Raw genomic sequence first — 72089 nt, 5'->3', positions numbered from 1 at the left:
ACCATGTCTACTTGGAATCTCGGACAACGAGTCAAGGCATTGTACTCCTCTATGGTAGGTGTCATATCCACTTGGCCAAAAGTAAAGCAACTGTAGGTGGAGTTCCAGAATTGCGCAAGAGCTAAATAAATTTTGGTCAATCGAGACGTCTAGGAGATAAGAGATGTCACCATATAACTGATAAAACAACTGCTTATCAACTGCTTCCCATCTTCCCCAGATCTCTTTCAGCTCGCTCAGATCGTTTTGACGTACATTTATGTGAGAGTACCCAATCAAATCTAACACATAATCAGGTGGTAAGCTATCTTCTACCTCTTTTTGGACCCTTCGTTCTATATTACCATCCTTCTATATGGACATCGGTCACGGATCAACACCATGTAATGAATAGTACAGTGCAAAAAATGAAAACAAAATAAAATAAAAAATGCAAAAGAAAATTAGTCATTAATCATAAAGAAATCAATTGGGCATAATATAGTTTGTCAATAAAACCTACCCTCATATGTTGGCTACCCAATCATGTTTTAGCAGATCCTACCCAAACATGATTTATACCCCATGCTTTGTTTAACATAAGAATCCTAACCTCATGCCATCTAGTTCGCATGCTTATTTAGAAAAAAAATAAACCTAACCACATGATCTTTAGTTCTCATACATTTATTCGGAAAGAAAAATTATACTACAAAAATTAAAGGACTCAAAAGAGTTTTTTTCTTGTGTACTCTCCTCATGGGATTCTTAAGGTTTGGGTTAGGCTCTACCTAGGTTCGGGTTCTAGGTTCACTATATGTTGGGTTTGGCTCTAAAGTAAAATGTTCTCAAATCGTTGTTATCGATGCCCCCTTGCGCTGCCAGAGCATTAATCCTGACCCATCATAGACTTTTAGATCGAGTTCAATTCAAGAGGACACAACTCCTTATGTCCATACGGAGGTGAAAATCATCACGAGGACCATAAGGCGTGAGCCTTAATAGTGATCCACTATCCCATACGGAGGTGAAAACCACAAGAGGGAGTAGTTTTTCACTCTTACTTAAATTGGACAGAGCGGAGTTTTAGCTCATGTTATGATAATCAAGTGCACAGTGTGTGAGGAAAAGCAAAAAAATAAAAAATCACACAACACACAAAACTCATTTCTCAATTCCTTTCAAGGCACATTTAATATGAAAACATTAGCAAACAAATCAATCCAACTACTAGTGATTAATCAAATTTCAAATAAAAAATTTATTTAAACCAAACAGGGATCAAAAGCTAAATTAAAACTAACTTGTAATTTTCATTGCAAATACAATGAATTAATTAACTAACAGTCTGAATCTCTAAAAAAAATGTCCCCAGTAAAGTCGCCAATCTATCGAAATGATTTGTTAAAAGCAAATTTAATTTTTAATTAAGTGTGATTTAAAAATCTCGTCTCGATTAATTTGGGTTTTTCGTTTAAAATAAAAAAATAGTTCTAGTAGTCGTCACCAATATTTGATTAGGGTGTGATTCAACACCTAAAAAAGATTGTCATTTTAATAAAATTTTAATTTTATTAAAACGACATTTTTAGGTCTTCGTTCCAAAAATTTAAGTTTAGGAGTCGGTTACGCATAGGGAAGGGTTAGCACCCCCACAACGCCCTAAATTGGTACCTAGTCAATTGATTAGTTTTCTTTGCAATAAAATTTATAAGTTCAAATTTAATTTAATTTAATATCCCTTTAAATAAAATTCTTTGAATTTTAGGACGGAGAACAACAATATTTAATTATTTCCTATCGAGAAGAAATGACCTCTCATGCCTTAAAGCAGTCAATTCTTACTCCAATCGAAATAAGGAAATATTGCTAGTCTATTTTAAAATTCATTATTGTTGAAAACATTTTGATGTTTCGATATAACAAATTAAGTATAAATGAATTTTAAGATTTTACAAATAATTTTCTAAAGTATATTCGATTTGATTACTCGATTATCAAATTATTACTCCAAGTCTTCAAGATCAATTTCAAACCTTACTAAATGTGTAAAATTGTGTTTTATACTTAATATATTTTCGAAACAAAGCCTAAAATCAATTTTTCATGATGCACCAATCCATGCATCGATGCACCATGGAATAAATTGAGCATCGAATGCATTTCATGCATCGATGCACATACTATGCATCGATACACTCAGAGTTTTATGAAAACATCGAATGTATTTGATGCATCGATGCACTCAGGCTATTTTGAAACATCGAATGCAATTTATGCATCGATGCACTCTTAGTGCACCGATGCACTAAGGGTTCAACAGTCAAAATATTTTAATTTTACACTTGATGCACCGATGCACCTTGGGTATGCATCGATGCACTGACGCTCCCAACTAATTTAATTAATTGTTTTCACACTTAAACGACTCTATTGACTCTACTAATCATCCCTAACGTTCAGAATCATTTGAAGGAGTATTTAAACAAGCTTAGAAGCCATTGATCAAAAACAAGAAAACACAAGAAACAATAATCAAGATAGAGTCAAAGAGAAAGCATCAAACATCAAGTTTGAGCATTTCAAGCCTATTTTTCATTCAATATTCATTTTGCTTTCAAGAACACTAATTGTACTCAATTGTATTCATTTTTTAGTGTTTTTTTCTTTGTTCTAGAATTGTGCAAACAATCTACCTTGTGAGGATTTCCTTGTAAGTTTACAAATTTGTAATCTTCTCTTTGAGAAAGAGTGTTCCCAAGAATTGGGGTATATTCTTGAGGGAGTTGTCAGGTTATCACTTTGGCCTCAAAAGAAAGAACAAATTAGTGCATTTGTTGGAAAATCCTTAGTGTGGATAGCTAAGGTAGTGGACGTAGACTTTGGTTGATAAAGTCGAACCACTCTAAATCGTTGTGCAAATCTTTTCAATTTTCTACAAAAGCTTCCACCAAAATTTTAATTTCCAATTCACCCCCTCTTGGCCAATTCTATCGATCGATTAATTCAAAAATTGGTATCAGAGTCTCACTCATTTGAAGGTTTAATCGTCTCTTGAGTCGATTCGGGAAGAGTTACATCGATTATCAAGTCATCAATGGCCTCTACTTCAAACGTCGACTCTGGTCTCGATTCGATGGAGCTAATTATTCCTATTGGAAGAATATGATGATGTATTTCATTCAAGCAAGTGACATGGGAGCATGGAATATTATAGAAGACGGGTATATCAAGCCTCTCACTCATCCAAGATTGTGGAGTGAAAGATAGACAAGAATGTTCCAGCTCAACTCCAAAGCCATCCATATTATATTTTGTGCTCTTGGACCAGATGAATATGGAAGAGTTTCATCTTGTACAACCGCCAAAGAAATATGGGATAAACTACAAGTCACTCAAGAAGGCACTGACGAGGTAAAAGAATCTAAAATTAGTCTTCTAACACATATCTATGAAAATTTCAGGATAAAACCAAATGAAGATATCAAAACTATGACAGATAGATTCTCAACGATTGTAAATGGTCTCAAATCATATGGAGAGATCATTCTAAATGAAAAGCTTATGAGAAAGTTAGTTTACTCACTTCCAAAATCGTGGCAATCCAAGAAGACGACAATCATCGAGGCTAAGAACCTAAAGTCCTTAACTCTTGAAGAGCTAATTGGTTCCCTCCCCACTCATGAAATGATGCTTGAAGATGAGGTGGACCTCGATAAGATTGACAAGACACCAAAGGAGAATAAGAAGAAGAAAAACATTGGAGTTGCTCTTAAATCCACAAAAGATGAGAGTGATTCAGATGAAGATGAAGATGACGGGGAAATGGCATTGTTTGCCAAACGGTTTAGAAAAATGATGAGACCTTACCGAGGAAGAAAATTCAAACGAAATGAAGGCCTCACCAAATTGCTATGAATGCAAAAAGCCAGGGCATGTCAAATATGATTGCCCACAATTGAAGAGAAAAGGTCAATCAAAGAATAAGCACAAGGCTCATGTGGCTACATGGAGCGATGAAGAAGGTTCCGATGAAGAGGAACAAGAAGTAGCAAACTTGTGCTTGATGGAATTCGGGGAAGATTCTAAGGTAACCTCTAACTCATTTGAATTAGATGATTTATCTTATGATGAGTTATTAGAGGAATATAATGGGTTGGCTTCGGATTATAAGAAATTATTTTTAAAATATAAAAATGATGTTTCAAAATTGAAAAATGAAAATAAGCTCATATCCAAAACCAACCATGATTTTGAAAGTAAAATTAGTGATTTGTAAATCAAACTAGAAGAGTTTGAAAAGAAAAATTTAGATTTGCAAAATTTACTTTCAAAGGTCAATGATGATCATCAAAAGAAAATTGATGATCTTAAAACTTCTTTTAATAAAGTTGGAACAAAACGTTTTGAAAAGGGGGAAAATTCAAAACCAACTTTGTTATAAAAAGTTTTAAAAACTACAATCATGGAAGTTCCTGAAGAACCTCTAATGGAAAAATCGTTAAAGTATATAGGTTCCTAAAGGACTCATTACTACTAAAGATAAGGATATCCTACACAAATGGATACCTAAAGGGACTAGGATTTTGGAAACTAATGAATATGGAACCAAAAGAATTTGGGTACCAAAAATAAAAAATTAATCTATGTTTGTAGGAAAATGAGCATTACTACAAGGCACGGGAAACAAATTCAAAATCATGGTACCTTGATAGTGGATGCTCAAGACACATGACCGAAGACAAAATTCGGTTCATAGAGCTCAACACCAAAAATAGAGGAGAAGTGACTTTCGGTGATGATTCAAAAGGTCACATTAAAGGTATATATACTATAGGTAATACCTCTTCCATACAAATTAATAATGTTTTATATGTGAATGTATTAAAGCATAATCTATTGAGTATTAGTCAATTGTGTGATAAGAGATTCAATGTCATGTTTGATATTAATGGTTGTAAAGTCATTGACATTGCATCTAATCGGATTATGCTTGTTGGTCATAGAATAGGAAACATATACATGGTGCATTTAGACTCTATTGATATGACTAATTTATGCCTAGTTGCTAAGGATAAGCATGATAGTTGGTTATGACATGCTAGTATGAGTGTTTTGCAACGACTAATTCAAGGAGATTTAGTTCGAGGGTTGCCTAAACTAAAATTTGATAATGATAAAATCTGTGATACTTGTGCGAAAGGAAAACAAAAGCGAGTTTCTTTTAAATCCATTAATTATGTATCAACTAGTAGAGTATTATAATTGATCCATATAAATCTTTTTGGGCCAACTAGAACTACTAGCCTAAGTGGAAAACAATATGCATTTGTCTTGGTAGATGACTATTCTAGATATACTTGGGTTCTATTTTTAAGTACTAAAGATGAAGCATTAGAACATTTCACCACATTTTAAAAAATAATCAAAAATGAAAAAGGTTACTCTATAACTAGTGTTAGGAGTGATCATGGCACTGAATTTGAAAATCTTGGATTTACTGTAATTCTAATGGTATTAGCCATAATTTTTCAGCACCTAGAACCCCTCAATAAAATAGAGTTATTGAGAGGAAAAATTGAACTTTAGAAGAAATGGCTAGAACCATGCTTTGTGAAAACAATTTGCCAAAATATTTTTGGGCGAAAGCCACAAATACCGCTTGTTATGTTGTAAATCGAGTAATGATTAGGCCGATTTTAAAGAAAACTCCATATGAAATTTTCAAAAATAAAAAGCATAACATTAGCTATTTTCATCCTTTTAGACGTAAATGTTTTGTTTTAAACAACGATAAAGAAAACCTTCGCAAATTTGATGCTAAAAGTGATGAAGGATTTTTTCTGGGTTATTCCTTAAATTCTAAAGCGTATCGAGTATTTAATAAAAGAACTTTAGTTGTAAAAGAGTCTATACATGTTGTTTTCGATGATAATCCCTTTTCGAGGAAGGATTCTTGTGTGAATGATGATGTAGGCATTATAAATATAAATAACGTTAGACATGACATTGGAGAACTATCATCAATGAAAGAAATGAAAGATGATGAACTCAAGATCCTCTCGAGAATCCAACCATTGAAGAAAGGGAAGCATCTTTCCAAGGGAATACAACTATGTCAAGGATGGTGAGATTATAGGTGATCTATCCAAAGAGGTAACAACTCGATCTTCTCTTAGAAATATTTATAATTATGTTGCATTTATCTCATGCATAGAGCCTAAGAATATTAAAGAAGCATTAAACGATGAACATTGGTTTATGGCTATGCAAGAAGAGTTAAATCAATTTGAGAGAAGTAAAGTATGGGCATTAGTTGAAAAGCCTAGTAATAAATCTATTGTAGGTACTAGAAGGGTATTTAGGAATAATCTTGATGAAAGTGGTAATATAGTGAGAAACAAGGCTAGACTTGTTGCTCAAGGGTATACTCAAGAAAAGGGCATAGACTATGATGAAACATACGCTCTCGTTGCTAGGATGGAAGCAATTAGAATGTTATTAGCATTTGCATGTTTTCATGAATTTAAATTATATCAAATGGATGTTAAAAGTGCATTTTTAAATGGTTTTATAAAAGAAGAAGTGTATGTGGAACAACCTCCTGGTTTTGAAGATTTAAAATTTCCAAATCATGTTCTTAAATTGACAAAAGCACTTTATGGTTTAAAACAAGCCCCTAGAGCTTGGTATGAAATATTGTCAAATTTTTTAATTGAAAAAGGTTTTTCCAAAGGGAAGGTTGACACTACATTGTTTTTAAAGCATAAAGGTAAAGATTTATTAGTAGTTCAAATTTATGTTGATGATATAATATTTGGTTCTACTAATGATGTTCTTTGCCAAGAATTTTCTAAGCTAATGCAAAGTGAATTCGAGATGAGCATGATGGGGGAGCTCTCATTTTTCTTGGGACTCCAAATCAAGCAAAGAAACGATGGTATCTTCATCAATCAAGCTAAGTACGTCAAAGATATGCTCAAGAAGTTTGGACTGGAAAATGGGAAACCTCATGACACTCCAATAAGCTCATCAACAAAGCTTGACATAAATGAAGGAGGTAAATGTGTGGATGTTAAATTATATAGATCAATGATTGGATCTTTGCTTTATCTAACTGCAAGTAGATCGAACATTATGTTTAGTGTTTGCTTATGTGCTAGATTTCAATCATGCCCTAAGGAATCACATTTACTAGCTGTTAAGAGAATCTTTAGATACCTTAAGGACACTCCTAAATTAGGACTTTGGTATCCTAGAGAATCTAGCTTTAACTTGCATGCCTTTTCTGATGCGGATTATGGATGATGCAAATTAGATAGGAAAAACACCTCCAATACTTGCCAATTCATTGGAAATATGTTGATTTCTTGGTTTTCAAAGAAACAAAATTGTGTTGCATTATCTACCACTGAAGCAGAATACATTTCAGCTGGTAGTTGTTGTGCACAAGTTTTATGGATGAAACAACAACTTTTTGATTATGGAATTGAAGTAGGTACTATTCCTATCAAGTGTGCCAATACTAGTGCTATTTGTCTCACTAAAAATCTCATCCAACACTCTAGAACTAAGTACATTGAAATTGGACATCACTTCATTAGAGACCATGTCGCTAAGGAAGATGTAGTTCTAGAATTTGTTGATACTTTGCACCAATTAGTAGCGGATATCTTTACAAAACCTTTAGACAAAGAAAGATTTTGGACACTTAGGAGAGAATTAGGTTTAACTGACCTATCTTCACTTAGTGTTTAAAATAATTTTAGCACTTTTAAGAATAAATGAAAAATGCTTATAATAATAATTTTTTATTGCATTCTTCGCTATTAGTTAGGGGGAGTTTATGTTCTTTGGTGAAAATTAATTTTATGTTCAAATATAGTTTAAGGATTAATTTGATTGATTGAACATGATTAATTTTCATTATATGAGTTGCCAATACCACTAGAGCTAATTAATTTAGCATTTTGTGTGTTTAAAACGGATTTTTGACATTTTTGTGCTTAATGCATCGATACACCTAACAGTGCATGGATGCATCCTTGAATGTGCATCGATACACCATGAAGGTGCACCGATGCACGCCTTGAATGTGCATCGATGCACAAGGTCATGAATCGATGCACAAGGTCATGCATCGGTCGGGTTTTTGGGTTTAAAAGGCTTATTTTCTTATTTGTTTTAAACCCTAAAAACTAAACATTCTCAGTCGTACGCCTCTCTTCATCTCTAAATACTCCTCTTGCTCCAAAATCAACGTTTTTAATCGAAATCTTTGAGCTTTTCATCTCTATATCCTGCTACTATCATTAAATCATGCAACACAACATCTCATTCTCATCAATCCAAAATTTTCAAGGTATTTTTCTAAAAACTTCTAGTTTATCATATTTTGATCTTAGGACTAGTTTTAATTAGTTATAGGATAAACACTATATCGAGCATCGATTGTTTGATAATTTCAAACTAGATTTTACAACCAATTTCATCAAAAACTCATAAATTTTCAAAGAATTTTTGAAATTTCAAAAAAAAAATCGAAAATCTAAATTTAATTTTTGAATTTGATGTTTTTGATTTAATTATGTTGTTTTCATGAAAACTATACATATTATGATTTTTCAAAAATTATTTTCAAATAGTTTTCAAAACCTTGCCCATTAGGATTCGGTTTAGAGAACCTTGAATTATTGAGGATTCAATTGAGTTTTGGGATTGATTATTGTGCATACATGTGTTTCAAATTGCAGGTTTCATTCCTTATTCCGAGACCTTAACCATGTCCAATCCTAAATGTCCTAGACTTCATCGAGTCGTTCAACTCGACCTCCTAATCCCATTCCTCCTCCACCTAATAGTCTTATATGATCCTGTTTTAATATACTTGAACATCGTAGAGATGACTTGTACTCTAGGTACATAAATTCTTTCCAATCCTATAGAATCCGGGAAGAGTGTATTCATTCTCTTCAAGCCATGATAGATATTGACTTCGAATACCTTCCGATTCTTAAAACTTGGAAGTTTGATAAAATGTTTCACCTCAAACCTATCGCTATCATCAGTTAGTCCGCATTTTCTACTCCAATGCGGTATGCATTCAAAACCAGACTCAGTGTGGAACTATAGCAATCAGATCCTACCTTTTAGGACAATCCGAGACTATAGCTTTCCGTTTTGGGCTAGATGATGATGGGTTATTTAATAAGAATGAAACTGTGGAATATCCCTATGTTCCAAACTCTATTTTTAGTACTCTACGATCTCATCACGATCGTTTGATTATGAATTGAATTTTCTTATTTTTGCATCATTAGACATATATGACCAATTACGCCATTTCACATTTGATTATGAATATTGATTATAAAACTAATGGCTAATCTCTCTTTTGATTTTGATCTTAGCAGCTTAAGATATATATATATATATATATATATTTAATCAATTGGATGTGTTTTTTCAAAACCTTGTTTATAACATTTTAAAGTCTTTTTGATCTAACAAAAAGGGTGAGAAGTATAAAAGTGTTAAAGGGGAGAAATGTTAGAGCTAGGGGGAGTAATTTTTCAAAATTTATTTTCAAAGAAAATCTTAAAATTACACACATGTTTTGTTATATAAAACAAGGGGGAGATTGTTGAAAACATTTTGATGTTTCGATATAACAAATTAAGTATAAATGAATTTTAAGATTTTATAAATGATTTTCTAAAGTATATTCGATTTAATTACTCGATTATCAAATTATTACTCCAAGTCTTCAAGATCAATTTCAAACCTTACTAAATGTGTAAAATTGTATTTTATACTTAATATATTTTTGAAACAATTTTCACAAAGTATTTTGAACCAAAATCAAGCCTAAACTCAATTTTTCAAAGTGATGCACTGATGCACCAATCCATGCATTGATTCATCATGGAATAAATTGAACATCGAATGCATTTCATGCATCGATGCACATATTATGCATCGATGCACTCAGAGTTTTATGAAAACATCAAATGCATTTGATGCATCGATGCACCAGCAATGCATCGATGCACTCAGGCTATTTTGAAACATCGAATGCATTTTATGCATCGATGCACTCTTAGTGCACCGATGCACTAAGGGTCCAACGGTCAAAATATTTGAATTTTACACTTGATGCACCGATACACCTTGGGTATGCATCAATGCACTGACGCTCCCAACTATTTTAATTAATTGTTTTCAACTTAAACGACTCTATTGACTCCACTAATCATCCCCAACATTCAGAATCATTTGAAGGAGTATTTAAACAAGCTTACAAGCCATTGATCAAAAACAAGAAAACACAAGAAACAAGAATCAAGAGAGAATCAAAGAGAAAGCATCAAACCTCAAGTTTAAGCATTTCAAGCCTATTCATCCAATATTCATTTTGCTTTCAAGAACATTACTTGTACTCAATTGTATTCATTTTTTAGTGTTCTTTTCTTTGTTATAGAATTGTGCAAACAATCTACCTTGTGAGGATTTCCTTGTAAGTTTGCAAATTTGTAATATTCTCTTTGAGAAAGAGTATTCTCAAGAATTGGGGTATATTATTGAGGGAGTTGTAAGGTTATCTCTTTGGCCTCAAAAGAAAGAACAAATTAGTGAATTTGTTGGAAAATCCTTAGTGTGGATAGCTAAGGTAGTGGACGTAGACTTTGGTTGAGAAAGTCGAACCCCTCTAAATCGCTGTGCAAATCTTTTCAATTTTCTGTAGAAGCTTCCACCAAAATTTTAATTGACAATTCACCCCCCTCTTGGCTAATTCCATCGATCGATTAACTCAACAATTATTAATTTAAATTTCAAAATGCATGAATAGTGATAAAATAAAGTAAAACGAAATTAAATTAAAAATTACCAACCCTTTTAGAAAGAAGAAAGATGTTCGATTATTTAAAGATATCGAGCTCGAACCTTTTATAAGTTCTAACGATAGTTCCTCGAAGAATTTAAATTGATGAACATTTCTTGTTTTCTCGTTCCCAAATTTTAGGTGTGGTTGTTTTTAGGGTTTCACTTGACGGGATACACTTTCATTTTAAGATTATCGGAAGTGGCTTTCTTATGCCTTAAGACATTCACTTCTCAACGACCTCAAAATGAAAGGGTATTACCCTTAATCCAATTATTTGAATCAAATCAAGTTATGCTCATGAGGGTATCATACATATTGTGCAAAAATGATGTTACATGATAAAAATTATATACAAATGAAAATAAGAAGAAGAAAAAAATTCCTACATAAATATACATTTTAGAAAACAATAGGCATACATGTTAGGGTAAAAAGTATATGTACAATATATATATATATATAAGATATAGAAAGTATTTGACATAAATAATATTTCATATCAAGTATAACATAACGTAATATAAATGAGTGTACATATATAATATATAAGCATAGAATCACAAATGACGCTAACATACCATAAAGTAAATCACAAATGACATTAACATACCATAAAGTAATGTGTGTGTGTATATATACACACACGATACAAAGAATGGATAATGGTCAAAGTAAATCAAACAAATAAGCATGGTTTTCAGAACCGGATCGGTCAGCGAACCGACCGTGCTACCGGTTCATTGATTCAATAGGTCGAACCGGTCAGACCGGTCGGAAGAATCGGATGACGTCATAATTAATTAATTATTTAAAAAATTAAATAAAAATATAAAAAAAAACATTTAATAAAAACAATTTTTATATCACAAGTCATATTCAAAGCAAGTTATAACATATATAAGTTAAAAACCATAAAATCAAGTGAAACAAAATAATTCAAATCAACCACAACATAATATTTAAGGTAAACATATTAAATAATAAATATAATTATATAACTATAATCAAAAAAATAAATTTGGGGCTAAAAAAATCATAACAAACGATGTCGTTTGGTTTAAATTTTAAAAATCTCACATGGCTAAGAAACATAGAAAGAATCACAAAAGTCTAAAGAGTAAAAATATGAAAACAAAACAATCCCACATGGCTAAGAAACATAGAAGAGCGTCCCAGCTGACTTCTATAAATAATAGAGGTAATTTGGCATTCAAAATCATGAAGCCTTTTGGTGAGCACAAAGTGAACTATTCTTTTGCTTCAATCGAGTTTCTAAATTTTTTTGAGTTCGAGCCTTTTTGAGTTCAAGTTTTAATATTATATTTCAAGTTCGAGTTGAACTTGATAATTTTTCGCTCGTTTAACAAATGAAGTTGTTTGATTTAATTTTTTTAGAAAAAAAATAGAATCGGTTTTCAATCGGTTCACGGTCTGGTCCGGTTCGGTTTAACAGTTCACAGCCGGTTCAACGGTTCCTTTCGATTCACTAATAGCGATTTAATCGGTGTAGAATGAACTCGACTAGACAGCAGTTCCCGATTAAACCGAGGTCCGGTCCAATTTTCAAAACACTGCAAATAAGCATCCAATCTAAATTCAAAAGAAGCTTTACGGGTCAAAAGAAAAGGTAACAAATGCAAAGTCAAAATTCCAACAAACAAACCTATGGCTAAAGCAAACATGCTTAGTTTGAAATAGATTAAAACGTATAATAAGCAAGAGAAGAAAATTAAGCATATAAATTCAAAGGATATAAAACAACTTAATTGTAGGGCATGAAATAAAAGACATAAATGTGAAGCGTTAAAGGTAAACGACATAAAAGTAAAGCATAGAATAAAATGAAACAATGAATAAATCAAATACACGTCAAGGGCTCTAAGGGAACCGAAATAAAATATATGCATAAATCACGTACCCAAATCAGAATTAAAGTAGAACCAAAATGATACCATGGGAAATAAATAAGGACTGCAGTGAAAATTTAGCCATTGACCATTAAAAACGCGGGCCCTTAATAGGCTCTTTTATGGAATTATAAAACACTTTTTAAGAAACAAACTTCATTTGGCCACTTTAATTTTTTTATCAAAATTTGTTTTTGAAAATTCCTATGAAGAAAACAAAATGTTCATGTATTTTTACTTTCTTCGTCGACAGCCATGAGGGGGGACGCCGACCACCATTTTCGGCCGTGAAAATAAAAAGACTTTCTCTTTTTCGATCCTCTCAAACCCCCAAACACCAATATTTGTTTGGTCTCATAAAAAACCCTCAAAAATGGAGTATATCTTAGGTTTTCCCTTCGAAATATTTCTCTTCCAATTTACTCTTTCATTTATTATAAAAAACTACCCACAAACAATTCATGCAAGCACGAAAATGCAACAAGCATAATACCTTTTGAAGAACAAAAACGATTGGTTGTATTCCTCCTTTGAAAAAAAATTACAGGGAAGTATTTTTTTTCTTTCGAATTTTCGTTTGTAAAATCCCTCCCTTGATCTTTTAAAAAATCCTCATCAATGGATTTTTTCGATCTCTCGATTTTGATTGCTGTTTTTTTTCCTTATGGTCGGGTTTCTGATGAGAAGTGATGTTTTTTTTCTTGTTGTTGCATGTTGATGGACCTTGATTCTCTTATCCCCTTTAATATGCTCTTCGGGTTTCCTTTTTTACATCTCTAGTTTACAACAGAGGAAGAAAAGTAAAAATTTGATATTTTCCTTTTTTGTGTTGTTCTGCCTTTGTTGTTGGGGAGCGGATTTGGTGCTGCTTGGAGGTGGATTTGGCGCTGCTGATGTACGGTGCTGTTCGCGTTAAGGCACGGGCAGAAGAGGTTGGCAGCTATTTGCGCCAGTTGGCCCTTGAGTTGGGCTTTGTAATTGGGGCCCGATTTGGGCTTGTAAAAAACCTGTAATAATAAAAGAAAAATAAAATAAAAACAATAAAAACAAAACAAAATAATATAGTTAAACAAATTAAGCTAATAATAATAATAATTAATAATAACAAAATATCCAGCGAAAAATGAGTGTTTACAATATAAATTTTTATGTATATATAAATGTATTATATTCAACTTAAAATAAAGGTACCCATTTTCATAAACACTTATATATAATTTTTTTAATAAAAGATAAAATTATATTCTATTTTGTTGTACTGTCTCGAACAAAAGGCGATCTATAGGAAACATCTAAAAACCTGGATTGTGATCCCTTAAGACACACGAGTGAAAAAATATCCCGCAAAATTTTACATTTTAAATAAATATAAATATCAAGTGTGTATTCTTTGTTATTTGTTATTTATTATTTGTTATATTTGATATTTCACACATCTTGTACATGTTATTTATTATTATTGCATTCATGAATCATGCATTTGTTTTCTCGTCTTCTAAAATCATTAAAGGCAATGTTGTCTTATATCGTGGGTTAATGAAATTGCATCCAACATGACTAGATTCAATTTACGTTAATTCACATATAAGGGGACGTCCTTTTTAAAATAAAACATATTGAATTAAATCATTTTTATCGAGTAAAGTGTTTTAAAAAGATATTCACTCATTTTTCTTTTATTCATATAAATAAAAGGATCGTAATTTAAATTTGGAATTCAAATTTTTAAATTCCATTACTTTAGATAACATATAATCGAAGGGTTCCAACTTTGGGCGCTTTGGGGGTGTTCACCATTCCCCACTTGTAATCAACTCCCAAATCCTTAAAAATGAATTTGTGGTAATACGTAGGCTAATTTAATATTTTTAAAAAAATATTTTTAAAAGACATTTTTAAGTATTCAACCTACATAATAGGTTTAAAAATAAAACTTTAATTTTTTCCAAAATTAAAGTTGAATGGCGCTCTCGAGCTTAAGGACCGTTTTGATAGCTTGGCAACTCCGCTGGAGACTACTTAAATAGTCTGGCCTTATTCAATTATACGTTGTCTGAGTGGTTGAAATTTTATAAATTTAAGTCTTTACTTGAATTAAGATCTTTCTAATTTCAATTTTCCATTTTCATAACCATGCATCATTTTTACTCTTGTAAATAGTTGTACTGATATTTGATTTCATTGTTTTCAGACTTATTAATGCTTTTGAAAATGAATCATTATTTTTTTGTTAAAAAGTTTGTGAGTTCTTCCTCACACACATCACGTGTATTTGCATGCCATAAACTATATACCTGAGCTCTGCCTCGTTAAGTGGGAGTGAGTCTCTAGTCCTTTCGTGAGTAGCCCTCCGTATAGGCTAGTGAATCTATAACACCCATAGCCCATATATGTCTCAATATACAAGTCACATATGTCGCATTATCTTGAAAAATATTTAATGAGCATAAAGACTTAAAATCTCGTTTTTTGAACTTTCTCTGTTTCAATCTAAAAACTTTAATCTTATTCATATGAAATCTTAAAATAAATTTAATCAATGAAAACAAGTCCATTTTCAATCAGTAAGTAGACAATTAAGAACTGTCATAAATATATATATCACTGCCTAAATACTACTTAATTTAAAAACCATTTAAAACCAGTCAAAATATCATTTATAAATACAATTATAACTAAAATTAACCAAACATTAAAACGGTTCTAAATTGCTATTTCAGACCCTTTTTAATATAAATTTGATAAAGTAACCCAACAAATATAATGTACATGCCATTAATAAGTTAAGGTTAGGATGCCTTATTGATACCGTCGATAGGTTTGATTTCCACAAGATGCATGGCAAGTTCCTCACTTCACGTCCACTACTTTATTCGAACCTAAGCATGAAAATAATCACGATCTAAGTAAAATTTAGTGAGGCAAAAGTATAGCTAAAACATAAATTCCATAAAATATAAGGAATAAACTGTAATTTAAATAAAAAAAATTAAAACTTCAAATCGGGCTAGTCAAGCCGTTTCCCTACTGAAAACTTGAAAATCATCATCTCATGATTTTATCAAAAATCATATAAGGCATCATCAATTAATCATAAATAACTTTTATTCTTTTCATTCGAACATATTTCAAAACTTTCTTTCTTTTCTTTTCTTTCTATATTTCTTTTTTTCATATATTGTTATAACTTTCACATTTACTATTATAGCTTAGTGTATATGTGAGAGAATACAAGGTACATGAGTATAAGGTGCGCACTAGGCACAACACGGTGACGAACCATAACTGAAACTGCGATATGATGCACTTCAGTGCAATCATAACCTGAGCACCAACAACGTTGAACATTGGTACACGAATGTACCAAAGCTGAACTAATAATTGATAAGCACTCACTTAATGACATGCCAAATGTACCTACGACTCTCAATGCAACATACAATGAGAATATATTTTTCATCATAGAATCATTTATTAATCTACGTCTGATAACTATAAAACATCTGATAACTGTAATCATCTGATAACTGTAAATATCTGATAATTGAGAATCATCTAATAATTGTAAATATCTGATAACTGAAAATCATCTAATAACTGTAAATATCTGATAACTGTAAACATTTAGAATTCATCATCATAAATATCATACTTGGGTAGTTCATACCCGAAATCATTCATAAAACTTGATAAAAAATATTATAGAAATATTTCGTATTGAAAATTTATAAATCATACTGGAAAATTAAAAATGAGGTTGACTTATCATAAGTCATCCTCGATCAGAGTAATTAAATAAATAAACTAGACTCATTTGAACTAATTACTTATAAATCAAATATAAGCCACACTAAGATTAAAAAAATTGCTTCCACTACACAATATATTGAAATTTCATATTATGGCAGTTTGCACTACCTTCAAAGAAATATTATTATGTATTAATATATATATAAAAATTATTCTGTTTGCACCAATACAAACTAGACTCGAATACAAATCTAACCATATAAGGCGCTCCATTTAGTTCCACTTTTGCAATTTATAGCAAAATTTCAAAGTTGACTGATAAAAGCTATTTTGGACAGAATTTGTTGTCATATTTTCTGACATATCATTGATTAAAAATTCGTATATTTTTATATACTTATCTAAATCAGTTTCCATTTGTTCTAAACTAAACTATACTGATAGACGAATCCAATGATATATGATTCATCCTCTAATCATTTTTATAGAATATTTGATGATTTTCTAAACTTACTGTTCAAAAGATAATTTCTAGGCAGATTTTACCAGCTAGTGTCCTTGACTTATTCACTAGTTTTATTAGCTTACTAAATAAATATATAAACTTGAACCACACTTCACAAAACACTAGGTGTCACTTCTTAACATAACTCCGACACTGGCTCATCGCAAGCCAATGTTTTGTCGAAATATATATACAAATGAAATGCACTCACCTTTGCCTCATTATCGAATCTTCTATGCGATAATATTCTAGATCCCACACTTTTTCCTTCCCTTTTAAGCTACTTGAATCAATAAAATTACGTGGACTGACGATGTCATGTAATAACATAGAATACTCGAACTATTCGTTAGTATCGAACTAACATAATCTAAACTTAAATATAAAATCCAATAAAAATAAATTCAATACTTAAATTGATATAAAAATAAATCTTACTTCAATCGTAATTTCAAACTTCTCAAAATATTCCTTAAATTCCATGAATATTTCATTTCAGTATCAACTCTTCAACTTTTACTAATTTCATAATCCAACCACTAATTATGAATTCTTTTTAGAATTCGTATCAACTTTCCTATTTAATCCATAATGACCCTTCACCATTATGATCATTTCATATTAATCACATAAAATTTCCAGCACCTCAATAAAATATTCAAATCAACACTTAAACATTCAAAAGCTTACAATTTCATCCTAAACCTTCCTAAACTTTCCAAATTCAACCACACAACTTGATAAACTAGAAATTAAATCTCAACTTAAGAATTAAACCAAAAAATCAGCATATTAAATAAATTTCCAATGATACTTCCACATTTATTAAACTTAAAAAAAAGTCCCTATAATATTGAGACTTTTTGAATTCCACCCTCAAATTTTACCAAATTTGCAATTTTTTCCAACCAATTTTCCAACTTAAATTTCCAGCATTTTCAACTATAAAAAATCAACATTAACCCTTCAAATATTACATTCTTGCAATAATGTCCCACAATTCTCAAAACATGTATATTAGCCCTTTTTACCAACTCAAGCTTCCAAATTGATCTCCAAGTCGCATAGAATACTTATAATATCATTTCTAGGCCATCAGAAATTTTTCCATAGTTTTCTCCTAATTTCTTCATATGGCTGAATATTTCAAGTAGCTTTAGGCATGGTTTCTATTCAATTTCAAGCATGAATTCAACTTTCTAACATCAAATTCATGCTATTTCAATCATAATAACATCAAATTAAATCATAATTCAATCACTCTCTAAAATCCTAGCATGGCCAAACATCATATAAGCATGTACAATTAATTTAATCATTATACATACCTTAGGATTAGTCACTAACATCAAAAACATAAAAATCATTCATCAATTCTTCAAAATTTCTAAACCTTACATAACCCTAATTTCCAAATCTCATGAAATAAGCATGAACATCAAGTAATATTTATACCAAATGATAGAGAATTTCATGTAGATTAATTCCCTATCTAATAACTTAATTCAAAAATCAAATTAAAGATCATACCTTGATAGCCATATAGGTTTCGACCAAGAGAAAATAAGAAGATGAAAATGTTGATTTATCTACATTATTCTAGTATTTAATAACTTGTACACTTGACATTTTTATAATATAATTGAATTTAAAATTCAATTAATGAGAATTTCCAAAAATACCATTAATGAAACTTGAAAATTACCAAATGCCATTGCATTTTCTACTAATAAAATATTACTTAGTCAAAGATGAATCAATTGGCTTTGACTTTTCACTTTGGCTATGTAATTTTTGAAAATTGGATTTTAGTCACTAATTTTTCACTGTTCAACCAAATCTGAAAAATTACATTGTTCTAAGCCAAATTTCTTTAATATAAAATACGGAAACAATATTTCCAACCATTTTCTAACATCCTTTCAAATTTTCATAAAATTATGGTTCGATCCGATTATTCGATTTCAATACTGAACTTTATCGCTTTATAGTTTTAACACAATCTCGTACTAAAAACCTGATTCCTACAAAAATCCTTGTTTTAGGCCAAACTCTTCATTTACGGGCTAAAATATATAAATTTTCAAAATTATATTTTTAGTCCCTAAACTTTTACAAAGTTTATACTTTAGCTCTCAAACTTTCAAAACTTACATTTTAGTCACTAGTTAAAATTTTGTGTATTACAGAATCACTCCCGAATTACATAACCTTATGATTTTTTATGAGTATCCCTCCATGTTAGACATACGAAATGTACTCCCTCGAATTACACTCGATCCACTTAAGTCTATAATGGATAAGGATTGAGGGTTTGACAGCCCAAGGGGCACCGACAAGGATAATTCGAGAACATTTCATTGTAGAGCCAAAACCATGTGTATAGTGAACCAAAAAAAGATCACCCTAAATAGAGCCATATCAAACCTCTGACTGTCAGTAAGTACCAAGATAGGTGTACACAAAAGAGGAACGAATCTGAACCTTCACTCTTTTCTTCATATAATAAGTTTCTTTTTGAATAAAAACATGTGAACCAGATACCATACGGTTAAGATTAATTTCTTAAAAAAAAGCACGTTGGGTAGAAAATATGTTCGGGTAAGATTCATATTTAATAAAAGTATGTTTGAGTAGATACGATGATGAGGTAGTTTTATATTCATCTTTGAATATTACTTTCACCTTTTATCAATCATCTTACTTGTACTAACTCATTTATTCTTTTTGTGTGTGTAACTATTATCCTTTTTTACATTACATCATCATGACATAATAAGAAGATGTTTATTCATATATGACTAACTTATTGGAACATTTTCATAAATATGGAGAGTCTTTTAATCAATTAGTTGCATAACAAACATCCATTGTTCGCTAATGGAAGCTTAGAGTGAACAAGAATAAAGCTCGCTTGAAGATCATGCATCAAATTCAATCGATAGAAGGACATCAAAGGTTTAAAAATAGATCTCTTGATCCAAGCAATGATGCAGTTACAGAATCTTGCCTACAACTATAAAGGAAAGACACATATCATACACAGAGAATGAAAAGAACCATAAAGGAAAGATTGGCTGAGTTTGAGAAAAATCAGAAGGATTTACAAGATTAGATGGACAAGGCTCAACAAAAAACGATGGATAGGTTCTTGAAGTCCCAAAATAAGATGTTGGAAAAATTGAATTAATTAATGGGACTAAAAGGTGTTGACATTGTTGTCAATCCGACGATTGGGAATCTTTCCTACTTACCAATAGCCACTTCAACTTGCTCAAAAATAAAAATCAATCAGGCCAGTGCCTCTACTCATGCCCCTATAAGGTTAGAACATGCCAAAAATACCCCTATAACACCCAAAACTTTGGGCTTGTAGTTTCGGGTTTACCTGAGAGGTAAGTTGACCTCGTAGATTTCATGGTTTAAGTTGTTGGGTTTAATTAGGTTGAATTTAGGCACAATTTGTTATAAAAAATGGGATTTTTAATTATGAGATAAATTGCAAGGGACCAAATGAATAATTATAACATTTATGGAAATTCAAGATATAATTTGGGGATTTATAGCATTTTGGATATGGGTTTTTCCCCATTCTCTTCATTTTTTCCCATTTTTCTTCTTCTTCTTCTCATCATATTTATCTTCAAGGTCAAGCCAAGGTAAGAGCTTAAGCCTTTTTCATGTATCATTTTCGTTCATAATCCCCTTAGAAACACCATTTTATTAAATCAAAATCTTGGTTTAATTATAGGAAAGGAAAGGTGGGTTTTTATCCAAATCACTATGAAATTGAGTTGGGTTAAGCATGGAGCTTCATTTTGGGATTCTGGCATCAAGGTAGTGTATTTATATTCCTTTGTAGTATCAAGATTTCATAAATTTCAATTATTTTCTAGGATTTGAATGTTTAAACATTTTGGGATTTATAGTTAATGTTATGACCAAATGACGTTTTAGGTGTTATTAATGTGTTTTTATGACACATATGGACCCTAAATAACTTACTAAAGCTTCAGAATAAGATTAAAAACCAAACCATGGCCTTTAGGATTATTTTTGGGTGTTTTTAAACCCAAAATATCTATTTTAGAGTTTGAGTATCGATAGTGGGATGAACATTATCGATATTGGATGAATTATGGCAAAAATTAGGGTTTTTGGCAAGGAGTATGGATAAATAAGGGAAGTAGTATTGATATTGACCCCTTGATATCGATAATGATGGTTGTAGTATCGATATCGAATGCTCGGTATCGAGACCAGATGCTCGGTCTCCATAATGAAAAACTAGTCTCCATATCGAATAAATGGTATTTATACTAAAGTCTTGATATCAATACCCAAAGTTGTTAAGTGACTTCAAGATGTCAAATAGACTCAAAAGTGAGGAGTTTAATAACTTTTGAAATCGAGCATCTATCTCATGTATGAAATAATTACTAAAATTACCAAATTATCCTTATGGGCTTTAGAGTGAGTAATTAAGACAAATGATCATTATAACAAACATACCAATAAGAAGTATGATGAATTAATCAAACTACAAAATATAGGAATCATGTACTACGAGAATGTCAGTGAATGGTAGGCGTAGATTCGTTCCTCTAACTCGATGATGAATTAAAGGAAAACGTAGTAAGAGCAAATAAAATGTCGCTACTCAGAGTTGAACCCGAGTCAGTTATCAGGCTATCAAATACTACAGCCAATGAACAACAACCATAGAAATTGTCGTAAAACCCCCGATACATGTAGAAACTTTGCTAGAGGCATAGAATAACTAAAATGCCCTTAGGTAATGAATGAACAACATAGAGTAGCTTAATAAACAAAAATAGTAACAGACTAATAAGCATTCGCATAACGTTTTAGATGAAAGAAAGAGTGAGATAGAGCTAGCGTAAGGACGACCTCACTTTTGTGAGACCAACTAAGCTAGGTTATAGCCAGGTTACCTTAGTTTCCCTAGTAGGGCATTGTCAGTGTGCGAGGCACTTCAGGAGCTAGTTAGGGGGCGAAGCCTGAACACTCGCGAGGAGTGGGTTAGCGCTGTCAGTGTTGTGGCCTTTGGGCCTTAAACATTCATGTATAGTTGCATCAATCCAGGACCTCAATTATCATAAAAGATTGGCTTGATACTCTATGATACCAAGCCAACACTTCAATTGAGTGGGAATATCCAATATTGTGTAATATCGAGATTCCTTCTCGATGGTCTACTTGATGCTATGTGATACCAGGTGATAATACAACATATTAGAGGGGACTTTAACGATGCTATGTGATACATGTACTCATTTTCAGTAGGTTAGTATCTGATGCTATGTTATACCAGATATTACCATAGTAGTGTTAGTGTTGTATTTAGATAATACACAGTAAAGTCAGGTTTGCATTCAGATAATGCACATGAGTCTTAGTATTGCATTTAGATAATGCGTAGAAGTTATATCTATTAGGTTTAGAGACCCTTAGACGTGTACTCATGGTGAGACCCCTACTTTAGAGATAAAAACTAAGCCTTAAGTAGGTAGCACTTGATCTAGATCATGCATGAACCTACTGTTTAGAGCTAGTATTCGGTATACTTGCATTAATGAATTTCTTATGTTACTCTAGATTAGCGATTATGTTTTGGGCTTTGTAAACTCAGACTTCAGATGTTTTTCGTTGACATGTTTATAGATTGGGAAATTCTAGGAGAACTGTCACGACAGAACTTCCAACATCATCATTCAGATTACTATACTATAACTTTAGTGGAATGTGTATTTGTAGGACCTTTATTATTGTATTTAGATTTATAAGAAAGAATTTATAACATTTTCATTTAAATCTTGTGTCACGAAGCTCCGGTTTTGTAAAATGTTTTATATCAATTATTTATGTTTTATTTATGATACCATTTAGTTTTAAAGGAAAATGAATAGGTTTTCAAAATCAAAGGTTGCCTAGGTAGCCCAATGTGACACTTTAGGCCTAATCGGGTTTAGGGTGTTACAACCCGCTCTTTGATGAAAGGATGAAGATGAAAAATTCGAATAAGAATGGTTAAAAATGGAAAAATGGTTCAAATGCTAAAGGAGTTAATGATTTCTCTAGAATATATGTGAAAGAACTAAGTCTGGTACCTAACTTAGTGCTCCTACCTAACTTAGTGCTCCTACCTAAGTTCAAGATGTATAATTTTGATAAGAATAGTGGAACCAGTTATCCTCTCGATCATCTCATGATGTTTTATCGAAAGATATCTGAATATACTAATAATGATCAAATTTGATTCACTGCTTTCAAGATAACTTGATTGGATCTGCTTCAACATAGTACAATAAGTTATGCTAGACTCACATCAAAACATGTGAAAAGTACAAGACCTACTCGATTTGTGTTGCAATATATGGAAAATAACTCCAATGAAATCTTTTTATATGCTCAGAGGTGGAGAGAGCTAGCAGTGCAGATTCACCCTCCTGTAGTTGAAGAGAATATAATAATGCTCTTTCTAAATACCTTAAAAGCTCCTTTCATAGGATATCTAATATGGAATGGTTCCAAGAGCTTTGTTGATTTAGTTATATCCTGGGAAATGCTCGAAGTTTTTATCCAGAATGGAAAAATAGGGAGCACTAGAAGCTCCAATACTAATAAGAATGTTGAAACCAATATGGTGAGATCTCGTTCAACTAGTTATCAGACCAAATATCAAATGGTGGTATGGGAAAAGACTCTTATGGGTCTGATTCTAATGAAATATGAAGAGTTGCTCCCAATTCTGATTGAGAAGGACCTTGTGACTCCACTTCAGTCAAAGGCAAAAGAACCCATATATCTGAAGGTTATAACATTAATTTTTTTGTAACTCTCGCATAGAAAGCATAGAGCATACTACTGAGAATTCTGGGGCATTGAAGCGTAAGGTTTAGAATTTGATCGATTACAGATCATAGAGTTTTAGTAAGTAGTGGACATTTTGATGTGAATGGAGAAGAAGCCATTGCATCCACCAGGAATCTTTATTGCATGTGCAAACATATTATCTTGTTTAAACTTTTTTTCTTTTTTTATATATATTTAATGGTTTGAAAGTCACTTGACGTTCGAACATATTAAATAAAATGTTACCTTATAAGGGTATGAACAATGAACAAATTTCAATCTTGAAATTTTCTAGATATCAACTGAATTAAAAGCTCTTTAAATAATTAAGGTTATAGATCTTTAGCAAGCAACAAGATTGAACCCTCATAAAAATAAGGACTCTTGATTCCACTCCAGATGATACAAAATATCGTACCCTTCTCTTGCAGGGATCATGACATCCTTATCCTTTCACGTAAAGACGACCAAAGGGCTTGGCATTCATGTATGTACAAGAGATAACACAAGGGGCATCTCTTGTAAGATATTGCAAGACTGATTAGATCATAATTTTATTAAGGACGTTCAATAATGATGATCATAATCTTCACAGATGGAATGAGTGAATTTAGTTTAGGTCAGTTGCTTGGGAATTGAACTTTAAAGATAAAATTTCCTGACTCTCAGTGACACCCAAATTATAACATGTTACTCTTAACGACACCCAAACTTTAACAGGTTATTCTCGATGAGCATAAGAAATTGAATCCGTATACCCAGGAAATTAATGAAGTATTTTCATAAGGTAAGTCTAATAAAACTAAGTTATTCCACTAAAGTAATTGGTTACAGAAGTAACTCAAAAGCCCTAGTTTTATGAATAGTTTACATTCAAAGCATGATATTGATCGGATGCCTGGAAATTCAGTGTTTGATCTACTGTGGTTGATAAGAAAAAAAACTTTGTGATAGTTGAATCCTTCAGCTACGCTTGAATAGGGGCAAATGATTAAATTTAAGAAATTTCAAGGAATAAAGGCAATAATGCTAGGGTTTGAATTAATAAGGAATTTTAGTGAAGATGGACTAAGTAAGTTGAGAAACACTTGTTATAGTCAACCTCACACAAACACTCACGAATTTTGTTTTTAGACCGATATTTCTACACTACCTCTACTAAAGGGGTTTTCAGAGAATTGAAATAGAATTGTTCTAAAAGGTTTAGCAATTAATTATGCTGGTTGCATCATTTTGTTCGTATCCGACTAGAATGCTAAGTTAAGAAAGAGGGACATGTCATAATGTTTACATGGATATAGAAAAAAGTGAAGACTCGATGAATGAAACTTTAGAAAATTTAGAAAGCTAACCTGAAACCAACCTATCAAACCTAACACTTTTCAAAGAATTATAACTTTGAAAAATTAAAAGATATATTGATTCTTTTGATATTTGTAACATCCTCAATACCGGGTTAGTGACCAAATTGTAAAATTTTAGAATTTGGTGATTAAAGTAGAATAGTTCAATGATTTAATTGGAAATATTTCCTAAAAGTTTTAGTAATTATCAAAGGAATTAAAGGAAAATGGTCATTTGACAAGAAATACATTTTCCCCCTTTATATGAATGATTCACGTTGGGGGGGGAGAGTTATCTAAAACTCTTTCTTCTTCTTCTCCCTTCTTCTTCCTCCTCCCCGTGGAAGCTAGGCAAAGGTAAGAGTTTCTTTGTTTGTTGATTATTTGTTGATTTAAAGTTTGGGTTTCGATCATTAGATGATAACTAAGCTTAAGGAAAGCTTAAGTTATCTTAAAATCAAAAGATAAAGGAGTTAGGGAAGATTAAAAATTTAGAGTTCTTTAGTGAAATCTTGAAATAGAGTTGATAAATTGAATTTGAAGTTAAATTTGACTTGTCATTAGCTTAATTAAGAAGTATTAAGTGTTAGAATTGGATTTGAAACATGTTGAAAATTGGGTATGATTCTTGAAGTTCATAAAAAGGAGAAGATTTTGAGGTTTAAGATGTGATAAATGAGTAAAATTAGTTTAAGTATGTATATTTGAGTTAAGAATATGAAAGGGAATGAAACATGAAGAATTGAAGTTGAAATAGTGAATTTTCGTGCAAGAACAGTGATTTCTGGGCAAAATTTATAGATTTCTATAAGGATATCGATACCATAAGGGGAGATAACGATACCCCCTAAAGGAAAAAATAGAATTTTGGTTAATTAAACAAGCTTAAGTTATTAACATCAAGTTGTAAAGTTTAGGCTTCTGATAATTTCTTGAAAATTATGTTTATGTAGATATAGAGCCTAACCAAGTTCCGGAATAATAAAAGAATTAGGATTGAATCAAGCAAGGCTAAGGTCAGTGCAATTTAAATTGTATTTATGTTATTGATCAAACATTGGCTTACGATGAGCCAATGACAGAGTTACTATGTAAGAAGTAACTTTTAAAATGTTATGTGATTATTATGTGTGTATTAGTATATAGAAATGGATGTATGTTCTTATATGTTACATGATTTACATGCTTACGTGAAAATGCACTTGTGATTTATGTGATATTGATATAAGTAATTATAGGAATATGTAATATAAGTGTTATATAAAATGTGAGCATGTGATATGAATGTGATATGTGATCATAAGTGACTAATTGACATGAGCTATGTGACTATATGAAAACAAGAACATATGACATGAAATACATGATAAGAGGATATGATACTTTATAAGAGTATTACATGATATGAAATAAAAGAGTTATGAGTTATATGCATATGAGATATATGTTTACACATACGTGTGGTATGTGAAAGAAGAGAAAGAACATGTGATTATAAGAGAAATGATATGAATACAAAAATGTTATAAATGATAATGTCCATGTTATATGATACGAGAGCTATAGGTATAGTTGGCATGCCAAGAGTCGAGAGTTATAGTGGTCTTTTGGGACAATATAGTGGTCATTCGAGACAATACAGTGGTCCTTCGGGACAAATTTCATATGCCACTCAGTGGGACTTATACGAGCTGTGGTGACAGCATTAGTGCACAACCTCAATGTACTCACATACCTTCAGTTCTCAACAGTGTACATAGGCTAATAAAGAGATTTAATAAGTATAATGAATATATATGTATATGTTATTTGTTATATGGAATAGATCACAGGATTTATGTAATGGTGTATTGCTTGGTTAATGCATGATATGTTATGTATAAGATTGTTAAATTATAAAGATTAATGATAATGAATATGAAATATTAAACGTGTTGATAAGGATATATGTGCATGTGGATATATGTTACAGAAATGATATATGTTTTTATATGATATGATCGTAAGAAATGTTCATGCATTTGATATGAATTATATGATGTTAATATGAATATGAAATGTTTTATGGTTTCCATTATATGTTTATATGCCTCACTAAGTCTATGACTTAGTGTGTGATTGTTTCACACGTAGGTTTTGAGAAGAGGAAGATTGATAAAAGTTATGCAAGACAGGTCAGTTCCTCCTTTCCAAAGATCAGATCAGAAAAGAACTAAATAATATGTATTTTGTAATAATGATAGTGGTTGGCATGTAATAAAGATTTGAATTCGATATGTTTTTATTGGTTTGTAAAATCATATGATTGAGTTTTTTTAATGTTTTAAAGGTGTATTTGTAAATGGAAATTTTATACGAATGAAAGCTTAGTATTTTATGAGTTTTATACATGTTTGCCGAAGTTACTGTAGCAGTATTGTAGCAGGGTATCGGTACCCTATAGCAGGGTACTGATACCCTTGAAACAATCTGAAAATTTTAACATTCGATACTGTTCACAGTATTGTTCATACTGTATAGTACTATTCATGAAATGTTTTTTTCAAATTGGTTTTAACGAACATAATTCAACAATATATGATCGTATTTTATTAATATAAGTTCAAATGTTATGTTATTTTATACGAATATTGTTTTAAAAAGTCAATGTGACATCTCAGACTCGTATTCGGGTCGAGTACGGGTTGGGGTGTTACAAATATTTATTGAACTCATGTTTTGTAATTTACTTCAATTGTGAGCCTAAGAAGGGGCATTATTTTGTTTCTTCAACAAACTTTTCAAAAGAAAAAAAATTCAAACAAGATTTTATGAAAGTATGTCCTGGAAATTTTCGAATGTGTCTAAAACATATAAGCTCAAAATTGGAATTTAGGGCAAAGAAATTGAACCTTAGGGGTAAAAGTTTGTTAGTGCGTGAAGAATAGGCTAATAGGGGCCAAGAATTGGGAATATACACTCTAATATGAGAATATCATAGAAGATTCAATCAAGAATAGAATGAGAACTTCTTAAGCATCCATTTGTGGTCGCTGATCAAGAAAACATACATCATCATCATTGATATGACATTTTACATGAACATGAACCTTTGCATTAAACATTCATCTTTGCATTAAAGTAGAAAAAAATCATTATTTTCCCTTTTACGATGATGTCTTTAAAATCTCTTTTGAGAAATCAACTTCGTATTCCTTAAGATTTGTTGAACTATATTTTGATATAACAATTTATGGAAAAATGTTTTTGGACTTGAATTGAATTTATTCAAAATTTCCAAAGTTTTCAAAAATAATTTAAAGTCCATTTAAGTTGGAATTGAGCACAATTTTTTATGAATAGTATTGTATTGTACTATATGAATAGTATCGATATTGTATGAATAGTACCGATATTGTATGAATAGTATCGATACTGTGTAAACAGTAATGAACAGTTCCGATACTAAAAAAATCGAATGCAAAATGAGTATCGATACTGCTACAGTAATATCAAGCCCAATGGTCAAAAATTCAAATATTACAAAGGTAATACTGATACTCTTTGAAGGAGGTACCGATACTACTTGTTCTGGGTAGTTTTATTTTGCAGAAAATAAATCCCCAACGACTCCAAAACATCCCCAACGGCTAGATATGACTTCAAACTCATTTCAAGCTATAAAAACATGTTGAGGACACTTGAAGAATATAGATAACAACTATCCAAACAATCAAACACAAGGGAAGAGTTTTTCATTGTTATTTCATCTTTCTCTTGTACATATTTCTGTTCTTGTGAGCTTAATTCTTGTAAACACCTACCTTAGAGAGATTTTCTTGTTTATATTTCTTTTCATTATAAAGAGGTTTTGGTTCTAGCTAAGCCTGCTAAAAGCTAGGAAAATGTTCTAGTTTAACCTGTGAAAACTAGGGAGTTTGTAAAGGTTATCTCTTTGTCCTGTAAAAAGAAAGAACAAATTAGAGAATTTGTTGGAAAATCCTTGGTGAGGAGCTAAGGTAGTGGATGTAGACTTAGTTGAGAAGTCGAACCACTATAAATCGCTGTGCAATTTTCTATCTTTCAATATCCTTACTCCCTAAACACAAAAATCGATCCGACCCCTCTTAGCGAACCTCTTCGATTCTCGATTCGAGTTTCCACAAATCCCAACAAGATTGTTTTCCTAAAAACCTCAATCTTGAGTTTCTTAGGACTTGTATCCCAAAAAGCTAAGTTTAGTCTTCCTAAATATTGTTCCCCAAGAAATTTTATTCTTGATTTTCTTAGAACATATCTCCTAGAAAACTCAATATATTCATTCTTAGGATCGTTTATCTATAAATTCATTTTAATCTTCCTTAGGATTGTTTCCCTGGAAACCTCAATATGGTCTTTCTAAAGATTATTCCCCATATTTTCTTAGGACATCTCTTAAACAACTCAATTTTATCTTGCTTAAGAACGATTCCCTAGAAACCTTGTTCTCGTCTTCTTTAAGACTATTTCTCTATAAACCAATTTTTTCTATTTACGATCGTTTCTTTTAAAGTCCTAATTTTATCTTTCTTAAACACCTTGTCACCTTTCATGAGGATACACCCCAAGGAGTAAAGATATGCATGAATCACGTTACTGTATTCATGAGCAAGTTATTTATACTTTTTCACCTCTCGTGTGGACACTCCCTAAGGAAAGGATACACATGAATCGCATTAATGCATTCATGAGAGCATTATTCAGATACATAGTAAATACATTACACTTTAAAGATTTATGACGACAAAACCCTCAAAGATAGAAAGTCAAATCTAAAGATGAAGGATATCAAGTTTAAAGTGGCTGAACCTCAAGAATGAAGAAGCCAAATTTACAGAAGAGTCAGTTGTCAAGAGAAGCGTGCTTCCTGATCATTATGATGCTCTTATACGATATTTGTAAAAATGAGAAAGCGATTTTCAAAGTTTCTCATTTAATGTTTTCACTCGAAACAAAATTTTATCTCGCTTGAGATTTTTCCCTTGAAACAAAATTTCATTTTGCTCGATTCCATCACATAAGGAGTTGGATCAACATTATCTCGCTCGAGATAGTTTCCCTTAGAACTAACTTCAATAACATTTCACTCAAGATTTTACCTCACTTTAAATTGTTTTTTTTAAAACAAATTTTGTCTCACGTGAGACATTTTTTTCTTGAAACACAAACTTTAAGATAATTTCTTTTGAAACAAAAATTTTATCTCACTTGAGATCATTTCCCTTGAAATAAAAGTTTCAATCTCCCTTGAGATAAGGATCATTTTCAGTCTCGCTTGAAACAAATGATGGAACTAAACGTTAGATATAATTTATATATATATATATATATATATATATATATATAATTTAGGTGCCAAAATAGAACAAAGGTAATAACTTAGATATTAAACATGTAATTTACCCTAAAGTTTTTTTAACTTTTTTAATTTAAGTTTTTTTCTTCATTAATTAGAAAAATAAACCTAACTAACCTTTGATTATTAACTAAAAAAACCTAAATTAAAAAAAATAGTTTGAGCATTCTTCTCGAAGCATAAAAGTTAGTTTTTTATTACATAAAGCAGAAGATATCTCGAGACACTCGAGTAAAATAGTATCGCAGAACAGATGAATATAACGACGATGGAGAAAGTTTGATGCATTCTTTCTAATGCTCGTATCCCAAAATCGTTTTAAGTTTAAACAACATCTACAAATAATTTTTTTGATTAGTTGGTCTACATCTACCACCGTTGAGCAAAAAAAAAAACTTCGTAATAGATATGTATTGATACTCCTGCCAAGTATTTTGATTTAAAAAAAAATTAGATGTCCTACGTATACTCATGTTAATGATACATTCGATACTATATTTATTAAGTATGTATTTCTTATAGATAAAACTAGTATTAAAGCATATAAGTTAAGGTGTTATGAGACAATAAATACTTATACATCTGGTATAGCGATATTCGAACTCGAAATTTCAAAAATAATGACAATTTCTTGACAGCTAAAGTTAGTTGGTTGGTGCCGAACTTGAGAAGTTAGATGTACAAATAACATTCATGCATATAGAACATGAGGAAGAAATCAAATTACTGTGTGCCACATATTTGAATATGTCCATCTATATAACTTGTAATAATAATTTTGGCAATATTGTGTGGTCCAACCAGTTTTCCGTAGACTTTTCGAAGCATATATTTGGACTTATGGATATTTTCCATCTCCATCAAACAAGTCAAATTTATTAAATGAAAACTAAAACCAAAACTGTACCATGAAATAATATATCAACATAGACAGCCGCAGCCACCCCATCCCCATCATGTTGATCAAGCATAATCCAACGGTTCTAAACACAAGTTAAAAGTTTAAACCCTAAAGATCTAGACCGTCCAATTTCATTAGGGGCTTGTCTAGTTGTGTATTGCATTTATTGCCATGTCATCTATGTGTTCTATTGATGACTAACTGTTCTTAATATTAAATAGTATCCGATTATATAAGAAAAATAGAAAAAGAACAATTCTTTTCCTTCAATTATTGCTCTATATATAACTCTCTTGAGGCTCCACGTTCAACCGAAATCTTTTTTGTTTTCATTTTTTTTTCACATTTGATTTCCAAGATTCTAAATGGATCATCAAGGAGAGAAAAGATTGCTTGCTTAAATCGATTCGAAACGATCAATCCAACATCATGAATTTCTGTTTCTCGAACCTGAATTGTTTCTCTTCTTATTCTTCTTCTTCGTCAGAAAATTTTTCGAGTCATAATGATCGAGGTATGCAACTAATACATAAAGAATTTTGCATCCAAATGACTAAATTTTTTATTTACATAATTTTCTTTATTTTTTCCATCCTTTTCTTCTATCTCTGGGTTTGATGTATATATATGTGTAGTTTAATATAACTATATGTTTATAATGTAATGTGTGTAGATGTATTTTATTAAGTTTTTTAGTATAATGCATATTTTATAAGTATGTTTGATCTTATATCTTTTTATATAATATACCGATAATAATATTAATCAAACTAAACTTAACCGATACATATTTTATAAGTTTAAACCGTTAAGATTAATACTAAAGAGTGATAAAATTAGGAAAAGACAGAGGAAAGCAATGTGCTCTTCCATTGTCCAAGGGGAATGAATATAGCCTGTTTTTAGTAGTAATAAATTCAAAGGAAATTAAATGAAATTAAAAAAAATAGAACTATCTAATTGTTTTTTATTTATATTATTAGCTTTTTAAAGTATCATTATCTTTAAGTTGACATCTTACATTATTAGGTTTCAATAAAATTGTTTGATTTGTAGAGTTTCAATCTAATATGATTTTATAAGATATATATTTTTTAAATAATTGAACTTGAGTCGGATCGGATTTTATTAGGTTTGGGTTCGGCTCGAATCAAATTTAAATTTAATGTTAAAAATCTTTTATCTAAGTCAATATAATTCTCTCTATATTTTTTTCATTTATAATTCTATTTTACTAAATAAAAAATAATTTTTTATATATTTTTATTGAGCACGATGAAGTTAGATGTAAATTTTTATCTCAAAATTTGATTTGAATTTTAAATTGAATGTAAACACTTTAAACTCAAATCGATTTCGGACAAAATGTATACTTCTTGAACGTGTCTTAACACATTATCATCCTGCCCAACTTTAAAATTAATAAAAAAAAAAAATAAATCCTAAAGTTTGATAAAAAATAATGACTTCATTTTATAAACATTGAAATTCTATTTAAAAAATGGCCAATACTCCTCCCACTTCCTTGTTAGTTTGTCACTAATCATCATCATTTATATATTATTTTCTATACTTTTTAATAAAAAAATCCTTATTGTAAAAATAAAAATCCTTTATTTATTTGTGGTTCGTTGGGAGGTTAACTATTATATAAAATGACAGATTCACAAAGCTTTTGGAACATTCATGCATTCTCATATGATGAATTGAAAGTTGCGACCGATGGATTTCTACCTTCCAATAAAATTGGTGAAGGTGGATTTGGTATTGTCTATAAGGTACTTTTTCTTTCTTTCTTTTATATATATATATATACTTATTAAATCAAAATAATATCATGATCATATTAGATCTGAATTCAATTTCAAGTAACTCATTTACATTATAAAAATATATTTATAAGTACATGATAATTAAAAAGGGTAAAGTACACTAAAAGTTAATGGATTATATTTAGTACGTTTTACCTTTATTAAAAATATATACTATCTTATTATTTATTTTTCATGATAATTTAAAAAGCTCAGGTTCATGCACCAACTTTATGTTATGATTAGGTGGATAGAATTATTACAAAGTTATTTAGCTACAAATTATAATAATCACAATAGGTTTCATTAATGAATATTTTAAAGTAGTATTATTAAAGTTTGTCACATCATAAAATGATTAACACATCAGTTATAAACATACTTAATCGAATGATGAAAAAGTTGAAAAAAATATTTTCAATTTATTGTTAACTCTATCACACAATAAATAAATAAATAAATAAAATTTTAATTTAATTTTGTTACGCTTCTTATCAAACACATAGATATGTCATTTTCATGTTAAATGCGATGATTTTAGTAGTGCAAGAAAAACGTATTAGAGCCGCCATGGTGGGCTCCAACCGAGTTCAACCTTGAGACATCATCAAAATTTTGTCTCCTTTTGTTTTCCAATTAAAAAAAAAAGACTTTTTTTTGTGGAGCTAACATGGTGTTTGGTTGGGAACATAAAGGGAAGGCTGAAAGATGGAAGAAGAGTAGCTGTGAAAGCTTTATCAGTAGAATCAAAGCAAGGCAACAGGGAGTTCATGTCCGAATTAGCCTCCATATCCAACATCTCCCATCAAAACCTTGTTAAACTCCACGGCGGCTCCATTGATGGACCCTCTAAGCTTCTTGTTTATGATTACATGGAGAACAACAGTCTAGCTCATATCTTACTTGGTATTCTTCTTGTTCTTTTACACACACATATATATTTGATCAGGACGGAGTTAAGATTAGATAGTAGAAAGGGTTGTCTAATTTTAAAATAGGGTTAGATATAAGTCGGATTTAGTTTTGGTTCACTTGAACCCTACCCGAGTATATCACTTGTCATCCAACCTGACTTAGGTTTAAGAAAGTTTCACATGACCTTAAATCCAACTCAATTTTTTGAGTAAAAAAGTCGTAACCGGCTCAACAAAAATATATTATGTATCTATATATAAACTTATTATTTATTAGGTAAAATAGGTAGGGGTGTTCATTTTTCAGTTTTAACCAAATGAACCGAATTAGTTCGGTTAATTCGGTCCGCCACTGAGTTAGTCCGGTCAGGAAACGGTTAATGGTTTTTTTCTATATTCAGTTAATAGTTAATTCGGTTCGAAATCGGTTAATTAATCGAATTAACCGAAATTATTAAATATTATATATACTATATATATTGAATACATATTTTAAGCTAAAACCCATTAAGAATTAAGATCCAATTATTTTTTAATCACACTAGACTCATTAAATTATTAATACCTAATTAAATTTTAACTCAAATTTAAAAAATACTTATATTATATTCAAATTAATTTAATTAGAAATATTATTAAAAAATTCGGTTAATTCGGGTAATCACCCGAAATAACCAAACTCTATTCGATTTGGTTAATATTTTAAAAAAAGTTTGGTTCAGTTAACGGTTAAGGGGAAAAATTCAATTAATTCGGTTAATGGTAATTCGGTTAGGTCGGTGTCCGTTTTAATCGTTTGAACACCCCTAAAATAGGGATCCAATTCAAAAAATATAGAGAGATGTGTATTGGCAAGTAACTCTAAAATATATAAATAAATTATATTTTTATTCTTCGGTCAAGTATGTTTCACACTAAACTCTAAATTCAAACTGAACAGAACCTATCTTACCCTTCAAAAGGGATGAAGTGATTCAAACCTAAATTTTCAACAACAAAAAATGACTTTGAGTCGAATATTTTTCACCATAAATTTGAATTGATTCAATCTTATTTTCAAAAAATCTTGACCCGACTCAAATCTAAATTTTTAACAATAGAAAAACCCAACTCTATAAGGTCAAATAGAGTAAAAAATCCGTCATATTTAGATCAAATGATCGTTCCCACTTCAAAGTTAATAGACTTGAGAAGTATTTAATTTAAAATTTAAGATGGATAAGATTTAGTTTGATAAATATTTAAACTAGTAGAACTAAAACATAAAAATTTAGAGGTATGAGTCTCTTCTATATCTTTAAAAACCTTGTCCCTGTATATATATTGATATTTCTTTTATGATTTATATTCGAGACTTATTATATTACAGGAGGAGAGGAAAATAGGGCAAAGCTAAGTTGGAAAGTAAGGAAAGAAATAGCATTAGGGATAGGTCGGGCACTTGCCTACATTCACGAGGAGGTGAAGCCACACATCGTCCATCGAGATATCAAGCTTAGTAACATCCTTCTCGATCAAAATTTCACCCCTAAACTTTCCGATTTCGGTCTCTCTCGCCTCTTCTTCGATAATGTCACTCACCTCAGTACCGGAGTCGCCGGTACATTGTAAGATCTATCTCTTCTCTTCATTTCTTTTTCTTTTGGATCAGGGTATTAAAAAATAGATACATCAACTATACAATTATCTAACTATTCTTTTTTTGGTATCGAAGAGGTTATCTTGCTCCGGAATACGCCGTGAGCGGACACTTGACACGGAAATCAGATGTTTATAGTTTCGGAGTCCTATTACTCGAGATCGTGAGTGGTCGGACTGCCATCGATTTCGATCTCCAAATTGGCGAGTTCTTTCTTGTCCAGAAGGTATATGCATTCTTTATTTTTTTTTTCTTTCACTTCTTGCATCTTTGTTTAGACGAAGACAACATAGAAAAACATGTTTCCATTAATGTAATAATACAACCGAACTTTACCTGCCCACCCTCCAACTTTGACTGTCAAATTTTATAATTGTTGATTGAAGTTTCTTCTCAGTAAAGTAGCTTTTGACGATTCATAGCCTAGATGCACAAATATGATTTGATATTAAAGATATATTATTGATATCTGATTTTTTAAACGATTATTTTAAATTAGATATTCCGAAAGTCTATTATGTGATGAAATTTAATCTTTTTCATTTGAAATACTATGATTTGGATATCTAATCTTAACGGGCTTAATATCTTATCATTTGATTTATTTTATGTAGGCATGGGAGATGTACAAATCAAACAAGTTGGTGCAGTTGGTGGATCCGGTGTTGGACAAGAGTAGCTTCTCGGAAAAAGAAGTGTACCGGTTCCTCAAGGTAGGATTGATCTGTGTGCAACAAAAATGTGGGCTCCGACCGTACATGTCGATGGCTATTAAAATGATGTGCGACGAGGTCGGTATTCGGGATTTACAGATATCCGATCCGGGACTCATTACCAACATCATGGATGTAAAGATCGGGAATCGACGTTCCCCTTCTTCAAGCTTTACCAAGATGTTAAGCCCTCGGTTACAACCTTCATAAAAAGATCATATACTTCTATTAGGATACATTCATTGTAAATAACATTTTTGTTGGGGCAACCCAAAATAAAAACTGATGTCAATTTTTCAAGGTTAATTGCAATTTTGATCCTTAGTAAATAATGTCGAATTAAAGTCGAAGAGGAGCTAAAATTGAAATTGAACTTTTTTAAAAAATTGTTACTGAAATTTGTCATAATAACCCATTTTTTCGATAATGGTGTAAATTTTTTGTTGGAAAACGTTAATGAACACTCGATAAATTATATAACTCAATCAGGGTCGGTCCTGGGCCGGGGCTGGAGGGGCACCCGCCCAGGGCCCATAATATTCAGTCGGCTCAATATATATGTTTTTGGCCCAGAAAATTTCAATCAATGCCTAATTTTCTCACTGAAAATTATACACATAAACCCATTTAATCAGCATACAGATTGCACATATCTTTTATTTCATTTAAAATGATCAGATGATTTTGTTCAAGCATATAATCTGATAAATTTATTTGTAATATGGGAATCACCCATGTGATCCAATGAAAAAGCATTTGACAGCAAATCACCAGGAAAAAGAAAATGTATAATGTCAAATAAGTCTCTAACGTTCGATTAAATAATCATTTTAATCCTTTTTTGAATCATTTTAATTCAACGTTTTTTTTAGATAAAAACCTCTGAGATTTGACTAAAAAGTCACTTGATTTTTTTTAATATTTTGGTACATACTGTTTCTTTTTAGAAAGAAAATATGTATTTTAGAGCGTTGATAATTTGTTGACTAACGGTTTTCATCCATGGAGGGATTTTTTTACTCCAAAATAAACTATTGGATTAAGAAATGCTTAAACATGATGTTTAATTTAAGAAATGCTTTTCCACGAGACAATATTTTTACACTAAAATCAATTATTCTGCATTAGGAAATGCTAGAAGGCAATGTTTTTATAAGTATTTGTATACTTAAATATATTTTTGACATTGTATTAAATTATTGTTTGTTTAATTTAATAAAAAAATTCTAATATAAATTTTATATCACATATTTTATTTTATTTTTGAATTAGGGGCTTATTTTTTTATTTCGACTCGACCCAAAAAATAGTTGGTTCACATATGGCCATGCGGGTTCATTTTCTAAAATGAAAGTGTTTTTCCAAGTTAAAGATTATTTTTTTCTCATAAGTTAGAGATTATTTTTTTCTCATAAGTTAGAGATTATTTTTTCTCATAATAAATTAAGAGAAGCTTTTCTAAGTTGAAATTGTTGAAAACTTACTTGAGGTTAACAATGTCACAAGAAAGATTGAATGAGCTACCTATGTTATGTAATGAAAAAATATATTGAAAAATATTGATGTTGATGCTATGATTTTGTATAAAAAAAATACTATATATTTTTTATAATTTTTTTAAAATTAGGGGCCCTGTCACACCCCAATTTAAGGGCTAAATTTTAGGAATTACAAAGTGGTGAATTTAATTAGAATTTTGGAAGGAATTAAGGATTAAATTGTAAAATCGTAAAGTTGACAGACCGTTTTATGAAGTGTAGAAAATTCAGTGGATAAACTCATAGTTTACCTATTTTTCTTTAGGAGAAAATATAAACCCCTTTCCCCGTTTATTTTCTGCAGAAATGTTTCATTTCCTCTTCCCCTCAACCCTCCTTTGAACTCCGATCTACTCACCGTCCGGCGTCCGTTTGACGAAAATCATCGTGTTCGTTGTCGACCGATGAACAAAACCCCTCAAACCTTTCATCGTGAATCATTAACGTTCGTCGTTAATTTCAGTTGGAAATATCGTCGGTTTTGACTCGATTTCAGTTGGTTTTTCGTCGATTCACGACGATCCGACCATCCGTTTTCGACACCTCCCGCACCATCGTGTTCCTTGCATCGTTTTGAGTCCACCGGCGATATCAGTGTCTCCATCGTCACCGGCGCGTGGAGGGGTGAGAAAGTCAAAGTTTTCGACGTTTCAGAATCAAGCTCTCCACCGTTCAAAATTGTGAACCGAGCTTGGTAAATGTCTCAAAATGCCTTAAAATAATTTTTAGAAATTTTTCAGACACCGTATCACTTATTTTTGTTATAAATTCTTGTTAGGGTGATATTTGTGTAAAACTCAGGTACTAGTTTTGTAAATATTGTTAAAAAGAAGCTAATTTTGTAATTAATTTCTATTAGGGTTTGGGTAAAACTGTTGACTGTTAACATGCGTTGACAGTTGACCGACGTTGACCAGAACTTTGACCGACATTTACCGGGCATTGACTAACCGTTGACTTTTTACGGGTACACTTATTTTGACGTTTTTCGACGTCCTGAGTTCAATTCCGCAGTCAATTTTTCGAAATTCAAGCCCGAAAACCTCGAAATTGCCAGTCAAACCTGTTGACTTTGATCGAAAAGTCAAATTTTTTGAAAAGTCATATTTTATGTTTTTTGACGTTCCGAATCCGAAGACCGTTTCATCAAATTCAAACCCGGTAAGCTATTTTAAATTGATTTATCACCCGATTCGATCCGTTTTTCGAAATTAAGCTCCGTTTTTTATGTAATTTTTGTTGATATGGTTCTGAGGAATTATTGGAAGTTGATTTCAAGATCGAGGGTGTTCAAATGGAATTTAATGGTTGATTAGTATGGCACAGAAATCGAGGTAATACATTACTACCTCTTTATGCTTTATAGAACATGTTGGTATTGATAAATGCATGAATGGAAATGTTTGGTCTCATATATGTAATTAATGAAGTTCTACGCTCGATACGAATGCGGTAGAAACTAGGTAACTGAATATGGCTCCGATGACTATTATAAGAATTGGGGGACAGTTGGAATTAAATTACAAGTTCTGGAATTAAGTGATAAAGGAATCAACCATGGATATGTAGATTATAATTTATCTCATTAAAGGTACTTGGATGATAAATTATGAGAATATTTCGATTAAGTAAAATTATGAAAATACCCCTATGTTGTAAAATGATAAGAATTGTTCATGGAAGTTGATTAATAACTCTGAAAAGACTTATTGATCTGATAAAACTACAGATGTGTATAAGAAATACTAGTTTGCTTAGAAAATTTGGATAATCGGTTTTTAACCCCAAGAGGGTTTGTGCAAGATACTAGAAGTCTGTTAAGTGAATCATTTCAAGATCAGAGAATGATCAAGAAAACAATTAATTATAAGATCTCTAAATTATATTATTTTTTTAAGAGTTAATACCAAAATTATCTGGTTAAGAAATTACAAAAATGCCCTTGAGAGGTAAAATAGTCCGAGTTGACCCTGAATGAGAAAGTACTTTGAGGATTCATACTTAACTCGATTAAGTACGGATTTGATTGTTAAGATCCTGACTTAGTGCAGAAAAATTCCTGATATTCCGTTTGTAAAATCTGAGAAGGCACTTGACTCGAAAATATCCGAGTTATAAGTAAATACCTAAAGAATGATTTATCAATGGTGCTCTTTTGTCAGGATTGTTTGAAAGGACTGAAGTAAATGATAAGATTAAATTAAATAATAAGACCGGATGGAAGGAAAAGATTGAAATACCGTAGATCTATAAAATGACCAAAATACCCTTGTAATAGAAATAACTCAAGAATATCACCAAGCTCAGGAATGATTGGATATCCTTGAGCTCTGAAAAGAATGGAATGAAAATGAGCACTAGAATGACCAAAACACCCTTATGACCTAAACTAAGCAGAGGTGTTGGATTAATTAAGGAATCCAAATAAACATGGATGTGGTATTGCTCTTAAAAGTTATAGATCACATATTAAGCTGAGTAACCAATGCTAGTGTTATATCAGTACCTGAACAATATAGATGTCACTTGAATGCGTGTTTGTATTATCAAGTTTGGCTAGATGATAATTTTGGAAGTATTCAGCTCAGCTGAACTCTAGATCGCATTCAGTAGTAAGAATTTGATATTTGTTAGAAAAATCAACCACGAAGACCAAATTGAATTGAACGGAAGTACAATATGTATCCGAAATTCAGAAACGTCTGGATTACCCTGGAAAACCTCGAAATAATTAGAATGGCCTTGACTGCTAAATGAATTAAGTAACCTCAAGGACTAATGATTAAGTAAGTGATTTGGATGAGTCTAGAAACGTTAATGAACATACATGAGATAATGTTCTTATGGATCATGAACTACAAATCAAGCACGTCAGCATTTCATGATATAGTGGAAGCATGAACATGAAATAAAGACATTGGAAGATTTATTCAACGATGATTCCGAAGATAATTTATGGACTAGAATTTGTGGTATTAAAGTGTAAATACCCTGTAAGGACAATGAATTGACCAGTCGACAAGCATTAATTGTGGGAAATATTCATCTAAAGTTGTTTGATAATGAAATCAATCGACATAGACTGTAAATGTCATGAACCTTCATTTCTTCCTTATTAGCTCAAGTCTCATTCTGAATAAATGATGATTCCATCAGTTATTAATCTCTTCCAATAGTGATTCTAAATTCCAACATTCTATCGACATACTGAAGATCTGTGTTTCTATGCCTAATAAGATTATCCAGTACCTCTAAATAATATCTGTAAACTCTGGTGTGTTCCCTAATCACTTGAATATTTTATCTGATTTCTGATTTGAATTATGTTATGATACCTGACCTGGATTCTGATATGATATTGACATGGATTCTGATCTGATATTTGACCTGAAATATGTTTTGATTTTTGATATATCCGTTTACGGACGAAATATGTTTTATTGGGGGTATTGTTGGAGGAAGAATACTTGCAGGTTCCTCGGCTTTGTGCTCATGGCCTTACTGGACATGAAGGGGTTGTATGGTTCTGGGGAACCTACACATTTTGTTCGTGAAGGATGAGGTATATATATGTGTTTTAAAATAATCTGTATTTTTTTACTGGTTTTACGGGAACACACTAGATAACCTATTCTGATCTCCTGAACTCAGTCATCCGAAATATTTCTCTGAACTGAAAGTTAATTTTCCATTATCAACTGAAATATCAGTATGATTTTCGCTTAACATAAAGATCTATAGATATCTGAACCGATAAGGAAATATATGTTTATATGTATCTGGACGTTCTTCAGCATCATCTGGTAGTTCTGTATTACTGAGCTTTCCGAAGCTCACTCTATTACTCACCATTGCAGGTTAAAAGAATTGTACCAGTGCAGTGATCAACTTCAGTAAGGGAGTTCTTCCGGCATTGCTTGCAGAGTACGGTACATATGATTAGGGGGCATGTAATTGTATTTTGTTTTATATATGAATATGAAAATCTGTTTTATTTTTTAATATTGATAAATGATTTTATAAGTTTACATGTATTTAAAAAAAGTTTTAAATTTTCTGCTATTTTACAGTGGGTCGCTTCTGTGGCCCTAATGTGACACTCTAGATCGGATCAGGTTACCTGCATCGGTTTGAGGGGGTTACAGGCCCATTTCTTTTATTTCGCCCCGGGCCAAAAAAATACCCAGAACTGGCCCTGAACTCAATGATATTATTGATACGAACAATCTACGTTATAATGACATTATCCCGACATTAACTTTTGGTTAGTTTTCCCACGCTGCTAATACAAACTTAGCTAAGCTTTACTCACTATATCTGTTGTATTTATTTATTTATTTATTTTTTTTTTCACTCGTATATAACTTATTTACTAAAGCTATCGATATATATATATATATATATATGGGAAAACTTAACCGACTAAAAATACTCTGAATTGTTGGCTATATAACCAACTTATGGACTCTAGATTTTCACCTTAATTTACTTTAATGCTACGTTTAATATGCTTAATTAATAAGCATGCACGTGCTGCCTCCATTATTATTCAAGTGCTGTCATTTTTGACTTCGTAAATATTACATATTAATCTTCAATTCCTTGCCGTGGTGAAATTCTTTGGTTGATGCCTCCATTATTTTGTGGTTTATATTTTTCCCACTTTTATATGCACATGCTAATTCAAGTAGCTTCTACACAATTCTCCTTGCCAACATATGGTTGCAAAGTTGAGTTTAATTTCTTACAATTTTAAAATAATGTTGTTTGATTTAATGACGAACTAAGATTTATAGTGTAGAGTGTTAGCGGTTGAGTTTCTATTAGAATAATCATAGTATTTGTTAATGAAAATAGCTGAGTCATGACGACCTCAAAGAACTTCGGAGGTATAATCTAACGAGAACTGCGAAGGAGATATAACAATATATATTTAGACATCAAGATTGAAGATTTTAATCTTTTTTGAAAAATTACAAATAGAAGAAATCAACATCAAATAAATACCAGAGATGAAGCATTGATTTAATGATAATTATGTTGGTACAATGTAAACATTGATTCAAATAGTCATTTGGGTGTGTTAATTGAACCTTATTATAATTATTTGGATATATTTATTGTAATCGTTATAAGTTATGCAAAGGACGAGCTCATTAAGTGATTTTAATAGTGAAAAGAGGGTTTTATTCTTTTTAAAGGCTTCGAGAATTAGCGCAAGGAGATTGTTTCTACTCATATGTTTTGATTTCATGTCCTATATTAGAAAGAAAAGTGCTTCTAGGGGAGTTTATAAGAAGCTATTTCCTTTTCTATTTTTTTCTTGAATGCAGAGTGACAAGATCCTCACACACTCGTATTGTCGTCGTCGTCGTCATCCGATTTGTGCTTATGCTTGGGTCGGTAAGAATAACTACATAATTTCAGGTTTTATATCAACATCATTATCCGTTTTATGTTGGAGATTTCAGCCTGTAAATACCAAGGCTTTCAGTCTTTTTCAACACACTAAAAAATCTCATTTCTCTATTTTTTTCTCCACACTTCAAAGTTCATTGATTCTTTTCGATTTTTGTCGTAGAAAAGAGCAATACCATCATCGTCCAATTCAAATTTTTTATGTATGATTTCTGAAAATATTGTGTTAATCTCGAGAACATCATCCGGTATAGGGATAGTAGTTTATCACGATACAATGTTTATTTATTTAATTTTTGATCTATTCGTTTACTTGACCTGTCAACGCTAATGCATGGTTTTACAGTCATTTTAGCAATAATAAGGTGTTGTTTGATGACCTATTTGTTGAGGTGGAAACCGTGTTGGGTTATAATACGAGACTCAAAGTTGTTGTGTTGGGGGCACAGGATGCTACGTATTGGTGCATTATGGGATATATATTGATGAGATATATATATATATCCACAGACATATATTAATGTGTAGGAGTATATGATTGGCTCCATATATGCCATTCACAATGCCATCGATGATCGATAGATTAGTAAATGGCATATAGGGAGCCAGGCATATAGATGATACGTACATACATGGATGTCATGATACTTTACGATGAAGCCAAAAATATATGCATGGTTGCATGTCACAGTAGATATTATGCTGGAAGATGAGGGAAGTGAAGTACCTTGAAGTTATTCAGTTCATTAAAAAACAAGAAAATAGTAAGTCTGCAAAAGATGATATCCACACACACATATATGTAGGAGTATATGCTTGGCTCCTCATACGCCATTCACGGAGACTATCGATGATTGATAGGTTCTACAAATGGCAAATGAGGGAGCCAGGCACATAGATGATACATACATACATGGATGTCATGATGCTTTATGGTGATGCCAAAAACATATGCATGGTTGATATATATTTACATAGGTTGATCAAGCAATTTTAATGGTATTTGGAGGGGATGGAAATGGAAGAAACTACTTGAATTTAAGGAAATGGGTTGAACTTGACGACCTTAAATATTAATTCAAAATCTGAAAGTGATAAGATGATAACGATAAATATAAGTGATCTTTTGCCAAAATGATGAACCAGTTAGTGTAGATTTGCTTGTTTGTGGGCTATTCTCTGCTATCTTTTTCTCTCACTTTGTATTTGTTTGTTTGTGTTTTGTTTTCTTAATCATTTTCATACGAATTAACAACATTAAAACTAACAACAAACGGATTTAAGACCGTTAAATAAGTGAAAATAGATGTATGAGATTAAGTTCTTGTTATTTTTCAGTGATTATCTTCTCATTTTCAATTGTTAATCTCAACCACATATTTTCGCCCATCCTAAATCTTTATAAAATTATACTATGTAATTGGATCTTATTCCTACATATATCTTTTGAAAGCGGAGTTTTATAGGAGAAAACAGTGTAGTTCTGCAAATACCAGATGCAATGTGAATAAACCAGAATGACTGCAATTTTGTCTGACCAAATTAATATTATGGAACCTTAGGTACCTGCAACATTGGAAATTCTCATATGATTTAGTTGTTTTGTTTGTATTTTCTATTAATTATCTAATTTTAAACGATCTCCTGATTTTATGTGCCTTTAAAACAACAGCTTCGGTCGAGAATTGCCTCAAGAAATTGGCCTCCAAAAACAGAGAGCAACAAACTAACCCCGGTTGAAATCCCTTTCAATATATCTGGTTGTTCTAATTTTAATTTCACACATTCATTGGACACATTAAGAGGGAATTTCCCTTCTTTCTTGTCAAAATACAATAGCAAAAGCTATGGATACTGTCACATGAGAAGCCTAGTTTTGCAATGCTCACGAGCATCACCCAACTAGCCATTCAACTAATTAAACTTAGAAACTTATGCAATATTCTCGGTTGTAATCAAAATTATTAATAAATGTGTAACTTTTTAAAGTAGGGTAAGTAACATTTTAGGTTAAAACATGTCGCAATATAACATTTTCGATTGTAACCGAGATTCTTACTATTTGTATAATTTTTTAGACTTAACATGATAACATTTTAGTTTAAAATCTGTCTTGCCGCGCGGCAGAACTACAGGAACTTATATATCACTCTTATAACATCCTCTTTGTTCTGTTCGCTGAAGCAAACACTGCCCCAAATGTCAAGTGGTCCTTGTTTCTTGATGAGACAAAGTCGTGTTTAAGCTACAAATTTTGAGATTTTCATTGCTAATATTGTATTTGTCCCTTTTCATGATTGTAACCCTATGGAGCAGGGATTTAAATAGTGATCCGTGATAGTAATAATATTTGTTATATAATGATGATAGTATCATCTGAAACCGTTATTACATGACTATAATTCACATAATCATTGTAATAAGGCATGTTATATCCGTAATTATGATGAAATCAACCACAATTTAAATCCTGCTACTGAGTGTCCTCCGTAATTGCCAATGTTCAAAGTTTCTTATTTGCTTGGAAGATTTATTAGGTTGCGGTCATTACACGCAGTTTTGAAAGTGACCGTATACAAAATTATCCTTTCCCAATCCCAAAGGAAGATAAATGGAAAGAAGAAAGAAGAGAAAAACATGGGTGATGAAAACAACCCCAGGAAAACTAGTTCAAGTGACCTTGTAAAATAGACTCGGGTTCTTGTTGATGAACAAATAACTCTCAAATACAAATCAATTAAGAAATTGATTCAGGTTGATGGAGATATCGAAAAAGCATTTTGAAGCGTCCACCTCTTTTATCCTCCTCTTCGTTCAACTTACAATTCTTCTCTCTTGCTTCAACTTGCTTGGTTTAACAACATCAATCCCTTTTGCCAGAGAAAATGAGACTAATCAACAAGCTTTACTCCAATTCAAAGCCAAGATAACCGGAGATCAAATCAGAATTATCCTGGAATAGTTGGAGTCACTTCTGTCGTTGGCGTGGTGTTACATGCAGTCTCAAACATCAGAAAGTCACCAAGCTGGAACTGGAATCCCTAAAACTCTCGGGATCTTTATCACCATACATTGGAAACCTGAGCTTTCTCAGGGAGTTGAAGTTTGAAGGTAAACGACTTCTTCACCCATATTCCTCAAGAAGTAGGTCGTTTAAGGAGACTGGAAACACTAGCATTGGCTAATAACTCCATTAACGGTGAACTTCATTCCAATTTATCTCTTTGTTCTAAGCTTAAAATCGTTGATATGAGGAGTAATCAGCTAACTGGAGAAATGCCTGCTCTTCTGGGTTTATTGCAAACCTGAAATTCTTGAGATTTAGAAACAACAGTTTGAGAGGTAGTATCCCACCTTCCTTGGGGAACTTGTCATCCCTGGAGGAACTTGATTTGGCGGCTAATGGATTAACTGGGATTCTACCAGAAGCTCTTGGAAAATTGACAAATCTTTCATATTTCACAGTACCAATAAATGCAATTTCTGGTAATGTTCCTGTCTTCATGTTCAATCTCTCCAACATCAGCTTCTTTTCTGTTGGTGTAAACAACATTCATGGTACTCTTCCTTCTAACCTAGCTATTACGATGCCATACATTGAATTCTTTTCTGTAGCGGGAAACCAAATCTCAGGACAAATCCCACTTTCAATATCCAATGCCTCAAATCTCAATGCACTTCAATTTCAAGATAACAAATTCAGTGGAAATGTGCCTTCATAAGAAAAGCTGGATGAGTTGTCTTTACTTCAACCAAGTGGAAACCATTTGGGGCATGAGAGGGAAGGTGACCTCAACTTTCACTGCACTTTAGTCAATAATACCAAACTAAAATTTCTATTTATAAACCAAAATAATTTTGGAGGGCTATTCCCCACATGCATTAGTAATTTTTCAATCACTCTTTTGCATAAGGATAGAACAGAACAAAATATCAGGAAGAATCCGGATGGGATTGTAAATCTCTTCAATTTAGAGGTGATAGCAGTATACCAAAATCAACTATCAGGTCCCATTCCCCTTCATATTGGGAGGCTTCAGAAGCTATACACATTTGTTGCTCATAGGAATTTTCTCCAAGGGACTATTCCCCCTTCCTTTGGAAATTTAACAGCTTTAACCAAACTCGCTTTAGATGTTAACCATGTTCAAGGCAGCATTCCTTCTAGTCTAGGCAACTGCCAAAATTTGATTGGAATGGATCTTTCTTACAACAATCTTTGTGGACCAATACCCCATGAAGTATTTGGCCTCTCATCCTTGTCCATTGAACTAGACTTTCATCAAACTATTTAACTGGTGAACTTCCTGTCGAAGTAGAAAAACTGAAAAATCTAGGTCGCTTTTATGTTTCTCGAAACATGTTATCTGGTTTGCTTCCAAGCAGCCTTGGAAGCTGTGTTAGCCTAGAGCAGCTGTTCTTGAATGGGAATTTGTTTGAAGGTCCAATTCCACCATCGTTCAGTTCATTGAAAGGCCTCATGCATTGGATGTATCTGACAATAATCTTTATGTTAAGGTTCCAGAATTTCTTGTAAGCTTTGGGGCATTGGAGTATTTGAATCTATCTTTTAATGATTTTGAAGGAGTTATACCGAATGAAGGAGTCTTTAAGAATGCAAGTGCTACATTTGTTGAAGGAAACAATAAGCTTTGAGGAGGCATCGCTGAGTTAAACTCATGGTTTTCATAACCGGACCTGTTAGTGAATCGGTCATGCTACCGGTTCACTGGTTCAACCGATCGAACCGGTTCGATCGGTCGGAAGAATCGGACGACGTCATAATTATTTTAAAAATTAAATAAAAATACCAAAAATATTTGATAAATTTTTTTTTATATCACAAGTCATATTCAAAGCAAGTTATAACATATATAAGTTAAAACCCATAAAATCAAGTGAAACAAAATAATTCAAATTAACTACAACATAATATTTAAGGTAAAACATATTAAATAATAAATATAATTATATAATTATAATCAAAAAATAAATTTGGGGCTAAAAAATCATAACAAAATGATATTGTTTGGTTTAATTTAAAAAAAAAACAATCTCACATGGCTAAAAAACATAGAAGAGCATCCCAAAAGCCTAAAGAGTAAAAATATGAGAAAAAAACAATCTCACATGGGTAAGAAACATAGAAGAACATCCCTACTAGCTTCTATAAATAATAGAGGTGATTTAGCATTCAAAATCATGGAGCCTTTTGGTGAGCATTGAGTGAACTATTATTTCACTTCAATCAAGCTCGAATTTTAGGCTTTAATCAAGCTTCTAAATTTTTTTTGAGTTCAAGCCTTTTTGAGTTCAAGTTTCAATATTATATTTCGAGTTCGAGTTGAACTTGATAATTTTTAGCTTACTTTTAAAGTTTTCAAGTTCGAGTCGAGCTCAATAATACTCGAGTTTGACGTGGCTCGTTTAACAAACGACGTCGTTTGGTTTAATTTTTTTTAAAAAAAAAACAAAACAAAATTGGCGGTTTTTTCCGGTTTTCATTCGGTCCGGTTCGAATGGTTCAGCGGTTCTGGCCGGTTCACTAGTAGCAGTTCAACCAGTGTAGATTGAACCGGACTAGGCAACGTTCTCGGTTGAATCGGCCGGACCGGTCCGGTTTTCAAAACACTGGTTAAACTTGTTTAGATGTAATTCAAAAACTTCATCGACCACTCGTCTACAATGAAGAATTTCAATTGTTGCTCCTATTTTAGGAGTGACTTTGATATTGTTAATTCTTCTCATCTTGTTGTTTAGAAAGAAGAAAGAACAACAGCCAACAGAAACTTATGCTGAAAATTCATTTTTACAGTTATCATACCAAAGCATTGTAAGGGCTACCGATGGATTATCAATTAAAAATTTGGTTGGTTTAGGAAGTTTTGGTTCGGTATACAAAGGAAATCTTAATGAGAGTGGAGAAGATATTGCTGTAAAAGTGCTTAATCTGCAGAATCGTGGAGCGTCGATGAGCTTCTTGGCTGAATGCGAGGCCTTGAAGAAGATTTGACATTGGAATCTTGTCAAGGTATTAACAGCCATTTCAGGTGTTGATTATCAAGGAAATGATTTTAAAGCCTTAATTTATGAGTTCATGGTAAATGGAAGCTTAGAGGACTGGGTTGCATCAATCTACTGTTATGAATGAACCAAAGACGATGGGAATCCTGAACTTCTTCCAAAGGTTAAGTGTGGCCATAGATGTTGCTCATACACTCGAATATTTACAACGCTATCGTGAAACACAAATCATTCATTGTGACCTCAAGCCAAGCAATATTCTACTCGATGAGGAAATGGTTGGACATCTAGGTGACTTTGGATTGGCAAAAATAATTTCTGCATACATGCTTAACTATTCTTCTAATCAGTCAAGCTCCCTTGGGTTAAGAGGAACTATTGGTTATGCTCCACCAGGTCAGTTCACTTTATTTATTTATTTATTTATTTATTTTATGTTCTTATAATCATTCTTTACATATTTTTCATCTTAGCATAACATAATCTAAAACAAAACATATAATCTGGAAGCAGTTTTCCAAATGTTACTATATAATTCGTCATAAATTGATTGTAGAATATGCCATGGGAGGCAAGGTGTCAACAAAAGGTGATGTGTACAGTTATGGCATTCTTTTGCTAGAGATGTTTATGGGAAAAAAACCCGACTCATGATTCTTTCAAACTCTTGCTGAGCCAGGCTATGTCAACGGTTTTAAGGACATACCCATGAAAACTAAAATTTTTGTCAGAAGGGTAGTTGTGTGAAAATATATCATCGTTTACACAAACGATATAACAGTTCAAAGACATCACGTCTATTGGACAGTTAGTAAAGTAAATATGTTGTCACAAGGGAATGTTCAAAGGAAGACATCTATCTATCATATTCAATTATCGATTGTAGAGTCTATTACCACGTCGAGTCAAAATGGTTTTAATAAAATGATCAATTTAATTCATGTGGGGATTGTAAAAATAAATCGATAATATTAGAGTCTTGAATGAGAAATTGATCTAAACGTTATTGAGGAAAATGTGGAGTAAATAGTTGGTTTGTAAATGTGCAGACATGCACGACATGCACTTTGTGGGTAACGTGAATGTCGGAACCGTTCTAGCTCTTTGTGGGCTTGAGGATATTTTAACTCAAATATGAGATATTTTCCTCAAATAGATAATATATTTTCAAAATCTATTTTGGAATTAAAATGATAAATATTAAAATGTTATTTTAATTAAAACAATAATTTTAGAAATTATTTAATTGCTTGATTCTCATTAATATTTCATTAGGTCAATTTTTTTTAATTGTTCACAATGTGAACCCTATAAATACTGTGTTAACCTACTAAGTTAAATACAATTCAAAAACAACTCAAAATCCAATTAAAAAGAATTATTTTCTCTATTTTTTAGTGATAGGCGAAGGCAATAATTAGTTCGCAATCTCAACAGTTGTGCTACTGTGCACTGATCATCTCGTTGTTGTATCTTAGGAGACAAACGATCAAAGATCTCATGCATCATGGAGTAGCCGAAAATATGTCTTAAAGAAATTACGTATTTGCAGGCCTTAAGTCGGTTTCAATCGTTGATTCTATACTCTTTTTAATCATTAAATAGAATAATTTTCTATGTTATTAATCGTTTTGTTTTATTTCATGTACAAGAATTTTGCGACGAGATCCTAACGAAGAGTTGAATGTCGTTTACCGCAACTTGTATGAATCACTATAGAAGTAAATTGTGGATCTATAAAATATTTGATTTTTATTTTTTTCATCTCGGATTGTTATACATCTAACACATATTTTATTAGACGCATTTTGAAAGATATAGTTGATGTGATATATTTTTTTAAAAATATGATTAATATAATATGTTTTTATATTGCATAAAATTAAAAACATGATATTTTAATAAATAATCAGCTAATATTATTTTTGATTTTTAAGTTTTTTCTGTGCTATATAGGTAAAATATTTTGATTTTGACAACTATTTTTCTTATATTTTTTTAAAATTACAAATATTAGAAGATTATACAAAATAATATTATAGAACATGAAATAAGTACATGAATGTTATATAAAATTTTATGATTTTTAAAAAATCAAATATATATTGCTTTTGCTAGCTACAATACGATATAATATCATAATATCACATTGTTAAAAATACTTTTTTTATTAAATTTAAAAACTAATGTGTATATAAATAATTAAGGATCAAATTGAAAAACAATCAAGTTTAAGGAGCAAAAGGTAACGTGTCCCTTAATTATGTGATATCAATAAACCACACGCAAGTTTTGCCGGGAAATCTAACGAGGGCAAATCAGTCAATAGGAAAAAGGAAGTGACTGAGTCGTTATTTTCAATCAAATTTAAGGGTAATTTAGGAGCAATAAATGAGGGGTAGGTAATTTACTTTAAATAATATTTTTAATTTATCGGACGTGAAAATTGATTCAATTTCGGTTTAATAGCAGCGTTGAGGTACGGACGCCATGCTTATCTCTCTCTCATCCTCCTTTTCTCTCTGTAGGGCTTTCGTTGTCTCATATCGGCTCTTACCTTCATGTTCTCACTTTCTCGCCTTAGATTTTCTTTCCAAACAAGCCTCCAACCAAGAAGCGCCTAAAAAATCCTAGAAGATTTCACTCTTCGGTTCTACCCGATTGAAGAAAACCTTTCGGAGGCTGGAGATCGTTTCAACGGAGTTGGACCCGTTTACTGAGACCGCGAAACCCGGTTTGGTAAGTTTGTCATAGAAAAAGCGTATAAGTTTATTTGAAGTTTTCTGGAACTGAGAAGCCCTAGTAAGAAGATTATTTTCTTTATTCTTAGGTTTTTGGAATATAGGTTTGTTTAGGGTTCGGTAATTCGGGTAAAAGAAGAAAATCAGTGGCGTTTTTGTTGGGGTGGGGCTGCCTCATGCGATTTGATGCCGCCTGAACCGTTGCCTTGGGATCGGAAGGATTTTTACAGGGAGAGGAAGCACGAGAGGACGCAGTCGCTGCCTCAGCAGTCACTGACAGAGCGATGGAGAGACTCCTCTTTGATGTCGCCTTATCAGCATGGGTCTTTTAGAGAATTTACTCGTTGGGGATCCGGCGACTTCCGTCATCCTCCTGGTAAGTTATTTTTATCATTTTTTTCCGTTTGTTTCACCCGTGGTTTCTTATTTTAAAATTTAAATCCTCGTGATTTTATGGTGTTAGGAATTAAGGACTGGTCAGATCCGTGGGTTTTAAGGACTTTTTTTTTAGTTTGTTTTGGGAATATTTGATTTTTTAATGTCTTGTATTACTTGAGATTATATATATATCTTCATTCTAAGTAATGGGGATTTTTCTTTTTTCCCAGGTAGTTTTTTCCTGCTCGTTTTGCTTTATTTAAGTAATCAACGTTCTTGACTCTAGGTAGGGTTTTCTTTTCATTAGGGATAGGAATTTTGATTACCATTTTTCAGTCAGAAGAACATAGACTTACATTCTGATAAATTGAGATTCTTATTTTAATTTATAGTATTCTACTTGGGTTTTTTTTTTTTGGGTTTTATGGAGGATTTTAGTTTTCTACTAAATATTTCTCTCTTTTGGGTGTATGAATTTTTGACCCCTCCCATTTGGAGGATATACATACGATGCACATGTTAATATTTGTTACCTTTTCTTTGTTTCTTTAATTTCTATGAAGGTCGTGGTAGGCAGGGCAGTTGCCACCTGTTTGCTGAGGAAAATGGTGGTCATGGTGGATATGTCCCATCTCAAGCAGGCAACAAGATCATGGATGATGAGAATTTCCATCAGTTAGATTCTCATGTAGATGGGAAATATGGTCGAAACAATGTGGAAAACAACAGTGTGTCTTATAGCCAGAGAGATTGGAGAGGTCATTCTTGGGAAAGCTGCAATGGCTCCCCGAGCACTCCTGTGAGACCTCATCATGTCGATAATGAGTGGCAGTCAGTGGATGATATGCCATCCTACCATTCTCATACTCATTCCAACTTTGTAAACTCATGGGATCAAATTCAAAAAGGCCAGCATGATAATAAGCCAAGTTCTGTACATGGGTTAGGCCCTGGACAAAACTGTCAGAGAGAGAGTTCAGTAGGCTCAATTGATTGGAAGCCTCTGAAGTGGAGTCGCTCTGGAAGCTTGTCTTCACGGGGGTCAGGGTTTAGCCATTCAAGTAGCTCAAAGAGCTTAGGAGGTTTAGATTCTGGTGAAGGGAAACTTGAGTTGCAACATAAAATTTTGAACCCCATCCAGTCTCCTTCTGCGGATGCAGCAACATGCGTCACATCTGCCGGACCTTCTGATGTGACAATGTCAAGAAAGAAGGCACGCCTTGCATGGGGTGAGGGTCTGGCCAAGTATGAGAAAAAGAAAGTTGAAGGCCCTGATACCAGCACAGGCGGAGGTGGTTCTAGAATTTCTGTCTGTAATGCAGAGTGGAAAAATTCTCTGAGTTCTAACTTGGCAGTTAAGAGCCCTGGAGTCCTTAGATTTTCTGACTGTGCTTCTCCTGCAACTCCTTCATCTGTTGCTTGCAGTTCCTCACCTGGTAAATATTAGATTTTCTTATATATTTATTCAGTTTTAAGGAGATTACCTAAAATAAGTATATATTTGGAGTTGCACAGTCTTGGCATGATTCTTTATTTAATTATGTTCCTGATTTGTTGCTACCTCTCTTCCTACCAGACCTTTTGTAACATGAAATGTATATTTTTGGATGATGTATAAAGCAGTCACAGGTCACAAGTGTTTTAGCAGGTCCCCATGCCAATTAATTATTTTTGGAACACTGATACTGTTATTATACATTCGATACACCTTTTTAAGGAAGGCCATAACAAAATTCAACAGTTATATGATTCTTTTCGTTGGCATGGCAATTTGCTGATTTCCCTTGCTTTAGGAGCCATTATTTGAGTGCTTATACATTCTTGACACTCCACTTCTCCCTCAGAGTAAATACTATCTGTTAACTCTATGGTTTTATGAGGTGATATCAATTTTCCTTTTACCAGTTAGGTTTCACTTGTCGATGCATGAAGCCGATCTATGTTGAATTTTAGGGCCTTGTCATTAAGGATGAGAATGTCACATGTCTGGCTGGATTGGTTGTTCCCATTTGAGAATTTTACCCATGTGTTAGAAGAATTGGGTGTTTATCTCACATCTAATCAAAATTGGATTTCTTGTGGTCGTATATTCAATTTTGGGTCCTTCCACTTATTAATAGTAGATTTTATATTGGATGTTTGCATTTATGGTTTCCAAACCGTGTCCGATTTAGAGTTTTTTTCTTTTTTCTAATTAATAGGAGAATATCAAATTGCTGGATGCTAAATGATTCCCTTCCTCCCTGTATCTTTATTCTTGCTTTTGATTTAATGAGAATGCTTCTCATTTGTTACCTCAATGTTCTTGGTTGCAGGTTTGGAAGAAAAGTCATTTGGCAAATCTGCAAATATTGATAATGATATTAGTAATTTATGCGGTTCTCCAAGTATTAGGTCTCAAAATCATCTAGGACCCTCTTTTAATTTAGAAAAGTCGGATATCAATTCAATTATTGATATGGGCACTTCTCTTATTAATTTGCTTCAACCTGATGATCCTTGTACAATAGATTCTTATTTTGTTCGCTCTACTGCAATAAGAAAGTTGCTACTTTTGAAAGGTGATGTTTTGAAGGCTTTGGAGATGACTGAATCTGAAATTGATTCACTTGAAAATGAATTTAAGTCTTTGAAAGGTGATTCCAGACAGGAATGTCCTTGCCCAGCAACATCTAGTTCTCTTCTTGTTGAGGAACATGGGAAAGCTTGTGGGGAACAAGAGGCAGCATCCGGTATGATCTCTCGACCTGCCTCTTTGAAGATTGATTGTTGTGATGCTCTTGTGGAGAACCTGCACCTCTCTAATGGTTCCCAAGAAGAAGTTAATGATGACGTTAAAGTTGGGGATATTGATAGTCCTGGAACCGCAACATCTAAATTTGTGGAACCATTGTCATTGGAGAAAGCAGTTTCTTCATCTGATATTGTTAAGTTCCACGAATGTTCTGGTGATTTGGTTTCTGTTCAATTGACGACAATCGAGGAAGTGATTTTAGGTACTGGTTCAGGTAATGAAGGGACTGCGACTACCATTTCTGCAGAAGTCAGTGTGCTAAAAAAGATTGACAATGATGTACTTGTTTCAGAATATTCATGCTCTGATGCTGGTGGAGAGAATAATATGTACAAAACAATATTGGCCACTAATAAGGAATTGGCTAATTTAGCTTCTGATGTATTTAATAAACTATTGCCAAAAAGATTCAATGGTATTGAGATTTCTGAAATTGCTAATGTAGCATGCACACAGTCTGATACTGCAATCAGGGAAAAAATTGCAATTCGGAAGCAGTACTTAAGATTTAAGGAGAGAGTTCTGACATTTAAATTCAAAGCATATCAGAATGCATGGAAGGAAGACATGCGTTTGCTTTTGATGAAAAAATGCCGTGCAGAGTCTCACGGTGGAAGTTCTTCCATTCGTTCTCGAGTTGCATCTCCTGGTAATTTTTTGACCCCCCCTGTTTGGAATGTTTTATATTTGATGCCAGTTTGTTGTGATTTTGCATGTGGTTTGAGTGGCATTGTTTCAAAATATGTGAGTCTTGTATATTGTTTCCTCTTCTCTTATCAGCTATCTCTTTCCACTTACCTTTTATCTTTGATCATTTGTCTCCTGGGATGCATATAAGGTGAAATGTTGAGGATAATTTTTCATAAGATTAAATTGTGATACTACATCTTTTTCATTTTTTATTGGGAATGAAATTACTATAGAAGTGTTGCTGAAAATCATTATCGAGAATAAAGGAAAAACTTCAATGAAAAAGGGGACTATAAGCTAGGTTTCTATTTTCAATAGAGATAAGTGGATAATCAAGTTTCAGTTCTCTCAGGCCAAGTAAATAGATGTTGAAATTTTTTATGATAAAGGTAAGTCAAGAGAACTGTGTTCAGTTGAAATTGAATCTAATATTAATCAACACTATCAAGGTATATAAAGACTTCCATTTCAATCCTTTTCTGATAAAGAATTGCACAATGCTAGTTCTGGGAAACAGTTCATTGTTCTGTATTATGAAATCTCTGTTTGTGGTGGAAGATGCACTGTTTGACATGTTGCAAAGTTCAAGTTATCTCTTGGTTACAAAGGGCTTTTATATGCATTTTCATAAATGACCAATCATTAATGGTATTAGAGATTCTCGGAGAAAATAGAAAGCAACCATACTTTGAGCTTTTGTCTGGTGAAACTCATTGCATTTATTATGATTGCTTGAAATTTATTATTTTGGTGTTACTGCATTCCCCTCCAATGTTGATATTTGTAAATTGTAGGATTGTTATCTTCCTTAATGCCTTATGTATTATATGCGCTGTTAGCACTGATTGCTTGTCTGCAAGAATATTCTTATCATGGTTTTCAAAAACTACTTTAAAATTGAATGTTTTAGACATAGATGGGATTTGCTTGATTGCTTCGGTTCTCCTGGCAAGAATTGATACTATCTTCTTATATTTTGTTTTTCACTAAAATGCTTTCATTTAAGAAAAAAATGTTACTCCTGGTGGTTGTAATTTTTTATATTTCCTTGTTAGTATATTAAGTCTCTGGTTTTTGACTTGGATTTTCTTTAAATTTTGTCTTTTTTCCTTTCTGTTCTTGAAGATTGTTTTTTTAAAGATGAAGTTATCTGTGATGATGTGCATGATTAACATTTGGGGTTGTTTCTGTAGCTGGAAATCTGGTCCTGGAGCCTTCAGAGATGATCAATTCTGCTAGCAAACTACTACCAGATTCCCATGTCAGGATTCACAGGAATGCTTTGAAAATGCCAGCATTAATTTTGGATGAGCAAGAGAAGAAGGTTTCAAGGTTTATCACTACTAATGGATTGGTTGAAGATCCATTTGCTATTGAGAAGGAAAGAGCTTTGATCAATCCTTGGACATCAGAGGAGAAGGAAATTTTTATAGATAAGTTGACTGCCTTTGGGAAGGACTTTAGAAAAATTACCTCCTTTCTTGATCACAAGACTACTGCAGACTGTGTGGAGTTCTATTACAAAAATCACAAGTCTGAATGTTTTGAGAAAACAAAGAACAAGAATGATCTCGGTAAGCAGGGGAAGTCTGCTGTGAATACCTACATGTTGACATCGGGGAAAAAACGTAGCCGTGAAAATGCTGCATCCCTTGATGTTCTCGGTGCAGCTTCAGTTTTAGCAGTTCATGCAGAAAGTAGCATTCAAAACCGGGATAAATATTCTGGTAGGATCACTTTAGGAGGGCGGTTTGTTTCTAAAACATCTCAAGTTGATGATAGCATTGCTATAAGGTCATCTAATTTTGATATTGTTAGAAGTGATGAAGATACAGTTGCTGCTGATGTTTTAGCTGGTATATGTGGTCCTTTCTCTTCAGAGGCAATGAGTTCCTGTATAACTAGTTCTGCCGGTCCCGGAGAGAGTTACCATCCTGACAGGAAGTGCCACAAAGTTGGTTCTATGGTTAAAAGGCCTTCACCATCTGATGTCTTGCAGAATGTTGAGGATACCTGTTCAGATGAGAGTTGTGGGGAAATGGATTCTGATCATTGGACTGATGAGGAAAAAACCATCTTTATACAGGCTGTCTCCTCTTATGGTAAGGATTTTGAAATGATTTCACGTCGTGTTGGTACAAGATCCAAGAATCAGTGCAAGGTTTTCTTTAGCAAGGCTCGTAAATGCCTTGGACTTGACTCGATGCATCAGAGAACCAGAAACACGGGTACTCCCATGAGTGATGATGCCAACGGTGGTGGAACTGATACGGAAGAGGCTTGTGTCCTAGAGAGTGCAGTTATTTGTGGTGATAAGTTGGGATCTTATGTGGAAGACAACTTACCTCCAACTATTGTGAGCATGAATGTGGATGAATTGGATCCTACCATGGAAGCGAGTTTGCCAACTGATCTGATCATATCAGAGGGAAATGATGGGAGGATAGTAAATTGCAAAAATTCTGAGGCAGTGGAATATATTTTTTCTGATGTAGACCAGACAGGGCCAGTTTCCGAAGATGGTACTGATGATATTGATGACCATGATACAAAATGCAGTACAGAGACTGGCAGTCAAATTATATGTAGGCTGGATTCAAATGAAACTGGTGGTGAGTCCATTGATAAAAATTTCAACACTGAAGGTCTGCATAAAGTCCGGCTGGATTTAGGTTCTGCTGGGAAGCCTTTTATCTTATTATTACCAGATGAAAGCTCTTTTGCTAAAATTTCTGATTTACATGATTCTGATACCTCTCAATGTGAGAACATACACAACCAAAATAGGTTGTCACCAACACTTGCTTCTCCCGAGACGGAAGACAAACAGGTTCATAAAGTTGTTAGTGGACACGAACCTGAGCAATTTTCTGGAAAGCCTTTGGTGGATCTTGCTGATTTGCAAATCCCAACTGTGAAAGAAATAAATGTTGATGTGGGTTGTAGTCAGTTGCCTGAAGTTAAAAGGCATTCAACATCAGAAAGGGGTGTTACCGGCTCATTTTTGGCCCAAGATTATCTTTACAAGTGCAGTGGTTTAAAGCCAGCAGCTGAGCTTCCACAGCTGGTGCAGAAATTAGAGATAGCAAACAGTAGGCAGAAATCCCACTTTCGGAGTCTGTCAGATGCAGAAGAACCTTGCAGTGATGGTAATGTCAAGCTGTTCGGTCAGATACTCAAATCCAGTTCCCATGATGACAAAACGGTGGCTCATTTCTCGAAACCAAGTGCAGAATATTCAGATTCGAACTTGTCAGGTCGTAATGGAAATGGAAATTTCTCAAATGTTGGTGAAAACATTATTTTTGCACCTGAAAATGTTCCCAATGGAAGTTATGGTTTCTGGGATAGCAACAGGATACAAACTGGGTTGTCATCTTTGCCAGACTCTGCTATTTTAGTGGCAAAGTATCCTGCTGCATTTGTCAATTATCCTTCACCCTCATCTCAAAGGGAGCATCAGGCATCGCAGACTGTTGTTTGGAATACCGACAGAAACTTGAACGGCGTTTCAGTTATCCCAGGGGAAATAAGCAGCACCAGCACCATGGTGGATTATCAAGCGCGCAGGGGCCATGATCATACCAAGGTCGTACCATTTGCTGCAGATGTAAAGCATCATCACCAAGGAATGTACTCGGAGATGCAAATACAAAATGGCTATGATGCAATCTCACATTTATCGCAGCAGGGAAGGGGAATGGTTGGAATGAGTGTCATGGGGGGCTCCTGCTCTAATCTCTCTGATCCCGTAGCTGTACTTCGGATGCAGTTTGCGAAAACAGAAGCATATGGTGGGCAGAGTGGGAGCAGAATGAGGGAGGAAGAGTCGTGGAGAGGTAAGGGGGACATGGACATACGCAGGTAGTAGATACCAAATAATTCTTTGCTGCACGCTGTATAATATTTTTTTTTTCTTTGCATCTGTTTTTTGATGAAAATCGTGACGGGGACCTTTTTGGTAGAAGGAAAATATATATTAGGTGCCTTTAGAAGTATTTGTAGCAGCTGTTTTTGTACTTGTTGTATTTGATGGGAAATACACAAAAATAATATGTGAAAGATTAGGAGGGGTAATCCTGCTATTTTTCTGTTTACGCAAGGGTCGTAAACGATATACTTTGTTCACTAGTTATTCAGAAAGAAATTTCGATTTTTGTTTAGATATACCTGAAGGAACATTTTTCGTTGGGTTACTATTATCATTTGATCTATTGTTTGATGGAAAAAGGGAGCATTGGATAGTTGGTGAGATTTTATTTTCTTTTAGTTGGAAGGCACTTTTGTAGTGGCGGAATGGATTGCCGTTGCTTTGAGTTTAGGGTTAACTGAATTCGAAAAGTTTTTGGGATTAAATTGATAAAAAAAAAATATTGGAGATGTTTTTTTTTCTTTCTAAAATAGGATTAAATAGAGAAAAATAACCCTTATTTTATCTAAAGTGTGTAAATTTACTTGTACTAATTGAAAACATGCATTATGTTTAAGCATAATATAATTTTATTTAATTTAATAATGATCCATCTTATTTTACAATTAAATAGATTATTATTATTATTATTATTAATTGGAATTGTTGAATAAAATAAATAAATAAAATAATAGGTTATTAAGGGTGGTTCTTTTTCTTTTTATTAAAAATTATATAACCCATATTTACCAGGATGAAATCAAAGAAATAAAAACTTGGAAGAAACCAATGATGTCATATTACAAAACACTGCAAAATGAAACCCCAATATGCTCGAGCCAAGATAAATGATAAAAATGGCATCATTTAGCTTTCTCTGTTGAAATCATCGGTATACTAAAATAAGAATCAAATGGTCTTCTGGTTATTTCTTGAACCTTCTCCTGCATTGAAGAATTGGATGATGATTCTGAATTCTGGTCTTGAAAAAAAGAAAGAAAGGTACCAAGTAGCTCAGAGACCTGCTAAAGAGCAAATGAACATCAGCTGATGAAACTCTTTATAAAAGCAGAGCAGCTTATCAAGCATAGTGAACTTTATGGCCGATGCATAATAACAAAATTACCCCCAATATTTGCACAAATGGTTACTTTGGCCCTTATTCTTCTTTTTCTTTGAAGCATTTTAGTCCAAACGTTTCAATTTTTGGTCAAAATAATTTTTTTATGAAGATCGTTAGTTGACTAACAAAGAGCATTTTAGCCCTAAACGTTTCAATTTTTGGTCAAAATAATTTTTTTATGAAGATCGTTAGTTAACTAACGATCAACATCATTTTGACTTGACATTTTCACATGTGCTTAATTGGTGATGTAGGTTATGCAATAGATAAGTTAGTATTTTAATATAACACTAACTCTTAGAAAGTTAGATAGATAAGGATAACTACTAAGTAGTTTACTTCTAATAGAAAACTTACTCCTAACTTTTCCTATAAAAATATGTATTTTCACCATTCACAATATATAATAAAAAGAGTTCCTTTTCTTCTCCACTATGTTGTTTAATCTTTATCAACATGGTATCAACTAGGTGACCGATCCTTCACCTAAATCTAGCCGATTTTTTTCCTTTTTTTTACCCTAAATCTAGCCGTTGATCATGAATTCCACCACTTATTCATCGGAGGTCACTTCGGAAATCCTCATTAATTCACCCAATTCTGATGTTTCTTCAGCCTCTATCACCCGTCACCGATTGAATGGTGACAATCATATCCCTCACTCTCAAACTACTACTCGGCCAAAGAAGGGGAGACTTTGGTATGACTATTGTAAGAAGGTTGGCCATCTGCAGGATTCCTGTTGGAAATTACATGGCAAGCCTATTGATGGGAAGTCTTCAAAACAACATCAACAACGTGATACTCAAGAAAATTGTGCTGTGAATACTGATTTACAAGGAAGTTCGTTTACTAAAAAACAAATGGAAGAGTTGCAGCAGTTTTTTAGTCAGTTAAACACTCATTCCCAATCAGTACCTGCAGGTAGAATTCCTTCTGCTACTTTGGCTAATACATCCACCACTCCTACTTGGGTTGTGGATTCTGGTGCAAGTGATCATATGACATGTGATCTTCAGCTCTTTCACACTTTTCATGTCAACTCGTCTATCTCTCATATTCGAACAGCTGATGGTTCTCTATCCAGTGTTGCCAGTCATGGGTCTATTCGAATAAATCAGGACATTTTGTTATCTTATGTTCTTTATGTTCCCAATCTTACTTGCAATCTTATCTCCATTAGCAAGTTGTCTGCCGATTTATGTTGTATCACGAAATTTAACTCTGATTTTTGTGAATTTCAGGATTCTAGCTCAGGGAAAGTGATTGGCAGTGCTAGGCTTTGTGGGGGTCTTTACCTACTTCCAGCAACGTTATTTTCCCACCCATCTACTTCCTACCATGTTATACAACAATTTCCTTTACTTGAACCTTCAACCGATGTTATGTTATTGCATTTTCGTTTAGGACATCCCAGTTTCTTTTATCTTGCAAAATTGTTTCCACATTTGTTTGTCAATAAGAGTCCAAAATCTTTTTCTTGTGATATTTGTCCACTTGCTAAACAAACTAGGAGTGTTTATCTACCTTCTCCATATAAACCGTCCAAACCATTTACCATGATCTATAGTGATATTTGGGGACCATCTCGGGTCGCATCTTTACATGGGTTTCGATGGTTTATTTCATTTATTGATGATCACACTCGTACTACCTGGACATTTCTCATGAAAACCAAATCTGAAGCTTGTGAAATATTTAAACGGTTTCATAAGATGGTTGAAACTCAATTTCAGTGTTCAATCCAAATGTTTCATTCTGAAAATGGTAGTGAGTATTTTGCCAATGTTTTGGGTTCTTTCTTTCAGGAAACCTGGATTATTCATCTTACTTCATGTGTCAATTCTCCTCAACAAAATGGGATTGCTAAGCGAAAAAACAGGCATATTCTTGAGGTTACTCGGTCTCTACTTTTTTTCACAAATATTCCTAACTATTTTTGGGGGAAACCCTTTTAACTACCACTTATTTGATTAACCGTCTCCCTAGTAAACCGTTATAATTTAAGTGTCCGAGAGATGTTTTTCTTTAGTTTTTTCCCAATTTTAAATCGATGACTTCATTGTTACCCCTTAGAGTTTTTGGTTGTACTGTGTTCGTTTATAACAATGTTCCTTTCAGTTCCAAATTAGATCCTCGAGCATTTCGGTGTGTGTTTCTGGGTTATTCATCGACTCAAAAGGGCTTTCGGTGTTATTATCCTCGTAGAAAGAAATTCTTTATTACTATGGATGTTACTTTCTTTGAAAAAAATAACTTTTTTCCTTAAAACTGCTATTCAGGGGAAGCATATAATGAATATCAGTTTATTGACTCACGACAATTGTCACTTGATTTGCAGCCAGTTCTTTTTGATCAACCAGCACCGTCAAACCAGTTAAACCAGTCGAATAAGCCTACAAAATCGCTACAGCCAGACCAAACAACACTACCAAACCCAAAAAACGTATCCTTGCCAAACTAGTCCACCGAAACACATTTACCTCGACATGATCAACATATCACTTCGCCTCAAATACCTCAATTCGAGTTGCAGATTTACAAGAGACGAAAAAAAACCAATTTCTAAATCAATCCCTGAACCTAATCCCGAGTCCCCCACACAGCATGGACATTGTCATGAACCGGAACCGAACGAGAATCCTTTGGAGAATGAAGAAGGTAATCAGAGTTCTTCCACTGAATTAAATGTTTTAATTTATGATAATGACTTGCCGATTGATCAAAGGAAAGGAGTAAGAAAATGCAGAAATTATCCAAATGAGAGATTTGTTGCATATGGAAAGCTAACGCCTTGTTTTAAGAACTTTATAGCAAGTGTAGATAGCATTACTGTTCCAGATACGGTGGAAGAAGCATTGAAAGATCCCAATTGGAAAAAGGAAGTAGAAGAGGAATTAAAAGCACTGGAAAACAACAATACTTGGATTATAGTTGATCTTCCGAAAGATAAAAAACCAGTCGGCTGCAAATGGGTATTCACGGTAAAATACAAAGCTGATGGTAGCATTGAAAGATATAAGGCGAGATTAGTGGCGAAAGGATTCACTCAATCTTTTGGAGTTGATTATCATGAAACCTTTGCTCCGGTAGCAAAACTAAACACTGTGAGAGTGTTACTGTCATTAGCAGTTAATGAGAATTGGGTGCTTCATCAGTTAGACATCAAAAACGCATTTCTAAACGGAAACTTGGAGGAGGAAGTATATATGTGAATTCCACCGGGTGTGAAGAGTAATACAAGAAAAGCATGTAGATTACTAAAGTCCTTGTATGGACTTAAGAAATCTCCAAGAGCCTGGTTTGACAGATTTACAAAGGTGATTATTCAGGATGGTTACAAACAATGTCAATCAGATCACACTTTATTTGTCAAAACATCTTCAAACAACAAAAAGGCAATTTTGATTGTCTATGTGGATGATATCATTCTAACAGGTGATGATTGCATGGAGATAGAAAGATTGAAAAAGCTACTAGCGAAGGAGTTCGAAACCAAAGACTTGGGAACTTTACGATATTTTTTAGGCATGGAGGTTGCAAGGGCAAAAGAAGGAATAGTGATCAACCAAAGGAAATATATCCTTGATCTACTATCAGAAACTGGAATGAAGGGATGTAAGCCGACTGAAACACCCATGGAAGCAAATCTGAAGCTAAGGAGAGAAGAATTAGGAAGTCCTGTGAACAAAGAACAGTATCAAAGGCTAGTAGGTAAACTAATTTATTTATCTCTTACTAGACCTGATATTGCGTTCCCTGTCAGTATAGTGAGTCAATATATGAATTATCCAAGAGAAGAACATTTAGAGGCTGTGAATAGAATTCTAAGATACTTGAAAATGACACCAGGACATGGATTAATTTTTAGAAAGAGTGATGATAGAACAGTAAGAATTTTTTCGGATTCAAGCTAGACAGGTGAATTAACGGATAGAAGATCTACAACTGGTTATTGTTCATTTGTTTGGGGAAATCTGGTTACTTGGAGAAGCAAAAAACAGGCGGTGGTGTCTCGAAGTAGTGCAGAAGCAGAATTTAGAGCAATGTCACTTGGAATTTGCTAAGGAATTTGGCTTCAAAGAATGTTAACTGAGATGGGGTTATGTGCCAACAAATGGTTTGAACTTCAAAGTGACAGTAAATATGTAATAAGTATTGCAAAGAATCCAGTTCATCATGACCGAACGAAGCATGTGGAGATTGACAGACATTTCATCTCTGAAAAGGTTAATGGTGAAACGGTGAAGCTCAATTATGTTTCAACGAAGAATCAGTTAGCAGATATTCTCACCAAAGCACTTCCAAGAATTACCTTTGATGAGATTATATCCAAGTTGGGTCTTTTCAACATTTACTCCCCAACTTGAGGGGGAGTGTAGGTTATGCAATAGATAAGTTAGTATTTTAATATAACACTAACTCTTAGAAAGTTAGATAGATAAGGATAACTACTAAGTAGTTTACTTCTAATGGAAAACTTACTCCTAACTTTTCCTATAAAAAGATGTATTTTCACCATTCACAATATATAATAAAAAGAGTTCATTTTCTTCTCCACTATGTTGTTTACTCTTTATCAACAGGTGACATGGCTGATGTGGCATATACCATGTCATCACTTCGAGTGAAATAGCACATGCCACTCATCAACTAAGCGCGTGTAAAAATGTAAAGTTAACATGTGTTAATTATTAGTCAACTAATAGTTTTTATCCAACATGGGTTATTTTGATCAAAATTGAAACTTTGGGAGGTAAAATGTTAAAAAAAATAGGGGCCAAAAGTGACCATCTGTGCAAACGTTGGAGAATAATTTTATCATTATGCCAAAGAAAAAAAAAGAATAGTAAACTTACTTAAGGATTAGTGCCATCGGTAACTTTCTTGTACTCCGGTTTCAGTTCATATGATCCTTGATTAGTTCCCTTGTTGTTGTATATACAGAGGTCTTTAAGTATATCTTTCAGAAATTGCTTCAAAGAGAAAGTATAAAGGAGAAACAGAAAACCGTAAGCTATTGACCGGAATGCAATACGACAATATGTGCCGTTTATGCTTCGAGCCAATGACAATACATCTTTCAAATGCCATATTTAGTGGAAGCCAATAAGTTATACCCCGACTTTTTTTGCAGATTAATGATCCATATAGAAAAATCGAACGTAAGTGTTGAAAAAGGGTCAGCTAGCATTGAATTAATAGGAATGCCATTAGCATTAAGGTTTCAAAAGTTACCGTGACGGTAGAAATAATCAAGTAAGAAACATACTTCTGGTTGGTCTGTGTCTTGAATCAGTTGTCTTAAAGTCCAATTCGTTTGCCTTTCAAAGAGCTTAAACATAATATCTTCCATCGCTCCACGACCCCTCCGTGTTCGTTTTGTATCTGATGTCTTGGTAGGTGCCTTCTTCTTTTCCTATTGTAGACACGTCAGCTCTTCTCATGCATATGGTGGACAGATTATAAATATATTCTCATTCCATCTATGAGAGCGGATGAAAACAGACCCCACAGGAAATATCAGTAAAAGAACATAATATCTAGATAATTCTACATGTAAAGAAAGTAGGTATGTGTACATTGAATACAGCAGCGATAATCATCCCTGGCATTGGCCTCATGTGCGATCCATTGTCATTATCGATGACCTGAAATGTAGAATAGAGGAAAAGTGAGGGAAAGGGGATAAAGTAATGTAAAATGTAGTAAATTATAACACCAAAAATACCGCATAGGAAATAAGGACACAAACATATAAAGTAATTATTAGAACCTGTACCTGTCTGGATTTGTTCATAGATTTGTTTGTCTGTTCACGGCAGAGTTTCCCATAGTTCTCGATGTTTTCATCATGAGGTCTCATGTCAAACTTGTTTAGTATTTCCCCTTCAACTGCAAGCTTTCCTGCAACACAAGACAAATTTCATAAATATCAAGAGTAGTGTTTCTCAATATAGAATCTCCAACCTGAGTTTTCTTTTTAAGTTCATCTTGAGTTAACAAGAAAATTGCGAATTTATTCACTGCACTATTTTAGAGAACAGAAAGAAAGACGAATTATAGCAGTACAATTTAGCCTGCTAATAAGAGAAGAATTAATATCCCAATTTCCGTGTAAAGTGACGGCATAAGACTTGACTAGAAGGAGTTCAAAGACGGATATCATGTAAAATACAAGATGACAAACTTAGTAATAGAAACATTTCATCCATGTCAAGTGAAGTATAAAGGCTGGTGTCTCCTGGAATGACACATGCTTACCTTGGGATGTCTGTGAAAACACAGACATTGGAACAAAGTCTTTGGTCATGTCCATGGAATAGCGCTTCGGTACATCTCCAGTTTCTGTGCCAACCAAATCCATGGTAAACTGAGGTTCAACAAACAACTTATGTAAGAAAAACCCAATCAAAGCATTATTATTCTAAGTAAAAGAACATGATTCCACCCTGCACACTCGACTTATAAAGAAATATCTATCAAAATTGATTGACAAGTTCCGAACAACATCAAAAAACAAGGAATATGAACATGATGATCGTGACAGGCAAATTATGGAAAGTAAAACAATGTAATTGAAATCACAGGGACCCGAACGTATGAAACACCTAGAAAGAGTAAATACAGAGCTACCTAAATTGTTTCAAGACATTGACGCCCCATTTGTGAATTTCTCATCCAAATGAGATTGAAATGCTACCCAACTCCATTTAGAACAAATGGTAAGCCCTGAGAGGTTAAGCATTTTTGTTATAATTCCTAAAGGTTTGTTCAAGCTCTCGATCATTAAACATCATTTGCTAAGGTCTTCAACCACTTCTGAAACCATATTATTTCTTTCAGCTAACTTTCATCAACAGTGATAGTCATAACTTAAAGTTTTATGGTTTCAACTTTCAACTAACTCCATTACTACGATTACTGCTATCACCATCAAGCCTTTCTCTAAAGCATCGATCACAAATAAAAAAACCAAACACTCAACAGCACAACTAGGAATAATATATGTACATATAAACACACATATACATATATCAGCCAATGCCACTAATATAACAAGATTCATTCTTCCATATGAACATCATAATAATTCTAGGAAAAATGTTCATCTCTCTATAACTAACAAACCATTCATGCAAGAAATTTCTTGTGAATTAACATATAAGTTCACCCAAAAAGAACAAAACACATTATTTGCTTAAGGATAGGCATAGGACCGAATACGACGAGTTCCGACCCGACCCGACCCATGGCCATCCCTACGGGTAAGTGACAATTAAAAATCATGATTTTGAGACGTTGATAATAAAGACCTTAATGTGCTTCAACATGTTTTTCAATGCATTGCGAAGTGTTTTTTTTTATGTGCCAATTTAAGCACTCATTGAGCTTTTATGAACCCACAATTAATTTCATAAATTTTACAGAGAAATAGAACTTACGAAGGTTGAAGGATTAAACAAGTGGGAGATTCATGCAAAACCATTTGATAAAAATATATCTGATTTTAGAACCTTCTTTTAATAAGGTTATACGATAATCCTTTTAATCAAATTTATTTTATTTATAATGCGAAGATTCAAAGTTCAAACTTTATTTAAAGAATAAGGTCTTGTCCCACTAAAACCAGCTGACTGCTAATATCATTTTTTTATATTTAAATTAAGTACTAATAATATGTAGTTATGGATTAAATTTGAGCGAATAAGATGAAAATTAAATTTATTGGCTACAAAAGCAATTAATAGTGACAATAGCAATATCAGCTACATTTATTTGGTGAGTTCCACAAACAAAGAGAGAAGATTTTTAATATAATCATCCATCTCCTATTCGGAACAGACAAGTTGATTACTTGTATTCATATCGCACTTCTGACGGCAGCAATCATAATAGGTTCTGCAAGGTGCACCCTTCAACCTGCAGCAATACCATTCTACACAGACGTAGTAATCGGGAGAAACGAATTCAGCTGCGATCGGACTCTGGGACCGTTCCTCGGCTACTGCGACTGCGGCCAACGTTCCTAAAACAACCACCAGCACAACCGCAACCACCTGAAAACAACATTTATTGCACTCCATTTCTTTTCTTCTTCCGAGTAATGTAAAATCGGTTATGTGTTGCTCAAAGTCCTTTGATTTATATATGCACGATGATGATGATGATCCAGAGGGCATTAATATATATGCAATTCAAGTACGTTTCTTAATCTCAACTTTGTGATCTAAATTCGTAACTGCATAGAGTTACAGAATAATTAAAGTAGTGGGTTCTTAGAGTTATAGAATAATTCATTCTTTCGAACATTTCATTATCAGTACATGGTTATCATTCTTTTGGTTATTCAACATAATGATGAGCTACTAATGCAGACATATCACCTCTAAGGGCATTAAGGTCTAAAACTATGGGAATAACATAATACCTAAGAAATCTAAAGGAATAGCATTCACGTCCTGAACTCAAAAACACGGTACTGTTGGTAAGACTACACACAAAAGTTTATGTAAATGTTGCGTTCGAACTTAAAACCTCTAGAGATAATCTCTATTTTTTTTTTTGTAGAATATTTTTTAATCAGATGATATAAAATTTTGCTAATAATTGCCAATTCATTGTGTTGAATATATTATATAGATGAATTTATAAGAAAAAATAGTTTGAGTAATGTTGGTCCTTAAACATTTTATTATATATTCAATCAATATATTAAGGGTTAACTACATGGATGATCACTTATGATTGCATTTTGTCCACTTTTGGTCATTGATTTTAAAATACATAAGATATGATCACCTTCTTTCTTCTTTAATTAAGATGTAGTCACCACGAGTTAACTGTTATTAAATATTTTGGTATAATCACACATTTGATCATGTTATTTACATATTCTCTCAATGTAGTCATACTTTTAATAAATTAAAATAAATTTAATCCTCCAATCGAATGATGCCACTGTCATTGGTATCATGTGTCATGTCATGTGTCACCATTCGGTTGGAAGACTAACTATATTTTATTTTATTTTATTTTATTTTATTTTAACAAAGCAAAGAAAATTGGTATAAAATAAATATATTAAATTAAAATATAAAGTTAGTCCTCCAACCGAATGGTGACACGTGACACGACACATGGCACTGATAACACGGGACATCATTCGATTGGAGGATTAAATTTATTTTAGTTTATTAAATGTATGTCTACATTGAGAGAACATGTAAATAACAATGACCATATGTGTGATTATACCAAAATACCACGTAACTTAATCTGTTAACTGTTAACGACAATTAATCCGTAGTGATCACATCTTAAATAAATAAAAACAAAAGTGATCATATCTTAATTAAATAAGAACAAAAAGTGATAATCATCAATCATATCTTATGTATTTTAAAATCAGTGACCAAAAGTGGACAAAACACAAACATAAGTGATCATCAGTGTAGTTAACCCATAAATTATTTTTTCAGGCCGATTATTAACAATTTAACATTGTAAAAATAATGAAATCAAATTATATAAAATTAAAGTGCAAGATTCAATCCTAAGTTCAAAGATGATAGGAAATAAAACTATTTTTTTTATTAACCCCATGTATATATTGATTAATCTAGGATAAATACAAGGTAGTATCCATCCAAAGATAATTCATTATCATTTGACATTAAACACTCACACATCTGATATTTATAGTGCTTGAACATGAGACCTCAAGGAATAACAACAATTCTTTTATCAAGGAAATTGTTTGCTTCGTGCTAACCACATGTATTAGATATGAACATATGGGGAAGGTAGAAGATATCAACTTTATATGGGTGGTTACATGTACCTTTCGTTGGTTGAATTAATTTGTGGGCTCTATTTTCGTTAGGTCATCATTACCCTCTTTATATAAACGAACTTCCCTATGGATTGAAATTCATCTTCAAGGAAACTCCGATTAACTGTAATGGTGATGGTGTTACTTTTGACGACGACAAGACTACTTCGTCCACAAAGATTGTGGTAGTAGCATCGTCGCCAAAAGAAGCACAACCCCTATAACAGTGATTTAAACAGAAACTTTCTTGAATTCCCCCATTCTTTCTCCAGGTAATCAAGGAACGCAATGGCGGCGACGATAATTTTAGCTACGTCGAGACTTCTTCGACAACGGGTATTCAAAAAACTGTCGTAGTAATATAGTGGCTAAAAGTAACACAGCCACCATGATAGTGATTTAAACAGAAACTTTCTTATTTTTGCAGGTAATTAAGATGTGTATGTGTGGAAGACACTAAAACGTAATTATGTATGTAGGTTATGTTAATATATAAAAATTAACCAACAAGAAATTGGTTTAATGGGTTAAAAGTCTGTCATGTCCTTATTGTTGGGAAATAAACGAGTAACGAGTAATTTCCCTATAACCAGATTAGTGAGAATGCGAAATAAAAGCGGAAAAATAATACCCGGAATTGATAACGGAGTTCAGCCAATTTGCCTGCGTCTCCGGACTACTGCAGATATTTGACTAAAGAGAGAAAATTTACAGGTGTTTACAAAACACTCGCTACTCACAAGAAACTCTCTAGTATTGGGAGAAAGAAATGATTTTGAAGCTAAATGAGCTAGGGTATTTATAGTTAAAACATAGGGACTAATCTTGAAATTACCCTAAAATCCAATGACTAAAAATGTAATTAACCTAAGCCAAAATTCAACAAAATTAGGCAGCCACCTATATAGCAGCCCATGTGTTGCATGTGTTGCCATCCAACTTTGACTTCCAACAATCTCTCACTTGAAGACTGATTTTAATCTGTCTTCACACCTCGATCAATACAACAGCTTTTCTAGTCTTGTTACTCTAGCATACCAA

General features: G+C 32.7%; 3 protein-coding genes, 1 long non-coding RNA gene and 1 pseudogene across 5 annotated transcripts; 3 read left to right on the top strand and 2 right to left on the bottom strand.

Moving 5' to 3' along the window:
• The first annotated feature begins 31928 nt into the window (after positions 1–31928).
• Positions 31929–36831, top strand: LOC120172678 (putative serine/threonine-protein kinase). Of its 2 annotated transcripts, XM_039180083.1 has the most exons (6): positions 31933–32034; positions 33183–33298; positions 34027–34237; positions 35615–35852; positions 35960–36110; positions 36499–36831. In XM_039180083.1, the coding sequence occupies exons 1-6, from the start codon at positions 31950–31952 to the stop codon at positions 36805–36807; spliced, it is 1110 nt and encodes a 369-aa protein (XP_039036014.1). In that variant the 5' UTR covers positions 31933–31949; the 3' UTR covers positions 36808–36831. The 2 variants fall into 2 exon arrangements, with proteins under 2 accessions (XP_039036015.1, XP_039036014.1); XM_039180084.1 differs by lacking the exon at positions 33183–33298 and having other exon boundaries at positions 31929–32034.
• An 11082-nt stretch (positions 36832–47913) lies between these two features.
• On the top strand, positions 47914–50246 carry LOC120172784 (annotated as a pseudogene).
• Positions 50247–52042: 1796 nt separating this feature from the next.
• On the top strand, positions 52043–60275 carry LOC120172783. Its single transcript, XM_039180157.1, has 5 exons — positions 52043–52316; positions 52433–52694; positions 53260–54132; positions 55012–56139; positions 57374–60275. The coding sequence occupies exons 2-5, from the start codon at positions 52505–52507 to the stop codon at positions 60046–60048; spliced, it is 4866 nt and encodes a 1621-aa protein (XP_039036088.1). The 5' UTR covers positions 52043–52316; positions 52433–52504; the 3' UTR covers positions 60049–60275.
• A 683-nt stretch (positions 60276–60958) lies between these two features.
• On the bottom strand, positions 60959–66626 carry LOC120172641. Its single transcript, XR_005520984.1, has 4 exons — positions 66486–66626; positions 66073–66189; positions 62741–62743; positions 60959–61034 (listed from the first exon to the last, which is right to left on the bottom strand). It is a non-coding gene; the product is annotated as an uncharacterized LOC120172641 (long non-coding RNA).
• A 64-nt stretch (positions 66627–66690) lies between these two features.
• Positions 66691–69300, bottom strand: LOC120172782. The gene is made up of 5 exons (XM_039180155.1): positions 69061–69300; positions 67478–67586; positions 66996–67120; positions 66796–66864; positions 66691–66699 (listed from the first exon to the last, which is right to left on the bottom strand). Exons 1-5 carry the CDS (start codon positions 69298–69300, stop codon positions 66691–66693), a joined length of 552 nt encoding a protein of 183 aa, XP_039036086.1.
• Positions 69301–72089: the final 2789 nt, after the last annotated feature.

This window comes from Hibiscus syriacus, unplaced genomic scaffold (assembly GCF_006381635.1).
Source record: "Hibiscus syriacus cultivar Baekdansim isolate YM2019G1 unplaced genomic scaffold, ASM638163v2 tig00111877_pilon, whole genome shotgun sequence".
NCBI classification, from domain to species: Eukaryota; Viridiplantae; Streptophyta; class Magnoliopsida; order Malvales; family Malvaceae; genus Hibiscus; species Hibiscus syriacus.
The sequence above is the reverse complement of the archived record's forward strand: the minus strand, read 5'-3'. Positions and strand labels throughout refer to the sequence as shown.

Excerpts from the sequence above, each read along its gene's own strand:
- LOC120172678 (XM_039180083.1), top strand. The coding sequence starts at position 31,950 with ATGAATTTCTGTTTCTCGAACCTGAATTGTTTCTCTTCTTATTCTTCT. Across the intron at positions 33,299-34,026 it reads GATTTGGTATTGTCTATAAG|GGAAGGCTGAAAGATGGAAG; the intron begins GTACTTTTTCTT and ends GGGAACATAAAG. Across the intron at positions 35,853-35,959 it reads ACCGGAGTCGCCGGTACATT|AGGTTATCTTGCTCCGGAAT; the intron begins GTAAGATCTATC and ends TTGGTATCGAAG.
- LOC120172783 (XM_039180157.1), top strand. The coding sequence starts at position 52,505 with ATGCCGCCTGAACCGTTGCCTTGGGATCGGAAGGATTTTTACAGGGAG. Across the intron at positions 52,695-53,259 it reads CGACTTCCGTCATCCTCCTG|GTCGTGGTAGGCAGGGCAGT; the intron begins GTAAGTTATTTT and ends ATTTCTATGAAG. Across the intron at positions 54,133-55,011 it reads TGCTTGCAGTTCCTCACCTG|GTTTGGAAGAAAAGTCATTT; the intron begins GTAAATATTAGA and ends TCTTGGTTGCAG.
- LOC120172782 (XM_039180155.1), bottom strand. The coding sequence starts at position 69,300 with ATGGAGTGCAATAAATGTTGTTTTCAGGTGGTTGCGGTTGTGCTGGTG. Across the intron at positions 67,121-67,477 it reads GTTTTCACAGACATCCCAAG|GAAAGCTTGCAGTTGAAGGG; the intron begins GTAAGCATGTGT and ends CTTGTGTTGCAG. Across the intron at positions 66,865-66,995 it reads CTATGAACAAATCCAGACAG|GTCATCGATAATGACAATGG; the intron begins GTACAGGTTCTA and ends TCTACATTTCAG.